This window comes from Conger conger, chromosome 2 (assembly GCF_963514075.1).
Source record: "Conger conger chromosome 2, fConCon1.1, whole genome shotgun sequence".
Taxonomy (NCBI): Eukaryota; Metazoa; Chordata; class Actinopteri; order Anguilliformes; family Congridae; genus Conger; species Conger conger.
The window spans coordinates 85,199,351-85,271,439 of NC_083761.1; the positions used below are offsets into that span (position 1 = coordinate 85,199,351).

The 72,089-nt window shown below is 43.3% G+C and overlaps 1 protein-coding gene across 1 annotated transcript; it reads left to right on the top strand.

Annotated features, from left to right (window-relative positions):
- The first annotated feature begins 19,460 nt into the window (after nt 1-19,460).
- Nucleotides 19,461-56,717, top strand: LOC133121422 (polymeric immunoglobulin receptor-like). Its single transcript, XM_061230586.1, has 6 exons — nt 19,461-19,563; nt 20,013-20,279; nt 21,142-21,256; nt 21,475-21,584; nt 56,458-56,520; nt 56,626-56,717. Exons 1-6 carry the CDS (start codon nt 19,461-19,463, stop codon nt 56,634-56,636), a joined length of 669 nt encoding a protein of 222 aa, XP_061086570.1. The 3' UTR covers nt 56,637-56,717.
- The last annotated feature ends 15,372 nt before the right edge of the window (nt 56,718-72,089 follow it).

Here is a 72,089-nt window from a genome sequence, read left to right on the forward strand (position 1 = left end):
CAAAGAGGTGGGCACTGAGAGGAACAGGAAGTGAGACTCACGCTAAAGGGAGCTGGAGTCTCTAACAGACACACACACCCCTCAGGCACATATGGCTCTCACTCTGATACTCTTCCTCTCCATCCTCTTCCTCACTGTGCTGCCAGGTAGGACTTGTTTCTCACACTGTATACTGAACTCTGGAGCATTGTAGCAGAGAGACTGTCTGTGCCTGAAACTTGAATCAATTAGTTAAACTGAAGGTTGTTGTTAACGGTACATCAAACTGCTATGATGTGGGTTAAGTATCTTTTTGCGAATCATAAATATAGGAAGGCCATTGCTACAGGCTTGGAATTCATGCGCACCTTTTTGTTTTGGCTCTCGGGCAGTTTACTGTATTTTAACCAATAATGTATAATTAATACAAATCTAACTTTAGAAATGCATTTTAAAACACCCAAAGAAACTATGCTTGTGTGGCATTAATGGCAGTATTCTATTTTTTTGTTTATTCAGAGAGGTTTTAATTAGCCCTTGCACTGCATTCTGCTTTTTTCTTTATTTCATGAGGATTAGCTGATAACAATTTCATTTTTGTGATTATTTTTGTTTCACCAAAAAAGGGAAGTTGAGGTGATCTTGTTCTCTAAGTGTCTGAATTGGCTTCAGAGCAGCTAAAATGGGTTGTGTGCCTACTGTGGTGAGCGGAGGGTATTAACCACAGGAAATAATGCTGTTTGTAGCTCTGCTAAAATAAAGACAACTGAAAGAGTGGAAGGAAAGCACATCTGTGTGTGCGCTCCTTCTGAAAGTGTTGCATTTAAAACCTGTGATGGCATGTACTGTGTTCTTCTCAAATATGATTGTTTTCGTTTTGTGATGCCATGGTATCATTTTTGAAAGTCAATGATCTCATGAAATATCCAAGAAACGCTTCAAAATCAACTCCAGTGAAATATTTCCGTTGCTCTTCAGTAACAAAAAACATAAAAACAATTATATGGTATTGTCTTCACTTGGTGTTGACAATCAACCATTTTATTTTCACACAAGGACATCATAACAACCTGTCCAATGATGCATTCATTATAATACATTGGTGTGTTAGTGGTTTGTTATGGTGGATTACATTACATGTTATTTAGCTGACACTTTTATCCAAGGCACTTAGTTGATAAGCCTAAGCAGGGGACAATCCCCCCTGAAGCAATGTGGGGTTAAGGGCCTTGCTCAAGGGCCCAACAGCTGAGCGAATCTTTTGTTGCTACCCTGGGGACTTACATGTACCTTAACCACTAGGCTACAGGCCACCCTTGAATTAGAATGAATTAGAGTATTAGTGGCGTTCCCCTGTGTACTTTATTCAAACATGAGAGAGAAGAGGGGAACAGATCGAGATGGTTGGGTGGAGGATTGAAACCCAAAACACACAGGACGGTTCACACTTAGCCTGAGAGTCAGCTGCCCTACAGACTGCACCACACTGTGCTCTGTAAAATACACCCACACTGATGATGTGTGTGTTTATCTCTGCAGATGCTGACGGTGTGTACACAGTGAGGAAAGTAGTTGTACAGAGAGGATCTGTCACCATCCCATGTTTCTATGATAGAGAATATGAAAGTAATGTGAAATACTGGTGTCATGGTTCATTCTGGAATGTTTGTGAAACTGTAGTTCGCACTGACTCTCCAACAGTTAAAGGTGAAACATCAATCACTGATGACCCCACCCATCATTTGTTCACTGTTACCATGACAAAGCTTCAGATGAAGGATTCTGGATATTACTGGTGTGCTGTAGAGATCCAGGGCGCTCGAGATAAGGGAGCATATCTGTACCTGTCAGTCACTGCAGGTAAGATGGCTGCAGCACACACTGCACTCAGTGAGACCTGCTTCCTCTTAATAACGGCATCTTCACTATTCCAGTGTTTCCCAATCATACGCTGCGCAAAAACTTTCTACTGCAGATTGCTGCACTGTGGGTAAATGAGTGATCTTACCTCTTATGCTAGCAGTATTAAATTCTTCCAGAACATGTAAAAGTCCAGGCAAGTCATTGCTTCACTGCAGAACTATTGGTGTATTTGGACTCCAGCAGGATGGTGCTGTAATTGCATTATTTTGCTACACCATTCCCAGTTTGTATCCAAGACAGTATCAATACGACAGTTATTTGCTTTAGTCTACAAGTGACTTATAGAGTTTGTGTATCAATGAATGTTGTATATTTTTGTGTTCATTCTGTGGTGTTCAGACACTCCTGGACTCTGGGTTGAGCAGCAGGAGGTGGCCGGTGTGGAAGGGGGCCATGTCAGTGTGCTGTGTCACTATAATGAACCGAGCAGCATGAAAAAGTGGTGCAGGATAAAGGGCTCCTGTGTGGAAGTGAATCCTGGTAAATCTGGAAGATCAGAGATGAAAGATGACCGCTCTAAAAAGGTCTTCACTGTGACGGTGAGGGAGCTGAACATGGAGGACACAGGCTGGTATCGGTGTGCTGCTGGAAAACTACAGATCCCTGTTCACCTCACTGTCACTCAGAAAACTACAACGGCCACAGTCACCACACGTAAGGAACTCCAAAGAGCGTGTATAAGAATGCATTCTATCCTCGAATTTTCAATGATCTTTTCTTTCACTTTCTGTCAGTGAGGGTTGAGGGAAACAGAGTGTTCTAAATGTCATGTTGTGACACCCTTTGGTGCTAGCTAGTGCTCTCTCACAGACTATAGGGTGCACACCAGTGCTGAGTTCTGTTCTTAACACAGTGTCACAACACTCATGCACACATTCACACACACACACACACACACACACACACACACACACACACACACAAGCGCAAACATTCGCATTCACACAGACACATACATACACACACACACATATACACACAAACACACACAAGCACAAACATTCACATTCACATAGGCACACACACACACACACACACATAGATATAATAACACTATACATAACACCATACCCCATTCTTCAGCATCTGTAGCACTAAGCACATCTCTTCTGGTTTCCACAGCAACCACAGCAGCAACATCCTCCAAGCCTTCAACCTCAAATCATTCAACAGTCTCAACACGTCTCTCACCTGTTCCATCAACAACCAATTACAATAAAAGGTGTGGTATCCATGATGGAAGAGCCAGTAAAATATTCAATTCTGTTTCTTTTTAAATCAAGAAGTTCAGTATAAAAACAAAAGCATTAACATTAGTAACAAAGTAAAGTCTAGTTTTTTATTTAAGTTGGTACTTTTCCTGACAAATGTGTCTCAAAATCCCCCCTGTCTCAAAGTCAGTGAGGCCTTTTCCTCCGAACTCCACTGCTGCTGCTAGTTCTGTGGCAGCTCAGGAGATATACAACGGATCGGTCCATCGTCTCTATTGGTCAGTTTGCGTTCCAGCCGTGCCAATATCCACGATATAGCCTACGCACTGCTAAATGGAATGTTTAAAATTACTCAGTGTTTGTACATTACGGTTATCTACTTTGTAAACATTATCATCATCACGCCTCTAGTACCCTCCCAAAGTAAAGTAAAAATTAGTGAGTTTAAAGTGTCCTATGATTTCGAAAAGAGCAGGAACGAAAAAATAAAACTGTTAGGCAACATCATCGGATCGAAATACCAACAATACCACCAAACCCCGGTGAAACTAGGATTAAGGTAGTTTTAAGCGTAGTGGTTAAGGTAAATGATTGGGACACGCAAGATCGCTGGTTCTAATCCCGGTGTAGCCACAATAAAATGCGCACAGCCGTTGGGCCCTTGATCAAGGCCCTTAACCCTGCATTGCTCCAGGGGAGGATTGTCTCCTGCTTAGTCTAATGAACTGTACTTCGCTCCGGATAAGAGCGTCTGCCGAATGCCGATGCCGATGATGACGATGAAACGGGAATTGAAACACAGTTATTTCAATTCCTGCACGTTATCCGGCAGTGTCCCGATGAACGTCCACAACAAAAACTCATCAATTGTGTGTCAGTGTCGTCTGGTGTAACGTAAACTAGCTAGCCAGCTAACGTTAATGCAGTGGGGATACCTTATTGCAATAGCGTTGCTTAGCTAAGGTTAGTGCAGTGGGGATATATTATTCCAACTAACGTAAGTACCGTTGCCTCGATAGTGGAGTGGGGAGACGTTATTGCTAGCCAGTTCGCAATACCGTTGCTTAGCAACTAATTAATTACTCTTGAGCGGAATAATACATTTTTACCATAAAACATAGTTCCATTAAAAATACATAAAAGTATGTCTTGTCTTTCTTTAGTGAAATTTTGAAAGATAAATGTGGTAACCATTGTATAAAAGCGTTATGGAACTTGAACCTGTGGAACCAATATCGATATCAATATACCAATCGTGGATATTGGCACAGCTAGGTGGTGTAAAGGCACTCCGCTTCGCGTCTTTTCTCAGACTTCAAAAACGAAAGATAGTTCGAAAATTGAAGACATACCTCTCGATATGCCATGACATTTTCAACAAACATTGTCAATCAGAAAATTTAGGACATCATTTCAGCTCCAGCATACTCAATTGCCTGCGATGAGCCAGGCGAGGTGAACTATATTGAGCAGACAGCGCTGCTATGCAGGTATGTGAACGGCGTTGGGCCGCAGGAAGAAACAATTGAGTTAATACTGCTGAAAGGCGAAACAAAACATGGTATTATTGTGATGGAAACGCAAAGTTAAAGAGCCAAATAATCAGAAATACTCCACTGCAGTCACATGTAGTAGTCACGTGTGGTAAAACATTTGAATGAATGTTCATTGACACCTATTAGTAATGTTGATAGGCTAATTTAGGCTTGATAGGCTGTGTTACCTTCATTATAAGGCTCAAATATGGTTTGCGGCTCCAGACAGATTTCCTTTTGGCCAAAAATTGCTCTTTTGATCCCTTGTAGTTAGTGGTGACACACGTCTCTCTGGTACACGCTGCATGTACTTGGTGTCCCACATGACCCCTAGTGCTTCCATTTCCTTTTTCACTACCTGTTTATGGAGTCCAACAGTTTTCTCTGTGCATGTTTGGGCTTGTCTGTGCTCTTCTGAACTGACGGAGAAGGCTGCAGTACTCAGAGAGACTCCTGTGTCATTTGGGCATTTCAAATGGGCAGAAAATTTCACACACCCTGTTGCTGCTGTTCAGTCCTTCAGATCTCACAATCATCCTGATGGCACTAGGGATGCTGTTGCTGGTGGCAGCTGTTGCCACGGTTACCTGGAAGTTGTGTAAGAGACACAGTGAGTATCCACATGAAGTACGCTGAGTGTGAAAGAATAGTGTGGGTGCTGTATGTAGGAGCAGTCAGCACAGCATTAGTGAAGTGCAGTACACTGAGCACAGGAGTTTCACAGGCAGTAGGGGTCTCATAGGGGCCCTCTCAGCTCTGTCATGATCACACTCTCTTATCACAGCTCATCCTGTGTCTCCTTACAGAGGGAGTCCAGCCTCATGCAGGAGCAAGAGAGGACCGGAGCAACGAGCTGACGGTACGGCCGTTTTACACTTGCACTCTGCCGAGAAGGCTGAGGGTCAGTGTCAGTGAGTGTCAGTTAGTGTCAGTCAGTATCAGTCAATGTCAGTCAGTGTCAGTGAGTGTAGTCAATGTCAGTCAGTGTCAGTGTCAGTCAGTGTCGGTCAATGTCAGTGAGTGTGGTCAATGTCAGTGAGTGTCGGTCAATGTCAGTCAGTGTCAGTTAGTGTCAGTCAGTGTCGGTCAATGTCAGTCAGTGTCAGTAAGTGTTAGTGAGTGTGGTCAGTGTCAGTCAGTGTCGGTCAGTGTCAGTCAATGTCAGTCAGTGTCAGTCAGTGTCAGTCAGTGTCGGTCAATGTCAGTCAGTGTCAGTGAGTGTCAGTCAGTGTCGGTCAATGTCAGTTAGTGTCAGTGAATGTCAATCAAACTTCAATCAATTGACCTGGGGCCTCATTTATAAAACTGTGCTTAGGATTCACGTCAAAAGGTTGCGTAAGCATGAAACCTAGGACGTGCGTATATAAATATTCTGATTTATAAAACAGTGCATACGCACGTCCCACGCCAGTTTTCCTTTATAAATCACAATCAACTCTAAATGTGGCGCAACTTTGCCAGCTTCATGTCCCGCCCACAGTTGCCTATAAATAGGCAGTGAAACACCCCTAATGAATATGCATTTCACGAAGACAACAATGGCAAACGCTGAAAAGAAGGCCAAGAAAAGGGATTTCAGCCCTTTGATTGCCTCTGAAAAGCTACAGGTGTGGGAATTATCCTGATTGATTGTAAATGACGAACAGTTCTGCACAACGAATGTGATGATGACGATGATAATAATAATAATAATAATAATAATAATAATAATAATACACGTTATTTGTCTAGCACCATTGAAAACACAGTTACAAAATTAAGAGATAAAACGAACAAAAATGTATAACAATAAACACATTATAAAACATAATATATGAATATGATAACAATATATGAAACTATGCTTGTATCTGCCCGACTGACGCATTGTAAACGGCATCAGTGCAGCGCAATTTGTCCGACTGTTCACCAAATTATTTATGAGAATACATTTAATAACATGAAGTATTGTTTAACAATTCGTCTACATATTTGAGGGATTATTTTACAATAACATCTCCGTTTATATTTATCATCCTAAATCATATTTTTTGTGCACTCCAGGGAGCATCAATCAAACAGCTGTTTGTTTATTCGTTGTAAGAGAGGCTTTTGTCCGTTTTCGCAAATTGACTCTTCGTATATGATACGTGAGAGGTAATATTTCATTACATTACATTACATTACATTGCATGGCATTTAGCAGACACTCTTATCCAGAGCGACGTACAAAGTGCAAATTAAACACAAGAACAAATGCAAAGAGGACCTGAGAGGACAGTATAGTTCCGAGTCCTAGTGTAAACATGCAGAAAATCAGAACCCTTTAAGAGTACAATCAACAACAATCAATTTCGATTTATTTTACACAGTGGTATCTGTTGTGTATCATTTTCTACTTCTCTCGTCGCCAAATGTTGTGTTGCACTTAGGAAGGGAGAGAACCCGTATAGCGAGATTCAAGAATACAACACTTTAATAAGTATAACAGGGACGACGCACATCCTTAAAGCAGCCATACCCAGCCACAACTCCCGGCAAATCTTTATACCTTTTTACATCCTGTTTCACTTCCCGTTTACCTGGTCTTACGTCACGAGTATTAAAGGCACAGTTTATCATTTCTCTAGTTAATGTGCGTAGGCATGGGTCAGAGTTTCCGTGGAGGACCGCACATTTTCCCGTCAAGTTCGTTTTTTATAAATGCCAAAGTTTGCTTAGAAAGTGGAGTACGCATTCTTTTGTGCCTACGCAACGTTTATAAATGAGGCCCCTGATCCGCAAAACACAGAACTGCAGAATGGAGAAGGACATACAGTGATTGTGGGGGTGTGGGCATGTAGAAGAAATAACTGCTAGAGTACAGTGTGATAGTTCTTTATTCATTTATACAGAAACGCTGCACTTATCAAACTAAACTACGTTCAGAAAAATCTCAAGTTGAATACTTTCAGCCACACTTTCAGTTTCTGGTTGGAGATGTCCAGTAGCAGCACCTGCAAGTCTATAGACACTAAGTAACGGTTTAACTGACACAGACTAAGCTTCGTCTGAACAAGATTGTGTTTTCTATAGGACGAGCTTTTATCTTTGTTCATAGCAAAATGTGTGCATTTCTTTTTTTTATCTCTCTGTAGCTTGATGTTGTTTCACTGTTACTTGTTAATGGGCTGACTTGCTTGTCTCTGGTCCACCAGTTGAACGGCCCTTCTGTACAATATGAAAGGTAGAGGTCTGTACGGATAGACCAGCTGTTATGAGTTCAACGTTGTGTCTCTCCCCTGGCAGACTGCAGACCCTGAAGATGAAGTGACCTACAGCACAGTGTTCACCAACACACAGTCATCACCACACAGAATAAGTCCACATCAGTCACAGGTTGGGTAGCGGCTGGATTTCTCACACATTTATAAAGTGCTTTTGCAGAGAATCGTACTGTTAATATTCAGTCTCATCTCTTCCTTCCTACATGTCTTTAGAGATCCTGTATTCCTTAGAAATCACACTTTATTTTGTTGCAATACGGATAGTTTGGCAAATATTACACTTGATCATAAGACAGCCTCTGTGCCTGCTTGTTGAGGGAAAATGTTCCAGAATGTTCACTAGTGAGTTAATGTTGTTCTCCTCTGCTCTGGTAGCAGTGGGAAACATGGACAGGGTTGGGGTCGATTCCACTGTCTGTTCAGTCAGGCAATGAAATTACATTAAAAAATATGTATATTTAATTCAATATTTGACAATCAATTTATGTATTGATTAATGGGCTCATCCTCAATGGGGAAGTTTTCACCTAATGTACTTGAATTGACTGAATGAAATTGAGCCGACCCCCTAACCGTGCTCAGTAACAGAAACATGTTCCCCTTTACTGCCCCAGCCGTCTGAAAACCCTGCAGATGAGGTCCTGTACAGCTCAGTCGTCCGGAAAAATCTACAGGTGAGATTGTTCATCATATCTCAGAGTCAGCTACACAGCCAGTAAATATCAGAATTTAGAGTTCCACACTGATAATGGTGAACATACTGTATATGTCTGATCAGGAGTTGTTTAACCTCGATTTACTTTAGACACACAGTACACAGGGTCAATTGCAGTGTGTAGCTGCAGTCTAAACTTTCACAGAACTCAGGAACTGCTACCCAAATCTGTGCATGTCCTGTTCTGTGCAGACCACACACTCATCTCACCGTTCTGCAGCTGATAGAGCCGGTGATGTCATTTACTGCTCAGTTGCCGGGCAGAACACAGAGGTACCTTTTTTTGGATTTACAGTTGATTTATTTTAGAAATATGTTTCACTGATCATGAAATAAGGCGGCACGGATGGTGCAGTGGGTAGCACTGCCGCCTCACAGCAAGGAGGTCCTGGGTTCGAATCCCCGTCGGCCGGGGCCTCTCTGTGCGGAGTTTGCATGTTCTCCCCGTGTCTGCGTGGGTTTCCTCCGGGTACTCTGGTTTCCTCCCACAGTCCAAAGACATGCATGTTAGGCTGATTGGAGAGTCTAAATTGCCCGTAGGTATGAGTGTGTGAGTGAATGGTGTGTGTGCCCTGCGATGGACTGGCGACCTGTCCAGGGTGTATTCCTGCCTTTCGCCCAATGTATGCTGGGATAGGCTCCAGCCCCCCTGCGACCCTGTTCAGGATAAGCGGGTTCAGATAATGGATGGATGGATGGATGGATGATCATGAAATATCAGCACCAAAATGTTATGGGATACATATTAAAGCCATGTGCTGTGACCTGTGGAACTTGCATTTATTTTTTGTCCCTTTCACATTGACAAACATTCCTATTCCTCTTTTTCGTTTAACCTTTTCTAGTTGTGCTCAAGCGTGCTCGTATTGGAACCCCAATTATCTTGATACCTTTGTGTGAATGTTCCCTGTCTGTTCAGTAGGGGGCAGCAACGTGACGAAAGAGTTACGTACCAACAGGAATTTTGTCCATAAGCCCAAAGGAAGATGGCCTGGATTTTCAGCAACAAGTGGAACCTGAGGATTCCTATTTCAGAGCATCAAATACATCCATTGACCGCATTACAAATATTTGACTTTGCTTTTTCTTACTGGACAAAAAAAGACACCATCATTTTCCTATCTTGAAAAAAAACCATTGCCCTCTGCTGGACAGATTACAACGATCACATTTTTATTTAAAAGACCCCAGAGCATTCCCAACACAATCTCCCAGGAGCGCTAACAAATGACAAATTACCTATAGTAATTTTACCTACAATAATATTGCCACTGAATAACAATTTAATGATGTAACTCTATTAATCATTTCAGTTTACAGTATAATAGAGGGGTGGGCAATTCTGGTCCTGGTGGGCCGGGGTGTATGCAGGTTTTTGTTTCCACCAATTACCCTGGCTAAATGAACTAATTGGCTGAATGCACCAACGCTGGTTTTCTCAAAGATTAGATCACAGTAAAACAGGGGACACAAGACCAGTCATCAAAAAATGCAGCTAAAATGTCAGATGTCATAAAAGGCTAATTATGTAATTAAGGCCAGAAGTTGGTGTGAAATCCAGAAATGGATATGGCGCTATTTGCCCACCTCGGGAATACATAAATACGAAATGATAATGATAGTTACCCTGCTCTGGCCACTGAGAGAGCACAGACTACAGAGTACGAGGGACCAAAGAGGTGGGCACTGAGAGGAACAGGAAGTGAGACTCACGCTAAAGGGAGCTGGAGTCTCTAACAGACACACACACCCGTCAGGCACATATGGCTCTCACTCTGATACTCTTCCTCTCCTTCCTCTTCCTCCCTGTGCTGCCAGGTAGGACTTGTTTCTCACACTGTATACTGAACTCTGGAGCATTGTAGCAGAGAGACTGTCTGTGCCTGAAACTTGAATCAATGAGTTAAACTGAAGATTGTTGTTAACGGTACATCAAACTGCTATGATGTGGGTTAAGTATCTTTTTGCGAATCATAAATATAAGCAGACCATTGCTACAGACTTGGAATTCATGCGCAACTTTTTTTTCTCTCTCTTGGGTAGTTTATTTTAACCAATAATTTATAATTAATACAAATCTAACTTTAGAAATGCATTTTAAACTGTAGGCATTAATGGCAGTTTATATTTTTTGTTCATTCTGAGAGATTTTAATTAACCCTTACACTGCATTTTCCAATTTTCTTAACATCGAAGCCATTAAAACCACTTCATTAAAAAAAGTACATTTCATGAGGATTAGCTGATAACAATTTCATGTTTGTGATAATTTTAGTTTCACCATAAAGGGAAGTTGAGGTGATCTTGTTCTCTCAGTGTCTGAATTGGCTTCAGACCAGCTAAAATGGGTTGGGTGCCTACTGTGGTGAGTAGAGGGTATTAACCACAGGAAATAATGCTGTTTCTAGCTCTGCTAAAATAAAGAAAACTGAAAGAGTGGAAGGAAGGCACATCTGTGTGCGTTCCCACTGAAAGTGTTGCATTTAAAACCACTTGTGATGGTATGTTCTATGTTCTTCTCAAATATCATTGTTTTCGTTTTTGTGATGCCATAGTATAATTTTTGAAAGTCAATGATCTCATGAAATATCCAAGAAACGCTTCAAAATCAACTCCAGTGAAATATTTCCGTTGCTCTTCAGTAACAAAAAACATAAAAACAATTATATGGTATTGTCTTCACCTGGTGTTGACAATCAACCATTTTATTTTCACACAAGGACATCATAACAACCTGTCCAATGATGCATTCATTATAATACATTGGTGTGTTAGTGGTTTGTTATGGTGGATTACATTACATGTTATTTAGCTGACACTTTTATCCAAGGCACTTAGTTGATTAGACTAAGCAGGAGACAATCCCCCCTGAAGCAATGTGGGGTTAAGGGCCTTGCTCAAGGGCCCAACAGCTGAGCGAATCTTTTGTTGCTACCCTGGGGACTTACACGTACCTTAACCACTAGGCTACAGGCCACCCTTGAATTAGAATGAATTAGAGTATTAGTGGCGTTCCCCTGTGTACTTTATTCAAACATGAGAGAGAAAAGGGGAACAGATCGAGATGGTTGGGTGCAGAAAATTGAACCCCCAAACCCACAGGACGGTTCACACTTAGCCTGAGAGTCAGCTGCCCTACAGACTGCACCACACTGTGCTCTGTAGAATACACCCACACTGATGATGTGTGTGTTTCTCTCTGCAGATGCTGACAGTGTGTACACAGTGAGTGAAGTAGTTGTACAGAGAGGAAGATCTGTCACCATCCCATGTCTCTATGATAGAGAATATGAAAGTCATGTGAAATACTGGTGTCATGGTGCAGACTGGTATGTTTGTGAAACTGTAGTACGCACTAACTCTCCAACAGTTAAAGGTGAAACATCAATCACTGATGACCCCACCCATCATGTGTTCACTGTTACCATGAGAAAGCTTCAGATGAAGGATTCTGGACATTACTGGTGTGCTGTAGAGATCCAGCGTGCTGGAGATAAGAAAGCATATCTGCACCTGTCAGTCACTGCAGGTAAGATGGCTGCAGCACACACTGCACTCAGTGAGACCTGCTTCCTCTTAATAACGGCATCTTCACTATTCCTGTGTTACCCAATCATATGCTGCGCAGAACTTTCTACTGCAGACTGCTGCACTGTGGGTAAATGAGTGATCTTACCTCTTATGCTAGCAGTATTAAATTCTTCCAGAACATGTAAAAGTCCAGGCAAGTCATTGCTTCACTGCAGAACTGTTGGAGTATTTGGACTCTGCACCTCCAGCAGGATGGTGCTTTAATTGCATTATTTTGCTACACCATTCCCAGTCTGTATCCAAGACAGTATCAATACTACAGTTATTTACTTTGGTCTACAAGTGACTTATAGAGTTTGTGTATCAATGAATGTTGTATATTTTTGTGTTTATTCTGTGGTGTTCAGACACTCCTGGACTCTGGGTTGAGCAGCAGGAGGTGGCCGGTGTGGAAGGGGGCCATGTCAGTGTGCTGTGTCACTATAATGAACCGAGCAGCATGAAGAAGTGGTGCAGGATAGAGAGCACCTGTGTGGAAGTGAATCCTGGTGAATCTGGAAGATCAGAGATGACAGATGACCGCTCTGAAAAGGTCTTCCCTGTGACGGTGAGGGAGCTGAACATGGAGGACACAGGCTGGTATTGGTGTGCTGCTGGAAAACTACAGATCCCTGTTCACCTCACTGTCACTCAGAAAACTACAATGGCCACAGTCACCACATGCAAGGAACTCAAAACCAGCCTGTATAAGAATGCATTCTATCCTCAATTTTCCAATGATCTTTTCTTTCACTTTCTGTCAGTGAGGGTTGAGAGAAACAGAATGTTCTAAATGTCATGTTGTGAAACCCTTTGGTGCTAGCTAGTGCTCTCTCACAGACTGTAGGGTGCACACCAGTGCTGAGTTCTGTTCTTACCACAGTGTCACAACACTCATGCACCCATTCACACACACACACACACACACACACACACAGAAGCACACACATTCGCATTCACACAGGCACACACATGCACACACAAATAAATGCAATGACACTATAAATAACACCATTAAATATTCATAAAAATTCTTAACTTTATTTATTAACATCATGTTTTCCTCCATGGGGGCGACATGGCTCAGGCAGTAAGAGCAGTCGTCTGGCAGTCGGAGGGTTGCCGGTTCGATCCCCCGCCCGGGCTGTGTCAAGGTGTCCCTGAGCAAGATACCTAACCCCCAAAATGCTCCTGACGAGCTGGTCGGGGCCTTGCATGGCAGCCAATCGCTGTCGGTGTGTGAGTGTGTGTATGAATGGGTGAATGGAGAAGCATCAATTGTACATCGCTTTGGATAAAGGCACTATATAAATGCCTGCCATTGACCATTTACCTCCACTGTATCTTCATAGCACCCCATTCTTCAGCATCTGCAGCACTAAGCACATCTCTTCTGGTTTCCACAGCAACCACAGCAGCAACATCCTCCAAGCCTTCAACCTCAAATCATTCAACAGTCTCAACACCTCTCTCACCTGTTCCAGCAACAACTACATTTACTTACAATATAAGGTGTGGTATTCCTGATGAAAGAGCCAGTAAAATCTTCAAGTCAGTTTCTTTTTAAATCAGGAAGTTCAGTATAAAAACAAAAGCATTATCATTAGTAACCTCGTAAAATCTGTCTATTTTTTTATTTAAGTTGGTACTTTTCCTGACAAATGTGTCTCAAAATCCCCCCTGTCTCAAAGTCAGTGAGGCCTCCTCCTGCAGACGTGCTCACTAAAGTCCAGATAACCAGGCCTCTCCAGCACTTATCAGCAGCACATGGCCCAGTGCATGCTGGGATATGGTACACGCTGCATGTACTTGGTGTCCCACATGACCCCTAGTGCTTCCATTTCCTTTTTCTCCACTCCCTGTTTATGGAGTCCAACTGTTTTCTCTGTGCATGTTTGTGCTTGTCTGTGCTCTTCTGAACTGATGGAGAAGGCTGCAGTACTCAGAGAGACTCCTGTGTCATTTTGGCATTTCAAATGGGCAGAAAATTTCACACACCCTGTTGCTGCTGTTCAGTCCTTCAGATCTCACAATCATCCTGATGGCACTAGGGATGCTGTTGCTGGTGGCAGCTGTTGCCACGGTTACCTGGAAGTTGTGTAAGAGACACAGTGAGTATCCACATGAAGTACGCTGAGTGTGAAAGAATAGTGTGGGTGCTGTACGTAGGAGCAGTCAGCACAGCATTAGTGAAGTGCAGTACACTGAGCACAGGAGTTTCACAGGCAGTAGGGGTCTCATAGGGGGGCTCTCAGCTCTGTCATGATCACACTCTCTTATCACAGCTCATCCTGTGTCTCCTTACAGAGGGAGTCCAGCCTCATGCAGGAGCAAGAGAGGACCGGAGCAACGAGCTGACGGTACGGCCGTTTTACACTCTGCACTCTGAGTGTCAGTTAGTGTCAGTCAGTATCAGTCAATGTCAGTCAGTGTCAGTCAGTGTAGTCAATGTCAGTCAGTGTCAGTGAGTGTGGTCAATGTCAGTCAGTGTCAGTGAGTGTGGTCAGTGTCAGTGAGTGTGGTCAATGTCAGTCAGTGTCAGTGAGTGTGGTCAATGTCAGTCAGTGTCAGTCAGTGTCGGTCAATGTCAGTGAGTGTGGTCAATGTCAGTGAGTGTCAGTGAGTGTCGGTCAATGTCAGTGAGTGTGGTCAATGTCAGTGAGTGTCAGTGAGTGTCGGTCAATGTCAGTGAGTGTGGTCAATGTCAGTGAGTGTCAGTGAGTGTCAGTGAGTGTGGTCAATGTCAGTGTCAGTCAATGTCGGTCAATGTCAGTCAGTGTCAGTCAGTGTTAGTGAGTGTGGTCAATGTCAGTCAGTGTCAGTCAGTGTCGGTCAATGTCAGTCAGTGTCGGTCAGTGTCAGTCAGTGTTAGTGAGTGTGGTCAATGTCAGTCAGTGTCAGTCAGTGTCGGTCAATGTCAGTCAGTGTCAGTCAGTGTCGGTCAATGTCAGTTCGTGTCAGTGAATGTCAATCAAACTTCAATCAAAATTTTACCTGATCCGCAAAACACAGAACTGCAGAATGGAGAAGGACATACAGTGATTGTGGGGGTGTGGGCGTGTAGAAGAAATGACTGCTGGAGTACAGTGTGATAGTTCTTTATTCATATGTACAGAAACGCTGCACTTATCAAACTAAACTACGTTCAGAAAAATCTTGAAAGTTGAATACTTTCAGCCACACTTTCAGTTTCTGGTTGGAGACACCTGCAAGACACCTGCAAGTCTATAGACACTAAGTAACGGTTTAACTGACACAGACTAAGCTTCGTCTGGACAAGATTGTGTTTTCTATAGGACAAGCTTTTATCTTTGTTCATAGCAAAATGTGTGCATTTCTTTTTTTTATCTCTTTGTAGCTTGATGTTGTTTCACTGTTACTTGTTAAAGGGCTGACTTGCTTGTCTCTGGTCCACCAGTTGAACGGCCCTTCTGTACAATATGAAAGGTAGAGGTCTGTACGGATAGACCAGCTGTTATGAGTTCAACGTTGTGTCTCTCCCCTGGCAGACTGCAGACCCTGAAGATGAAGTGACCTACAGCACAGTGTTCACCAACACACAGTCATCACCACACAGAATAAGTCCACATCAGTCACAGGTTGGGTAGCGGCTGGATTTCTCACACATTTATAAAGTGCCTTTGCAGAGAATCGTACTGTTAATATTCAGTCTCATCTCTTCCTTCCTGCATGTCTTTAGAGATCCTGTATTCCTTAGAAATCACACTTTATTTTGTTGCAATACGGATAGTTTAATACGGATAGTAGCAAATATTACACTTGATCATAAGACAGCCTCTGTGCCTGCTTGTTGAGGGAAAATGTTCCAGAATGTTCACTAGTGAGTTAATGTTGTTCTCCTCTGCTCTGGTAGCAGTGGGAAACACGGACAGGGTTGGGGTCGATTCCACTGTCTGTTCAGTCAGGCAATGAAATTGCATTAAAAAATATATATATTTAATTCAATATTTGACAACCGATTTATGTATCGATTAATGGGATCATCATGGGGAAGTTTTCACATAATGTACTTGAATTGACTGAATTGACTGAATGAAATTGAGCCGACCCCCTAACCGTGCCCAGTAACAGAAACATGTTCCCCTTTACTGTCCCAGCCGTCGGAAAACCCTGCAGATGAGGTCCTGTACAGCTCACTCGTCTTGAAAAATCTACAGGTGAGATTGTTCATCATATCTCAGAGTCAGCTACACAGCCAGTAAATATCAGAATTTAGAGTTGCACACTGATAAAGGTGAACATACTGTATATGTCTGATCAGGAGTTGTTTAACCTCGATTTGCTTCTTTACTTTAGAGGCACAGTACACAGGGTCAATTGCAGTGTGTAGCTGCAGTCTAAACTTTCACAGAACTCAGGAACTGCTATCCAAATCTGTGCATGTCCTGTTCTGTGCAGACCACACACTCATCTCACCGTTCTGCAGCTGATAGAGCCAGTGATGTCATTTACTGCTCAGTTGCCGGGCAGAACACACAGGTACGTTTTGATGGATTTACAGTTGATCTATTTTATAAATATGTTTCACTGATCATGAAATATCAGCACCAAAATGTCATGGGATACATATTAAAGCCATGTGCTGTGACTTGTGGAACTTGCATTTATTTTTAGTGCCTTTCACATTGACAAACATTCCTATTCCTCTTTTTCGTTTAACCTTTTCTAGTTGTGCTCAAGCGTGCTCGTATTGGAACCCCAATTATCTTGATACCTTTGTGTGAATGTTCCCTGTCTGTTCAGTAGGGGGCAGCAACGTGACGAAAGAGTTACATACCAACAGGAATTTTGTCCATAAGCCCAAAGGAAGATGGCCTGGATGTTCAGCAACGTGTGGAACCTGAGGATTCCATTTCAGAGCATCAAATACATCCATTGACCGCATTACAAATATTTGACTCTGCTTTTTCTTACTGGACAAAAAAAGACACCATCATTTTCCTATCTTGAAAAAAAACCATCGCCCTCTGCTGGACAGATTACAACGATCACATTTTTATTAAAAAAACCCCAGAGCATTCCCAACACAATCTCCCAGGAGCGCTAACAAATGACAATTACAATGACAAATTACCTATAGACTTTCAAATATATATCATTAAAAATAACAATAATATTGCCACTGAATAACAATTTAATGATGTAACTGTATTAATCATTTCAGTTTACAGTATAATCGAGGGGTGGGCAATTCTGGTCCTAGTGGGCCGGGGTGTATGCAGGTTTTTGTTTCCACCAATTACCCTGGCTAAATGAACTAATTGGCTGAATGCACCAACGCTGGTTTTCTCAAAGATTAGCTCACAGTAAAACAGGGGACACAAGACCAGTCATCAAAAAATGCAGCTAAAATGTCAGATGTCATAAAAGGCTAATTATGTAATTAAGGCCAGAAGTTGGTGTGAAATCCAGAAATGGATATGGCGCTCTTTGCCCACCTCTGGAATACATAAATATGAAATGATAATGATAGTTACCCTGCTCTGGCCACTGAGAGAGCACAGACTACAGAGTACGAGGGACCAAAGAGGTGGGCACTGAGAGGAACAGGAAGTGAGACTCACGCTAAAGGGAGCTGGAGTCTCTAACAGACACACACACCCGTCAGGCACATATGGCTCTCACTGTGATACTCTTCCTCTCCATCCTCTTCCTCACTGTGCTGCCAGGTAGGACTTGTTTCTCACACTGTATACTGAACTCTGGAGCATTGTAGCAGAGAGACTGTCTGTGCCTTAAACTTGAATCAATTAGTTAAACTGAAGGTTGTTGTTAACGGTACATCAAACTGCTATGATGTGGGTTAAGTATCTTTTTGCGAATCATAAATATAGGAAGGCCATTGCTACAGGCTTGGAATTCATGCGCACCTTTTTGTTTTGGCTCTCGGGCAGTTTACTGTATTTTAACCAATAATGTATAATTAATACAAATCTAACTTTAGAAATGCATTTTAAAACACCCAAAGAAACTATGCTTGTGTGGCATTAATGGCAGTATTCTATTTTTTTGTTTATTCAGAGAGGTTTTAATTAGCCCTTGCACTGCATTCTGCTTTTTTCTTTATTTCATGAGGATTAGCTGATAACAATTTCATTTTTGTGATTATTTTTGTTTCACCAAAAAAGGAAGTTGAGATGATCTTGTTCTGTAAGTGTCTGAATTAGCTTCAGAGCAGCTAAAATGGGTTGTGTGCCTACTGTGTTGAGCAGAGGGTATTAAGGACAGGAAATAATGCTGTTTGTAGCTCTGCTAAAATAAAGACAACTGAAAGAGTGGAAGGAAAGCACATCTGTGTGTACGCTCCTTCTGAAAGTGTTGCATTTAAAACCTGTGATGGCATGTACTGTGTTCTTCTCAAATATGATTGTTTTCGTTTTGTGATGCCATGGTATCATTTTTGAAAGTCAATGATCTCATGAAATATCCAAGAAACGCTTCAAAATCAACTCCAGTGAAATATTTCCGTTGCTCTTCAGTAACAAAAAACATAAAAACAATTATATGGTATTGTCTTCACTTGGTGTTGACAATCAACCATTTTATTTTCACACAAGGACATCATAACAACCTGTCCAATGATGCATTCATTATAATACATTGGTGTGTTAGTGGTTTGTTATGGTGGATTACATTACATGTTATTTAGCTGACACTTTTATCCAAGGCACTTAGTTGATAAGCCTAAGCAGGGGACAATCCCCCCTGAAGCAATGTGGGGTTAAGGGCCTTGCTCAAGGGCCCAACAGCTGAGCGAATCTTTTGTTGCTACCCTGGGGACTTACATGTACCTTAACCACTTGGCTACAGGCCACCCTTGAATTAGAATGAATTAGAGTATTAGTGGCGTTCCCCTGTGTACTTTATTCAAACATGAGAGAGAAGAGGGGAACAGATCGAGATGGTTGGGTGGAGGATTGAAACCCAAAACACACAGGACGGTTCACACTTAGCCTGAGAGTCAGCTGCCCTACAGACTGCACCACACTGTGCTCTGTAAAATACACCCACACTGATGATGTGTGTGTTTCTCTCTGCAGATGCTGACAGTGTGTTCACAATGAGTGAAGTAGTTGTACAGAGAGGAAGATCTGTCACCATCCCATGTCTCTATGATAGAGAACATGAAAGTCATGTGAAATACTGGTGTCATGGTTCATTCTGGAATGTTTGTGAAACTGTAGTTCGCACTGACTCTCCAACAGTTAAAGGTGAAACATCAATCACTGATGACCCCACCCATCATTTGTTCACTGTTACCATGACAAAGCTTCAGATGAAGGATTCTGGATATTACTGGTGTGCTGTAGAGATCCAGGGCGCTCGAGATAAGGGAGCATATCTGTACTTGTCAGTCACTGCAGGTAAGATGGCTGCAGCACACACTGCACTCAGTGAGACCTGCTTCCTCTTAATAACGGCATCTTCACTATTCCAGTGTTACCCAATCATACGCTGCGCAGAACTTTCTACTGCAGATTGCTGCACTGTGGGTAAATGAGTGATCTTACCTCTTATGCTAGCAGTATTAAATTCTTCCAGAACATGTAAAAGTCCAGGCAAGTCATTGCTTCACTGCAGAACTATTGGTGTATTTGGACTCCAGCAGGATGGTGCTGTAATTGCATTATTTTGCTACACCATTCCCAGTCTGTATCCAAGACAGTATCCATACGACAGTTATTTGCTTTAGTCTACAAGTGACTTATAGAGTTTGTGTATCAATGAATGTTGTATATTTTTGTGTTTATTCTGTGGTGTTCAGACACTCCTGGACTCTGGGTTGAGCAGCAGGAGGTGGCCGGTGTGGAAGGGGGCCATGTCAGTGTGCTGTGTCACTATAATGAACCGAGCAGCATGAAGAAGTGGTGCAGGATAGGGGGCTCCTGTGTGGAAGTGAATCCTGGTAAATCTGGAAGATCAGAGATGAAAGATGACCGCTCTAAAAAGGTCTTCACTGTGACGGTGAGGGAGCTGAACACGGAGGACACAGGCTGGTATTGGTGTGCTGCTGGAGAACTACAGATCCCTGTTCACCTCACTGTCACTCAGAAAACTACAATGACCACAGTCACCACATGTAAGGAACTCAAAACGAGCCTGTATTGGAATGCATCCCATCAATGTAGGGGAAAACCCTAAACTATAGAATTTTAACCTGTCTTTTCTGGTGCTCTCTCAGTGAGAGAGGAGTGTGAATTTCATGTGGATTTTTTTCACCCACGGCTGGTAGTGATCTCTATGTAGTACTGCGCTGACTGGAGGGTGCCACTGCCTTGTAGAACTGAAGTTGGGAGTTTTACAGTAAATTACCACAGTGTTACAGCACATGCACATCATAAAAGATGGAGAGGACCCTCATGAATTATTCACTGTTTTAAATATATTGTTCTCAATGGGGGGGAGGGACCATTTTAAATCTAAAATTGGCAGCTGAAATATGAATAGAAATTTCATGAAGTACTGTATTGTTACAAAAGAACCAATTGTGTTAAGTGACAATTGAAAAGTATTATGTGATACATAAAGAGTCCTGTAATCTTAATGATCACACAATATACAAACACAATAACACCAAGCGGATGATTTAAATGATAAAATGTTAGGGTTTCAGATAGTGGCTGATGAATTTGTGAAACATTTCCTCATCAATAGGATGATGAATATCTCTCACATTCATGTCAGCTGGTCTGCATCCCTACCCTGAGCAGCCACAGGAAGATGGGCTCCCTCTCTTGAGCCTGGTCCCTTCTAAGGGTTCTTTCTCTGTGACCCTAGGGAGTTTCCCCTGCCACTCTTGGCCTAGTCTCACTTTTCTAAGGTCTTTAAGACTGAGGTGTGAAACATGGTGAAACCAAATGTTTTGATTTAAACATTAGAAGTATAACTTTGGCAAAAGGTTGCGTATACAATTTCAGTCTGGACTTTGCATTTGCTGACAGATACCATCAAGTCTCCCACTCAATCCCATAACAACACACTGATCGCCACAACAGAAGGGGCCTTTAATGATGGAAAGACCAGTCCCCCGGAACAAGGAAGCCAGCTGTGTTCTGGGTGAGTTTTGTGTTCTCCCCTGAGCTTTTCCCCTTTCAGTGAGTGAGGCCAGTCTATGTCCATGCCCGCGATGCATCTCGGAGCATCTTTCCCACTTCATTCAGGGCTTTTGCTGGCTGCATATTTGGAAATAAGTTCCAAAGTTGGACACTACTGTGCAAAAACGTTATTTGTGGTGCACTCATTGAATGACACTCAAAGCAGTCTTCTCTGTGTAGTGGACAGACGTGCCTGGAAAGGACTCTGTGGGTGCTCCGTCACGCCGGGCTTGTTTTGGTGTTCCTAATATGCACCGCCGTCGCCTTTTGGAAGATCTGGCGAAACCGCAGTGAGTCATGTGATCGTTCTATTATTCATCAGTGTTATCATCAGGCAAGAGTAAAAGAGTAAATCACTCCACAGCTTCTCAGAACTGTATCAGAGGGCAAGGCCAATGCTTTCACCACAAATTTCACACTTCTGCAGAAGCCCTTCAAACAGAAATGTGGTCCACAGTTTCCATTTCAGATCTTCCCTTAATCTTCTGTGAAACATCAGTTAGGTGTAGACTATTGCCTACTTAACAGTAATCACATAGCGCATGCTTTTAGACTTACAACTGCATGATGAAATATCCTAGAGCCCAGAGAGAATGTGTCATCTGCTCTTTTCTGACTCGTGTTTGTTGGGACAGGAGTGCTGCAATCGAGAGAATAGACGATGTGGGACAAAGTTACGCTGCCAAAATAACACCGGTGACCCTTGCAATCGACTGTGTCACCATTGGTCCAGGTTTTCTTGAACCAAAGCACTAGGTCTGTCAACATTTTCTGACGTTTTCCCCTTTTTATTGCTCTTAGATTGTCTCTGATGTCATCGCACCGGTCTCAACCGCCAGAATCGTTCCAGTCTCAGCTTTAACGTCTCAGTATTTTGAAATCGCCACATCGCCACAGTGTTTATGCTATTGATGATGATTAATACGGATAATGATATGCATATGATTTCAAACTAACAGGCTTTAACAACATGCTCATCAACTGTGCCCCCAGGATGCTATAAAAGTATATTATATAGAGGATTATTACATACAGTGCCCTCCATTGTGTTTGCCTCTGCATTCAACTGTTTGACATTTGCAATAAAACATTTTTTTTTAAACATTTTGGTTTCACCATGTAGAAATTACAGCAGTGTACAGCAGTCCCCCAATTTCAGGGTACCATAATATTTGAGAACAGCAGTGTTATGTAAATGAAAGTAGTCATACTTTAATGTTTAGTATTTTGTTGCATATCCTTTACATGCCATGACTTCCTGTTGTCTGTGACCTATCAACATCAGCAGAGTCTGGATATCTTATTTTCAGGTTGTCCTGCAGGCGATACTAATACTCTTTGCATTTCAATGGATGGATCTCTATGGGAATTGCGGGCTGGGACTAGATTCAGTTGTAAATAATGCTGATAACATAGAGGGAACACATTTGTTGGCTAAAGGGGTTTAAGTCATCAAGGGTCCAAGGTATTATCAAATGAGCCTCAAGCCACCCTACCGCTGGCACATATGCTGTAAATAAATGTTTCTCCTGACAAATTCCCCATGTTGAACTCAACGGAAACAATATTAACTGCCAGTTTGGAGTTACTGGCTGTGACGCTTGCTCCGGAGGAATGGGGTCACTGGCTCAAAGGCTCCAGCACCCCCTTTCTGGTATGGACTGATCACAAAAACTTTGAGTATATCCGTTCTGCCAAACACATCAACTCTCGTCAAGCCCTGTTTTTTTTTTTGCCCGATTCAACTTCACCCATTCCTATCGCCCTGTCTCTGAGAGCAGCCAGACAGCCTCTCCCGAAGGTTCCTATCCTCAGAAGAGCCTCCAGAGTCCACCTCCATCCTCCCCAATTAGTGCCTGGTTGCGGGGGCTCGGTGGGACGTTGGATCCCTACTCCGTTCAGCCTAGCGGTGTGAGTGGGACCCCAGTACCTGTCCTATTGGCTCTGTCTATGTGCCTCAGTCTGCTCGCTCCCAGGTTGTCCAGTCGGGGCACTCGTCCAAACTGTCATGTGACCCGGGCCTCAGACACACGACATCAGTCTGCGGTTTTGGTGGCTGGGGAGTTTCGTCTCGGCCTGCTCACTTTGTGCACAGAACAAGACCTCTACTCAGCCCCCTCTGGGTCACTACGTCCACATCAACGTTACATTACATTAATGGCATTTGGCAGACGCTCTTATCCGGAGCGACGTACAGTTGGTTACACTAAGCAGGAGACAATCCTCCCCTGGAGCAATGGAGGGTTAAGGGCCTTGCTCAAGGACCCAACGGCTGTGTGGATCTTATTGTGGCGACACCGAGATTAGAACCACCGACCTTGCGTGTCCCAGTCATTTACCTTAACCACGACACTACAGGCCATCCCGTCCCTTGCCTGTTCCCTAGAGTCCCTGGTCCTCCATATCGTTGGAATTTGTGACCGGTTTGCCTTTGTCTGATGGTCACACTGCTATTCTCACTGTTGTTGTCTGGGAGCAACTCCCTGACTGGGAGGGGTCACTGTTTGATTATAACTCATTTGATTATCCCTGTTTTATATGTATTATAAAGTGCTACACAATGTGAAAAATATACTGCATAAATATTTAGTAAATGGTAATGATAGTTATCCTGCACTGGCCACTGAGAGAGCACAGACTACAGAGTACGAGGGACCAAAGATGTGGGCACTGAGAGGAACAGGAAGTGAGACTCACGCTAAAGGGAGCTGGAGTCTCTAACAGACACACACACCCGTCAGGCACATATGGCTCTCACTCTGATACTCTTCCTCTCCTTCCTCTTCCTCACTGTGCTGCCAGGTAGGACTTGTTTTTCATACTGTATACTGAACTCTGGAGCATTGTAGCAGAGAGACTGTCTGTGCCTGAAACTTGAATCAATGAGTTAAACTGAAGATTGTTGTTAACGGTACATCAAACTGCTATGATGTGGGTTAATTGTCTTTTTGCGAATCACAAATATAAGCAGACCATTGCTACAGACTTGGAATTCATGCGGAACTTTTTTTTTTCTCTCTTGGGTAGTTTATTTTAACCAATAATTTATAATTAATACAAATCTAACTTTAGAAATGCATTTTAAACTGTAGGCATTAATGGTAGTTTATATTTTTTGTTTATTCTGAGAGATTTTAATTAACCCTTACACTGCATTTTCCAATTTTCTTAACATCGAGGCCATTAAAACCACTTCATTAAGTACATTTCATGAGGATTAGCTGATAACAATTTCATGTTTGTGAGAATTTTAGTTTCACCAAAAAAGGGAAGTTGAGGTGATCTTGTTCTCTCAGTGTCTGAATTAGCTTCAGAGCAGCTAAAATGGGTTGGGTGCCTACTGTGGTGAGTAGAGGTTATTAACCAAAGGAAATAATGCTGTTTGTAGCTCTGCTAAAATAAAGAAAACTGAAAGAGTGGATGGAAGGCACATCTGTGTGTGCGCTCCCTCTGAAAGTGTTGCATTTAAAACCACCTGTGATGGTATGTTCTATGTTCTTCTCAAATATGATTGTTTTCGTTTTGTGATGCCATAGTATAATTTTTGAAAGTCAATGATCTCATGAAATATCCAAGAAACGCTTCAAAATCAACTCCAGTGAAATATTTCCGTTGCTCTTCAGTAACAAAAAACAAAAACAATTATATGGTATTGTCTTCACTTGGTGTTGACAATCAACCATTTTATTTTCACACAAGGACATCATAACAACCTGTCCAATGATGCATTCATTATAATACATTGGTGTGTTAGTGGTTTGTTATGGTGGATTACATTACATGTTATTTAGCTGACACTTTTATCCAAGGCACTTAGTTGATAAGCCTAAGCAGGGGACAGTCCCCCCTGAAGCAATGTGGGGTTAAGGGCCTTGCTCAAGGGCCCAACAGCTGAGTGAATCTTTTGTTGCTACCCTGGGGACTTACACGTACCTTAACCACTAGGCTACAGGCCACCCTTGAATTAGAATGAATTAGAGTATTAGTGGTGTTCCCCTGTGTACTTTATTCAAACATGAGAGAGAAGAGGGGAACAGATCGAGATGGTTGGGTGGAGGATTGAAACCCAAAACACACAGGACGGTTCACACTTAGCCTGAGAGTCAGCTGCCCTACAGACTGCACCACACTGTGCTCTGTAAAATACACCCACACTGATGATGTGTGTGTTTCTCTCTGCAGATGCTGACGGTGTGTACACACTGAGTGAAGTAGTTGTACAGAGAGGAAGATCTGTCACCATCCCATGTCTCTATGATAGAGAATATGAAAGTCATGTGAAATACTGGTGTCATGGTTCAGACTGGAATGTCTGTAAAACTGTAGTACGCACTGACTCTCCAAAAGTTAAAGGTGAAACATCAATCACTGATGACCCCACCCATCATGTGTTCACTGTTACCATGAGAAAGCTTCAGGTGAAGGATTCTGGATCTTACTGGTGTGCTGTAGAGATCCAGGGCGCTGGAGATAAGGGAGCATTTCTGCACCTGTCAGTCACTGCAGGTAAGATGGCTGCAGCACACACTGCACTCAGTGAGACCTGCTTCCTCTTAATAATGGCATCTTCACTATTCCAGTGTTACCCAATCATACGCTGCGCAGAACTTTCTACTGCAGACTGCTGCACTGTGGGTAAATTAGTGATCTTGCCTCTTATGCTAGCAGTATTAAATTCTTCCAGAACATGTAAAAGTCCAGGCAAGTCATTGCTTCACTGCAGAACTGTTGGAGTATTTGGACTCTGCACCTCCAGCAGGATGGTGCTGTAATTGCATTATTTTGCTACACCATTCCCAGTCTGTATCCAAGACAGTATCAATACGACAGTTATTTACTTTGGTCTACAAGTGACTTATAGAGTTTGTGTATCAATGAATGTTGTATATTTTTGTGTTTATTCTGTGGTGTTCAGACACTCCTGGACTCTGGGTTGAGCAGCAGGAGGTGGCCGGTGTGGAAGGGGGCCATGTCAGTCTGCTGTGTCACTATAATGAACCGAGCAGCATGAAGATGTGGTGCAGGATAGGGGGCTCCTGTGTGCAAGTGAATCCTGGTAAATCTGGAAGATCAGAGATGACAGATGACCGCTCTAAAAAGGTCTTCACTGTGACGGTGAGGGAGCTGAACATGGAGGACACAGGCTGGTATTGGTGTGCTGCTGGAGAACTACAGATCCCTGTTCACCTCACTGTCACTCAGAAAACTACAACGGCCACAGTCACCACACGTAAGGAACTCAAACCCAGCCTGTATAAGAATGCATTCTATCCTCAAATTTTCAATGATCTTTTCTGTCACTTTCTGTCAGTGAGGGTTGAGGGGAACAGAATGTTCTCAATGTCACGTTGTGAAACCCTTTGGTGCTAGCTAGTGCTCTCTCACAGACTGTAGGGTGCACACCAGTGCTGAGTTCTGTTCTTACCACAGTGTCACAACACTCATGCACCCATTCGCACACACACACACACACACACACACACACACACACAGAAGCACACACATTCGCATTCACACAGGCACACACATGCACACACAAATAAATGCAATGACACTATAAATAACACCATAAAATATTCATTAAAATTCTTTACTTTATTTATTAACATCATGTTTTCCTCCATGGGGGCGACATGGCTCAGGCAGTAAGAGCAGTCGTCTGGCAGTCGGAGGGTTGCCGGTTCGATCCCCCGCCCGGGCTGTGTCGAGGTGTCCCTGAGCAAGACACCTAACCCCCAAAATGCTCCTGACAAGCTGGTCGGGGCCTTGCATGGCAGCCAATCGCTGTCGGTGTGTGAGTGTGTGTATGAATGGGTGAATGGAGAAGCATCAATTGTACAGCGCTTTGCATAAAGGCACTATATAAATGCCTGCCATTGACCATTTTAGCTCCACTGTCTCTTCATAGCACCCCATTCTTCAGCATCTGCAGCACTAAACACGTCTCTTCTGGTGACCACAGCAACCACAGCAGCAACATCCTCCAAGCCTTCAACCTCAAAGCATTCAACGGTCTCAAAACCTCTCTCACCTGTTCCAGCAACAGCTACTTACAATATAAGGTGTGATATTCATGATGGAAGAGCCAAATCTTCAAGTCAGTTTCTTTTTAAATCAAGAAGTTCAGTATAAAAACAAAAGCATTAACATTAGTAACCTAGTAAAGTATGTCTATTTTTTTTATTTAAGTTGGTACTTTTCCTGACAAATGTGTCTCTAAAATCCCCCCTGTCTCAAAGTCAGTGAGGCCTCCTCCTGCAGACGTGCTCACTAAAGTCCAGATAACCAGGCCTCTCCAGCACTTATCAGCAGCACATGGCCCAGTGCATGCTGGGATATGGTACATGCTGCTTGTACTTGGTGTCCCACATGACCCCTAGTGCTTCCATTTCCTTTTTCTCCACTCCCTGTTTATGGAGTCCAACAGTTTTCTCTGTGCATGTTTGTGCTTGTCTGTGCTCTTCTGAACTGATGGATGGGCAGAAAATTTCACACACCCTGTTGCTGCTGTTCAGTCCTTCAGATCTCACAATCATCCTGATGGCACAAGGGATGCTGTTGCTGGTGGCAGCTGTTGCCACGGTTACCTGGAAGTTGTGTAAGAGACACAGTGAGTATCCACATGAAGTACGCTGAGTGTGAAAGAATAGTGAGGGTGCTGTACGTAGGAGCAGTCAGTACAGCATTAGTGAAGTGCAGTACACTGAGCACAGGAGTTTCACAGGCAGTAGGGGTCTCATAGGGGCCATCTCAGCTCTGTCATGATCACACTCTCTTATCACAGCTCATCCTGTGTCTCCTTACAGAGGGAGTCCAGCCTCACACAGGAGCAAGAGAGGACCGGAGCAACGAGCTGACGGTACGGCCGTTTTACACTCTGCACTCTGAGTGTCAGTTAGTGTCAGTCAGTATCAGTCAATGTCAGTCAGTGTCAGTGAGTGTAGTCAATGTCAGTGAGTGTCAGTCAGTGTGATCAGTGTCAGTCAGTGTCAGTGAGTGTGGTCAATGTCAGTGAGTGTCAGTGAGTGTGGTCAATGTCAGTCAGTGTCAGTGAGTGTGGTCAATGTCAGTCAGTGTCAGTGAGTGTGGTCAATGTCAGTGAGTGTCAGTGAGTGTGGTCAGTGTCAGTCTGTGTCGGTCAATGTCAGTCAGTGTCAGTGAGTGTGGTCAGTGTCAGTGAGTGTCAGTGAGTGTGGTCAGTGTCAGTCAGTGTCAGTGAGTGTGGTCAATGTCAGTGAGTGTCAGTGAGTGTGGTCAGTGTCAGTCAGTGTCGGTCAATATCAGTGAGTGTGGTCAATGTCAGTCAGTGTCAGTGAGTGACAGTCAGTGTGGTCAATGTCAGTGAGTGTCAGTGAGTGTCGGTCAATGTCAGTCAATGTCAGTCAGTGTCAGTGAGTTTGGTCAATGTCAGTCAGTGTCAGTGAGTGTCGGTCAATGTCAGTGAGTGTGGTCAATGTCAGTCAGTGTCAGTGAGTGTCGGTCAATGTCAGTCAGTGTCAGTCAGTGTCGGTCAATGTCAGTCAGTGTCAGTCAGTGTCAGTCAGTGTCGGTCAATGTCAGTTCGTGTCAGTGAATGTCAATCAGACTTCAATCAAAATTTGACCTGATCCACAAAACACAGAACTGCAGAATGGAGAAGGACATACAGTGATTGTGGGGGTGTGGGCGTGTAGAAGAAATGACTGCTAGAGTACAGTGTGATAGTTCTTTATTCATATATACAGAAACGCTGCACTTGTCAAACTAAACTACATTCAGAAAAATCTTAAGTTGAATACTTTCAGCCACACTCAGTTTCTGGTTGGAGATGTCCAGTAGCAGCACCTGCAAGTCTATAGACACTAAGTAACGGTTTAACTGACACAGACTGAGCTTCGTCTGGACAAGATTGTGTTTTCTATAGGACAAGCCTTCATCTTTGTTCATAGCAAAATGTGTGCATTTCTTTTTTATCTCTCTGTAGCTTGATATTACATTACATTGCATTACATGAATGGAATTTGGCAGACGCTCTTATCCAGAGCGATGTCCAACAAAGTGCAAAGTGCATACCCATAACCAGGGATAAGTGCTAGAAATCACTTTAATTGTATTACAATACGGATAGTTTGGCAAATATTACACTTGATCATAAGAGATTATAAATGGGCCTCTGTGCCTGCTTGTTGAGGGAAAATGTTCCAGAATGTTCACAAGTGAGTTAATGTTGTTCTCCTCTGCTCTGGTAGCAGTGGGAAACACGGACAGGGTTGGGGTCGATTCCACTGTCTGTTCAGTCAGGCAATGAAATTACATTAAAAAATATATATATTTAATTCAATATTTGACAATCAATTTATGTATCGATTAATGGGATCATCCTCAATGGGGAAGTTTTCACATAATGTACTTGAATTGACTGAATTGACTGAATGAAATTGAGCCGACCCCCTAACCGTGCCCAGTAAAAGAAACATGTTCCCCTTTACTGTCCCAGCCACCTGAAAACCCTGCAGATGAGGTTCTGTACAGCTCAGTCGTCCTGAAAAATCTACAGGTGAGATTCATCATATCTCAGAGTCAGCTAGACAGCCAGTAAATATCAGAATTTAGAGTTGCACACTGATAAAGGTGAACATACTGTATATGTCTGATCAGGAGTTGTTTAACCTCGATTTGCTTCTTTACTTTAGACACACAGCACACAGGGTCAATTGCAGTGTGTAGCTGCAGTCTAAACTTTCACAGAACTCAGTAACTGCTATCCAAATCTGTGCATGTCCTGTTCTGTGCAGACCACACACACGTCTCACCGTTCTGCAGCTGATAGTGAAGTGATTTACTGCTCAGTTGCCGGGCAGAACAAACAGGTACGTTTTGCTGGATTTACAGTTGATTTATTTTATAAATATGTTTCACTGATCATGAAATATCAGCACCAAAATGTTGTGGGATACATATTAAAGCCATGTGCTGTGACTTGTGGAACTTACTTGTGTGTATTTTTAGTCCCTTTTACATTGACAAACATTCCTATTCCTCTTGTTCGTTTAACCTTTTCTACTTGTGCTCAAGCGTGCTCATATTGGAACCCCAATTATCTTGATACCTTTGTGTGAATGTTCCCTGTCTGTTCAGTAGGGGGCAGCAACGTGACGAAAGAGTTACAGACCAACAGGAATTTTGTCCATAAGCCCAAAGGAAGAGGCCTGGATGTTCAGCAACGTGTGGAACCTGAGGATTCCTATTTCAGAGCATCAAATACATCCATTGACCGCATTACAAATATTTGACTCTGCTTTTTCTTACTGGACAAAAAAAGACACCATCATTTTCCTATCTTGAAAAGGAACCATCGCTCTCTGCTGGACAGATTAGAACGATCACATTTTTCCTTGGCGATTTAAAAAACCCCAGAGCATTCCCAACACAATCTCCCAGGACCGCTAACAAATGACAATTACAATGACAAATTACCTATAGACTTTCACATATATATCATTAAAAATAACAATAATATTGCCACTGAATAACAATTTAATGATGTAACTGTATTAATCATTTCAGTTTACAGTATAATAGAGGGGTGGGCAATTCTGGTCCTGGTGGGCCGGGGTGTATGCAGGTTTTTGTTTCCACCAATTACCCTGGCTAAATTAACTAATTGGCTGAATGCACCAACGCTGGTTTTCTCAAAGATTAGATCACAGTAAAACAGGGGACACAAGACCAGTCATCAAAAAATGCAGCTAAAATGTCAGATGTCATATACATAATTATGTAATTAAGGCCAGAAGTTGGTATGAAATCCAGAAATGGATATGGCGCTATTTGCCCACCTCTGGAATACATAAATATGAAATTATAATGATAGTTACCCTGCTCTGGCCACTGAGAGAGCCCAGACTACAGAGTACGAGGGACCAAATAGGTGGGCACTGAGAGGAACAGGAAGTGAGACTCACGCTAAAGGGAGCTGGAGTCTAACAGACACACACACCCCTCAGGCACATATGGCTCTTACTCTGATACTCTTCCTCTCCTTCCTCTTCCTCCCTGTGCTGCCAGGTAGGACTTGTTTCTCACACTGTGTACTGAACTCTGGAGCATTGTAGCAGAGAGACTGTCTGTGCCTGAAACTCGAATCAATGAGTTAAACTGAAGATTGTTGTTAACGGTATATCAAACTGCTATGATGTGGGCAAAATATATTTTTGCGAATCAAAAATATAAGAAGGCCATTGCTACAGACTTGGAATTCATGCGCACCTTTTTGTTTTGGCTCTTGGGCAGTTTACTGTATTTTAACCAATAATGTATAATTAATACAAATCTAACTTTAGAAATGCATTTTAAACTGTATGCTTGTGTGGCATTAATGGCAGTTTATATTTTTTGTTTATTCTGAGAGATTTTAATTAACCCTTACACTGCATTCTCCTTTTTTTTTCATTTCATGAGGATTAGCTGATAACAATTTCATTTTTGTGATTATTTTTGTTTCACCAAAAAAGGAAGTTGAGATGATCTTGTTCTGTAAGTGTCTGAATTGGCTTCAGAGCAGCTAAAATGGGTTGTGTGCCTACTGTGTTGAGCAGAGGGTATTAAGGACAGGAAATAATGCTGTTTGTAGCTTTGCTAAAATAAAGAGAACTGAAAGAGTGGAAGGAAAGCACATCTGTGTGTGCGCTCCCTCTGAAAGTGTTGCATTTAAAACCACCTGTGATGGCATGTACTATGTTCTTCTCAAATATGATTGTTTTCATTTTATGATGCCATAGTATCATTTTTGAAAGTCAATGATCTCATGAAATATCCAAGAAATTTCCGTTGCTCTTAAGTAACAAAAAACATAAAAACGATTATATGATATTGTCTTCACTTGGTGTGAACAATCAACCATTTTATTTTCACACAAGGACATCATAACAACCTGTCCAGTGATGCATTCATTAAAATGCATTGGTGTGTTAGTGGTTTTTTATGGTGCATTACATTACATGTTATTGAGCTGACACTTAGTTGATTAGCCTAAGCAGGGGACAATCCCCCCTGGAGCAATGTGGGGTTAAGGGCCTTGCTCAAGGGCCCAAGAGGTGAACGAATCCTATCATTGCTACCCCGTGGACTTAACCACTAGGCCACAGGCCACCCTTGAATTAGAATGAGTTATAGTATTAGTGATGTTCCCCTGTGTACTTTATTCAAACAGGAGAGAGAAAAGGGGAACAGATCGAGATGGTTGGGTGCAGAAGATTGAACCCCCAAACACACAGGACGGTTCACACTTAGCCTGAGAGTCAGCTGCCCTATATGGGGCATCATTTGACTCTAGAAAAGGGAGCACGTCTGAACCTGAAGGTCACTGGAGGTAAGATGGCTGCAGCACACACTGCACTCAGTGAGACCTGCTTCCTCTTAATAACGGCATCTTCACTATTCCAGTGTTATCCAATCATACGCTGCACAGAACGTTCTACTGCAGACTGCTGCACTGTGGGTAAATGAGTGATCCTAATGGTTATCTTAGCAACACAGGAGTTTTCCTTCATTTTAATCATCAGTTGTCTGAGAATCAAAACATGTAAAAGATCCGGCATGTGTGACCCCGGACAGCACACGTGAGGGAACACTATGGAAAAGTACTAACTCGGTAGGAGCATACCTGAAGCATACCCCGGTCTGGGAAGAACCTTGCCTTTGCCAGAACGGCCCTTTTATTTCTCCCGTTTTCCGCTACCCTTGCCCTGAGAGGGGGCGCTATCAGCAATACCCTGGGGAGAGAAAAAAAAAAGAGAAAACAGAAAACGCCCTGACCCGAATTGCCGGGGCAGACCCGACGCGGGGAGACCACGGCCTGAGTGGAGATGCTACAACTGCGGAGAGGAGGGGCATCTAGCCAGGAACTGCCCCGGGAAGGAGGTGTCCATGCCCACGCCCAGTGGTTCAAGCGGCCCAGCGCACCCCTGCCTGTACCTGACCACCTGCTGGGCGCACCAGAGTACGGAGGCCCCCAGATTCCCGATACGAGTGGGGGGCCGGGACACTGAAGCACTGCTCGACTCGGGCAGCGCCATTACCCTGCTGCGACCAGACTTTGCGGGAGAAGAGAGGGGTGAAGAGGTGGCTGTGGCCGCGATGTCCGGGGACAGTGAAGTAGAGGCCCCGCCACCAGAGAGGCAATGCCGACCAAGCACCCCGGCCACCAGTGGAACCGTCACCGCGTCCGAGAGAGAGCTCGGGGAGGCCCCGCCCCCAGAGAGAGAAGTCCGTCTGGCCTTCTCGGATGGCCCCCGAGAGATGACCGGGGAGAGCGAAGCACTCACCTGCTTTGGCACCTCCCAACTAAACCAGCCAAAGTTCACTCAAGCCTGGAGAGATGCCCGAGACATTAACGGGGTACCACAAGGGGCGGTGAGTACACCAGCTTATCCCTTCTTCAGGGTAAAACATGACCTGCTCTATCGAGTCTGTAACCCACAGGGGGAGGAGGTCGAGCAGCTGCTCGTTCCACAACCGTTTGTGTCCCGAGTCCTTTACTTGGGGCGTACTCACCTGCTGGGAGCCCATCTAGGAATGGAAAAGACCTACGAGAGGATCCTGGCGAGGTTCTATTGGCCCGGGGGGAAAAAGGCTGTGGAGGACTACTGTCAACACTGCGCCGTGTGCCAACTCCACAGCCCTAAGGTTAGCCCTTCGAAACCCACTAATCCCCCTGCCGATCATTGATGTACCCTTCAGGAGGATTGCGATGGACATCCTGGGGCCCTTGCCGAAGTCCAGCTGGGGACACCGGTATATCCTCGTGATACTGGGCGATGCAACCCGTTACCCAGAAGCTGTCCCGCTCAGGACCGAAAGGCGGTCGCCAAGGAGTTATTCCTGCTCTTTAGCAGGTTCGGGATAGCGGAGGAACTGCTGACAGACCAAGGAACGTGCTTCATGTCAGGGGTCCTAAAAGAGATGTGCTGGCTGCTACACGTGACCCAACTGCGGACCTCTGTCTACCACCCCCAAACCGACGGGCTAGTGGAGAGGTTCAACAAAACCCTCAAATCCATGCTGAGGAAGATGATCGAGACTGACGGTAAAGACTGGGACCAGCTCTTACCCTATCTCCTCTTTTCATTGCACCCCACGGGCCTCTACCAGGACACAGTACTGCCCTTTGGCGTGCATGGAGCCCCGGCCACGTTCCAGAGATTGATAGACCAGGTATTGCGGCCCCACCAGATGTATGCGGCAGCCTACCTGGATGACATCATCATCCACAGCACCGACTGGGACAGTCCTATCAGCAGGGTCGAAGCTGTGCTGATGTCCCTGAGGGAGGCCGGGCTGACAGCTAACCCTGCAAAGTGCCGGCTCGAGTTGGAGGAAGCGGCCTATCTCGGCCACACTGTTGGGAGGGGATGGGTGAAGCCCCAGGAGAACAAGGTCGATAGCACTGTCACCTGGCCCCAACCGGCCACCAAGAAGCAGGTGAGAATGTTCCTGGGTCTGGTGGGGTACTACCGACAGTTTATTCCCGAGATTGCAGCACGAGCAGCCCCGCTACACAACCTCACCAAAAAGGAGCAGCCCAACCGGGTCCAGTGGAACCCCCTCGCCACCGCAGCCTTCCAGGACTTACGGGCCGCCCTGGGGGAGGAACCCGTACTAATCACTCCCAACTTTCAGAAACCCAATGACCGATCATGCCCCCCTAAAGTGGATGTACCTTAACCGGGACAGCAACGCCCGAGTGACCCGCTGGTTTTTAGAGTTGCAACCCTACTGGTTCAAGGTGGAGCATCGTGCTGGGAAGCTGCACCAGAATGCTGATGCGCTGTCCAGGAGAGAGGATGGCCTAGGGGCAGACGCTCCCGCCCGTGGCTTGGAGCTGAGGGGGGGGATATGTGGCGCCCTTGCTCCTGCATGTGGAAAACCCCCGAAGGACCCGCACCACGCAACCACACAACCGTTACACATTGGGAGAGGTATGTGAAGGAGTGTATTTCCCTAGAGAGGTGATGGGGAGATCAGCACCATGGAGAGAAACACCTCGACCTGCAGTCCAGGACCGTGGACAGCACACGTGAGTGAACACTATGGAAAAGTACTAACTCAGCTGCAGCCCTTTTCCCATAACGAGCAGGGGAGGATATTTAAGGCGCGGTTGAGGCTGCAAACGGAGTCAGTCGGTGCCTATTCTGAGAAAGTAAGAGGCAGAGAGAGGAAGGACCGTCTGCGCCCTGCCGTACCCGGAGGATTGACCTTACAGGAGACCCCACCTTTACCGACGGACACTTGAGCCTAATAAAGCGCCGTCAACTTACCCTATCCCTTTGTGCTTCCCCCCAGCCCTGACAAGGCCCAAGAGGGAAGGAGGAAGGAGGCCCTGGAGCATACCCCAGTCTGGGAAGAACCTGAGTTGATTTTGCTAAAAAACAAAGCTATAGTGTCAGAGAGGAGGAAGGCAGTAATATGTGGATGGAGCTGGGAGAATATGGAAAGAGGGAATATGAGCTGGCGTGACTAGTGGGCGATGGCAGCGGGCCAAATTAAGCCACCTACAACATCCTTCTGTTAGCTATGTGGTTTAATCAGTAGTTACAGTAAGAAAATGAATCACCTTTTATTTTCCCATTTCATGTAATGACACAGTCCAGTATAATATAATGTATAATAATGTGCTGAACTCCCTCCTTTTAGGTTAATTAAGTATCGCGTAACAATAACCATAAATTATACACACACAGGGCAACAATAGAGCATTTAAATGAATTACTCTTCAGTGTGATTAATGCACTAGTTTAGACCCTTGAGATTGCTGCATACTGCTACATACTCTTAATAAATTAATTACTGATCCTACTGATTATCAACTCTTATTTTAGTTGTTGAGATCTCATTTCAACACACAACCCATATAATTTTTTTAATAACACACATTCATGAACTCCGTATAATTTGTATATGAACTCATTGTGCAACAATCACTCTTTACGATGAACCAACTCACAGCGACCGCCATTTTATCAACTCTTCAATGTATCTGCTACGTCACGTCAGACTATTAGTCTTCCCATTTACTTAACAGAAATCTTACACCGAATCATTGCACCAATAACGTTATTCCAAACGTAAACCTCAAAGGATTCAAACTGAAAATACATCACTCAATTTAGAATAACGTTCGCGATAATTCACAATATATCCCAACAGGTGACCAACGTTAACGGAACATTAGTATTAGCACAGACGTTAACGTTACGTTAGCTATGTGGTTAGATGGTGGCTAGCTCTGTCGAAGAAGACTGGACAGCGCTTGTTAAAACACATTTCTTAACACAGTACACGAACTTAATCAAAACCTTTATAATAATTAGATGCTAGATATTGTTATCCTTTCGAAATCTAATCAACCTGTAGTGTATAATAAGGGACACGACACGTGATGAAGTTGTTTAGCGTTACAACGGTAGATTTATTTGAAAATCCACGAAGTAAACGCATAATATATTGTTCGCGAGCAAGAAGCTCTCCCTAGCGGTCTGGAAGACAATTTCCAAAGAATAAAAGGTTATTTCGATTCAGTACAATGCTAAATATAGGGGGTGCTTAATTTTATAGTGGATTTCAAGCCTTTACACACTGCCAACCTGTGTCTGTGTTCACTTGCTTGTTTACTGTAGGCCTATCTGAAAAGCATGTGGCCAAAAGATGGAGAAGGAGGACATGTATTATTATTATTATTATTATTATTATTATTATTATATACTTTCATACTTCATTTAAACTCGATAACATCATAGGTCAAGGCATTAAAATGAAAAGAAAACATTAGAATGACGGAACGCTTTTCCTGATGGTGGAGTGGTGAATTGGATGGGTTGGCTACTACAGATTCTACCGCTTTTTTGCTCCCTTTTGTGGACAAAAATCACCTGAACATTTCAACATTGGAGATCTCTAATCTGAAACCAAAGGCTTGTCCACTCCATTGGATGGAGAAGTTATGAGGAAGCGCTGAATAAGGCTGGCTCACCGTTGTTTAATTAGTGGCAGAATAAGCTAACAAAAAGCCAATCTGCATACAGCAGTGCAGAATCTAGTGTTGGTACTAGTGACCCCTCAGTGGTGTGTCTTTGGTGTTGTGCAAAGTCACAGATCCCATTAATCACAAGCTTTCCATTCTGGAAATGTGTTTTTGTTTAACCAGCGACTGTCTGGTGGATGAAAAACTCTTTTTAATTTTTGCCAGACCAGACCTTTGTTTCTGCAGTAAAATCACAGACCAGTCTCTCTAACTAGCTGTTAATATCCTCCACTTCATTATTAAGACTCTGTTCCTTTTTCAACCTCGCTTCAGTCCGGATCATTGTAGTCAAAGTAAGAATCTTCATAACAATCTTAGAAGGCAACAGTCATGTTCGGCAGTATGGCTCTGTTCTGGAAGACCTCCTGGCATGGACGGAGAAGACCAGGAGGAGGAAGCAAACACCCCCAGAGGGGTACACCCAGAACAGATCCGGCAGCACAGGACACAGTTACTTGTATGGGATCGGTTGACAGCATATCTTTGGATTTGGAAGGAAACCGGAAGAAACCCACCTAGACATGGGAAGAACCTGCAAACTCCACACAGAAAGGCTCCGTTCAGATTCTAACCCGGGACGTTCTTGTGAGCTGACAGTGCTATCCACTGGACCACCATGCTGCCCATATACGATAGTCTAATGAGGGGCGGCCTGTAGCGTAGTGGTTAAGGTAAATGACTGGGACACGCACGGTCGGTGGTTCTAATCCCGGTGTAGCCACAATAAGTTCCGCACAGGCGTTGGGCCCTTGAGCAAGGCCCTTAACCCTGCATTGCTCCAGGGGAGGATTGTCTCCTGCTTAGTCGAATCAACTGTACGTCGCTCAAGATAAGAGCGTCTGCCAAATGCCAATAATGTAATGTAATGTAATGAACATGAGGGCGAAGCAGGAGTGGAGGTTTAGACTAGCAGTCTGGAGTGAGCATACGTGACTTAGACTAGCAGTCTGTAGTGAGCATACGTGACTTAGACTAGCAGTCTGTAGTGAGCATACGTGACTTAGACTAGCAGTCTGTAGTGAGCATATGTCGGAGGGTCAGGAGTGGCACTAGCCTCCCCTGCTACCCCCCCACCACAGGTACTGGAATCCACCCACCACAAACAGCCAGGACACAGGGATAAGGTAAGCAGCGTCTTTAATTATTAAAACCGCTCATGACAGGGCAGCCGCCCCGCTCTGACCCCCCCTCCCCTCTCCATCACCCCCCTGCTCGTGTGGTGGCCCCACCCACCGAATAACCCCAGGCCACATGGGGATCAACGCACTCATACACACGTACACAGAGATACACACACTCACACACACGCACACACATACACACACATACACACAGAGGCGCACACACTCACACACATGTAATACGTAGCTAGCCAACTAGCTAGTCCTTTATTTTTATCCGGACAACAATACACCCAAAATATTATCCAGACTACGTTTATACTTACAACTAAGTTACTGGTAACCCTTCCGATGGAGGCAAACTAACTACCAACAGGATTTGCTTCCAAGAGGGCGAAAACCCCCTGAAAAAAACCTTGTTAGCTTGATAGGGTCTGATTATCTAACCGGCATACAGCCGAGTGCTAACAAAGGAAAAAAAGGGGGAAATTCCCTCTCTGTCCCCTAACGGCAACAAAGGTTTTCACCTTAAAAGCAAATCTACTTAAAAACAACACTTAATCTCCTTCGTCCCTTTGCAAACACACAACACCACAAACAGGAAGTGCGTAGACACGTAGGTGTACATCATACCAATAGCGTCTCAATCAGCTCCGACATGCACACACACTCACATGCTCACAGAGGCACACACACACACACACACACTCACATACACACAGAGGTGCACACCACATACACACCGAGGCACACACGCACACACACACACTCACATGCTCACAGAGGCACACACGCACACACACACACTCACATACACACAGAGGTGCACACACACTCACATACACAGAGGCACACACACATACACACAGAGGTGCGCACACATGCACACAGAGGCACACACGCACACACACACACTCACATGCTCACAGAGGCACACACGCACACACACACTCACATACATGCACACACAAACACACTCACAAGCACACACTCTCTCACACACACACACACACACAAACTCACATACACACACACACACACTGTCACACACATGAACACACAAACATAAACACACTCACACACATCCACACACACTCTCACACATATACACACGCATACATATTCACACACACACACACACACACTCACACATACATACACTCACATACACGCGCACACACACACACACACTCTCACACACGCAATGTGTGTGAGAGTGTGTGTGTGTGTGCGCGTGTATGTGAGTGTGTATGTATGTGTGAGTGTGTGTGTGACAGTGTGTGTGTGTGTATGTGAGTGTGTATGTATGTGTGAGTGTGTGTGTGTGCATATGTGTGTGTGTGTGTGGATGTGTGAGTGTGTGTATGTGTGTGTGTGAGTGTGTATGTGAGTGTGTGTGTGCATGTTTGTGTGTGTGAGTGTGTGTGTATGTGAGTGTGTATGTATGTGTGAGTGTGTGCGTGTATGTGAGTGTGTATGTATGTATGTGTGTGTGTCTGTGAGAGTGTGTGTGTGTGTGTGAATGTGTGTGTATGTGTGTGAGTGTGTGTGTATGTGAGTGTGTATGTATGTGTGTGTGTGTGTGTGTGTGTGAGTGTGTGTATGTGTGTGTGCATATGTGTGTGTGGATGTGTGAGTGTATGTGTGAGTGTGTATGTGAGTGTGTGTGTGCATGTTTGTGTGTGTGAGTGTGTGTGTATGTGAGTGTGTATGTATGTGTGAGTGTGTGTGTGTGAGTGTGTGTATGTGTGTGTGCATATGTGTGTGTGGATGTGTGAGTGTATGTGTGAGTGTGTATGTGAGTGTGTATGTATGTGTGAGTGTGTGAGTGTGTGTGTGTGCATATGTGTGTGTGTGTGTGGATGTGTGAGTGTGTGTATGTGTGTGTGTGAGTGTGTATGTGAGTGTGTGTGTGCATGTTTGTGTGTGTGAGTGTGTGTGTATGTGAGTGTGTATGTATGTGTGAGTGTGTGCGTGTATGTGAGTGTGTATGTATGTATGTGTGTGTGTCTGTGAGAGTGTGTGTGTGTGTGTGAATGTGTGTGTATGTGTGTGAGTGTGTGTGTATGTGAGTGTGTATGTATGTGTGTGTGTGTGTGTGTGTGAGTGTGTGTATGTGTGTGTGCATATGTGTGTGTGGATGTGTGAGTGTATGTGTGAGTGTGTATGTGAGTGTGTGTGTGCATGTTTGTGTGTGTGAGTGTGTGTGTACGTGAGTGTGTATGTATGTGTGAGTGTGTGTGTGTGAGTGTGTGTATGTGTGTGTGCATATGTGTGTGTGGATGTGTGAGTGTATGTGTGAGTGTGTGTGTGCATGTTTGTGTGTGTGAGTGTGTGTGTATGTGAGTGTGTATGTATGTGTGAGTGTGTGCGTGTATGTGAGTGTGTATGTATGTGTGTGTGTCTGTGAGAGTGTGTGTGTGTGAATGTGTGTGTATGTGTGTAAGTGTGTGTGTATGTGAGTGTGTATGTATGTGTGTGTGTGTGTGTGTGTGTGTGTGAGAGTGTGTGTGTGTCTGTGTGAGCGTGTGTGTGTGAGCGTGTGTGTGTGAGTGTGCGTGTGTGAGTGTGTGTGTGTGTGTGTGTGTGAGTGTGTGTGGACCCCCCTCTCACACTGGGGTGGTTGAGTCTGGGCTGGTCTGTGCCATGTGGGCAGGCTCAGGAGAGGGTCCGAGAGTGAGCACAGAGTGGAGTGAGTGTGGAGCACAGAAGGTGGGGGTACTTACCAGTGTGGGGTGTACTGGGTTTAAGTATCCGCACTGCATGGCGACCCACTACACCACACACTGGTAATACCCCCCCCCCACCCTCTCCAGAATACTTACCAGTGTGGGGTGTAGTGGGTTTAAGTGTCCGCACTGCACCGAGACCCACTACACCACACACTGGTAATACCCCCCCCACCCTCCCCAGAGTACTTACCAGTGTGGGGTGTAGTGGGTTTACGTGTCCTCACTGCACCAAGACCCACTACACCACACACTGGTAAGTCCCCCTCCCCCTGTGCTCCACACTCCCCACACTCTGTGCTGCACTATGGGCAGCTGCCTCCTCCTCCCTCTCGCCATTCCACAGCCGTCACCACAGCCCCTCTTCTCTGAGCGGCCAACACGGCCCCAGGTCTGCTGCCCCACTGCCACGCTCTCAATCACACCTAAAGGAAATCCCCCACTGCCACGCTCTCAATCACACGTAAAGGAAGTCCCCCACTGCCACGCTATTAATCACACCTAAAGGAAGTCCCCCACTGCCACGCTCTCAATCACACCTAAAGGAAATCCCCCACTGCCACGCTCTCAATCACACCTAAAGGAAATCCCCCACTGCCACACTCTCAATCACACCTAAAGGAAATCCCCCACTGCCACGCTCTCAATCACACCTAAAGGAAATCCCCCACTGCCACACTCTCAATCACACCTAAAGGAAATCCCCCACTGCCACGCTCTCAATCACACCTGAAGGAAATCCCCCACTGCCACACTCTCAATCACACCTGAAGGAAATCCCCCACTGCCACGCTATTAATCACACCTAAAGGAAATCCCCCACTGCCACGCTCTCAATCACACCTAAAGGAAATCCCCCACTGCCACGCTATTAATCACACCTAAAGGAAATCCCCCACTGCCACGGTATTAATCACACCTAAAGGAAATCCCCCACTGCCACGCTCTCAATCACACCTAAAGGAGATCCCCCACTGCCACGCTCTCAATCACACCTAAAGGAAGTCCCCCACTGCCACGCTCTCAATCACACCTAAAGGAAATCCCCCACTGCCACGCTCTCAATCACACCTAAAGGAAATCCCCCACTGCCACACTCTCAATCACACCTAAAGGAAATCCTCCACTGCCACGCTCTCAATCACACCTAAAGGAAGTCCCCCACTGGCACGCTCTCAATCACACCTAAAGGAAATCCCCCACTGCCACGCTCTCAATCACACCTAAAGGAAATCCCCCACTGCCACGCTCTCAATCACACCTAAAGGAAATCCCCCACTGCCACGCTCTCAATCACACCTAAAGGAAATCCCCCACTGCCACGCTCTCAATCACACCTAAAGGAAATCCCCCACTGCCACGCTCCCTCAATCACATCTATCAGTGGACGAGCGGCTATTTAGAGTATGTAAATGCAATGAATAAGCAGACCAGCTTCCCCTAGCCCACCCCCCTCCCCTCGTTCGACAGTCTACCTCCACCCCCCCCACCCCCTCGCCACCACCTTAGCTGAAGAACTTTCCCTCTTCGTTTGTCTCATGCACAGTCTCCAGGTTTTCTCCCTCCTGTCGAATTTGCTTCTCGGCTGCCAGTTTTTCCCTTGTCGCCTTGTACAGGGAGGTCAAGACTGTCAGTTTCTTCTCCGTGGTCTGCCACAGGTCTGACACGGCCGGCAGCTTCTCTTTGCCTGTCTCAAACTTCAAAGTCATGGCAGCCAGCTCCTGCTCCTTGTCCTGAAAGAGCTGCATCACAGCCTTCAGGCTGATCATACTCTGCTGACCAAACCATGCCGGGTCCTCCAGTTTGTCCCTTGTAGCGTCGTAAAAGTAGGTCAAGTCTGTCAGCTTCTTCTCCATGGTCTCGAGCAGGTCTGACATGGCCGCTAGCTTCTCTTCATTTGTGTCAGGCTTTGAAGTCACAGAACCCAGATCCTCCACATTGTTCCTGCATAACTGCATCTCCAGGCTTTGTCCTCCCTCCTGTCGAATTTGCTTCTCGGCTGCTAGTTTCTCCCTTGTTGCCTTGTACAGGGAGGTCAAGACTGTCAGTTTCTTCTCCGTGGTCTGCCACAGGTCTGACACGGCCGGCAGCTTCTCTTTGCCTGTCTCAAACTTCAAAGTCATGGCGGCCAGCTCCTGCTCCTTGTCCTGAAAGAGCTGCATCACAGCCTTCAGGCTGATCATACTCTGCTGACCAAACCATGCCGGGTCCTCCAGTTTGTCCCTTGTAGCGTCGTAAAAGTAGGTCAAGTCTGTCAGCTTCTTCTCCATGGTCTCAAGCAGGTCTGACATGGCCGCTAACTTCTCTTCATTTGTGTCAGGCTTTGAAGTCACAGAACCCAGATCCTCCACATTGTTCCTGCATAACTGCATCTCCAGACTTTCTCCTCTGTCCTGTCCAAGCTGCTTCTCGGCAGCCAGCTTGTCCGTTGTAGCTTCGTACAGGTAGGTAACGTCTTTCAGTGTCTTCTCCGTGGTCTGCCACAGGTCTGACATGGCCGCCAGCTTCTCTTCGCTTTTCTCATGCTTTGCAGTCATGGCAGCCAACTCCTCCTCCCTGTTCCTGCATAACTGCGTCATGGTCTCCAGCCTTTCTCCTCTCTCCTGTCCAAGCTGCTTCTCAGCTGCCAGGTCATCCCTTGCAGCCTCGTACAGGTAGGTCATGTCTGCCAGTGTTTTCGCCATGGGCTGCCACAGGTCTGACATGGCTGCCAGTGTCTCTTTGCTTGTCTTATTCTTTGAAGTCATGGCAGCCAGTTCTTCCTCCTTCTTCCTGCACAACCGCGTCACGTTCTCCAGGTGTTTTCCTCTCTCCTGTCTAAGATGTTTCTCGGCTGTCAGGTCGTCCCTTGCAGCCTCGTACAGCTTGGTCATGACAGTCAGTTTGTCTTCCTTGATCTGACACAGCTCTGACATGGCAGCCAGTTCTTCCTCCTTCTTCCTGCACAACCGCGTCACGTTCTCCAGGTGTTTTCCTCTCTCCTGTCCAAGATGTTTCTCAGCTGTCAGGTCGTCCCTTGCAGCCTCGTACAGCTTGGTCACGACAGTCAGTTTGTATTCCTTGGTCTGACACAGCTCTGACATGGCAGCAAGCTCCTCCTCCTTGTTCCTGCATATCTGCGTCACGGTCTGCAGGTGTTTTCCTCTCTCCTGTCCAAGATGTTTCTCAGCTGTCAGGTCGTCACTTGCAGCCTCGTACAGCTTGGTCATGACAGTCAGTTTGTATTCCTTGGTCTGACACAGCTCTGACATGGCAGCAAGCTCCTCCTCCTTGTTCCTGCATATCTGCGTCACGGTCTGCAGGTGTTTTCCTCTCTCCTGTCCAAGCTGTTTCTCAGCTGTCAGGTTGTCCGTTGCGGCCTCATACAGCTTGGTTACAGCTGCCAGTTTATCCTCCTCAGCCTGACAGATGTGCTCCATGGCTGTCAGCTTCTCCTCACCCATCTTGAGCGTCACGGCTATAGCAGCCAGCACTTTGTCCTTCCTCTTCTTAGACATGTTTCCCATCAGTTTTCTTAAGGCCAGCTCTTCTTCCTGAAGTCCATGTTCCTCAGCCTTTGCTGCTTCTTTCTGGCAGGTATTTCCCATGGCTGAAAGCAACTTCTGCAAGGCCTGGACGATGTTGCACTGTCGCTTTGAGTTGCCTCCTCTACAAGACAGCTGGACAATTCCTGTTCAAAAGAGGACATTCATCACTTTGCCAAAATCGATTTGTCAATCGATCTGATCTTTGTCAGAATCGATTCCACATAAATCACAACTATGTGTGTAGCTGTGAGATGCCAAGTGCCACAGTGTTAGAACATCATTGTTAATCAGCTGGCCAAACTGCCCATTACTACCGATCTTACCTTCAGCTCCGCACGAAGGTCTTCAACTTCGGAAGGAGTCCTTGCAGGCAATCAGTTCCTGTTGAAGTTTCCGAATCTTCTCACTTTTCCTCGTCTCGCTCACCTCGAAAGCAATGTTAAAATGAAAATTAAACATTAATCATCTCATTCTAAAAGGCAGTAGGCTAGCTAAGCCATATAAAGTGGTAGTTCATGTCTAAAATAAAAAGACTTCCTGTTTTTAACCTGGAGAAAAATGAATGAACGGAAGAAAAATCAATCACAGACAGAGCAAATTTCCCCCCAAAAAGGCAGCGTTGTAGCCTACAAGCCGCTAAAGAAAATGAAGTAGCTAATTGCATTTCATGTACATAGATGAAATGTATTCCATGAACGAATATTTGACACAATAATTCGTATGATTAAGTTACCCTACATTTCCATGAGCAAATTAACATTTAACGTACATTTATGTTGGTAATATCGCTCCGGAAAATAACATTCTTAGCTCAACAATATATTATATTAACGTTAAGTAAAAAACAACTTGCCACAATGACGATAACAGCGATCACTACTATTGAATTCAACTGAGAAAAACGCCGTTTCCGTGGCCCTTATCGCCCACACACTTCCCCAAACACTCATCAAACACCGCACATTGCTGCTCTTGCAATGGGGTTTCTATGGCATTCTAGCTACATGAAAATAAAACTTTAGCATAGCTTATTCGCTGTACATGGAAAATATATTTCTGAAGACTTACAATTTCAGAAGAGACCGAAACAAATTTGCCGTTATCAAGAATGCGAATACGGATGTGAAAAGGTTATAAAATCGACTGAACTCTGTAGGTAGGTTTATGATCTGGCCGACGTTAATAACCGTTATTTATTAAAAAAATAATAAACTACTGTGACGTAGTCCTACTCACTGAAAATACAGTGACGTGACATAAAGCAATTTCATCTTGAATCAAACTTCATTGTAGCACTGGGATATTTGTTTTTTTATTTGTATAAATATTTCATTTTTATTTCTTGCTCTTAACTTGTTGTGTCCAGCACGTATAGTGTTCTGTTACTTGCTAGTTGGTTGTTGGGGATGTCATATTCTCACAATCAGTGTCGCCCCACTTGAGGGAGGTACAGGGGAAAGGCCCCAACGTGTTTGTCTTGTTTGTTGTGTGGATATATTTCCAAAATCAGTGTTTATTATTTTTACAATGTGTTGTCTTTGTCATTCTTTGTCATTGGCTTAATGTAAATCACTGTCACTGACAGTGTCAGGTACATTTCATTTCATGTATGAAAGTTTATTATTATTATTATTATTATTATTATTATTATTATTATTATTATTATGATAAAATAGGCCACGTTCGCTAGTTTGCTCCTATTTCAATGTTTTAGATGAAGTAGCAACTTTCTAATCAAATGTAATACGAATCGGAAAATAAAAATGTGAATGCACGTTGACTGACCGCAGCTCAGATAGATGTTTTCAGTTACTCTGGAGGGCGCCATCACGCAAGCTATATCCTATATGCATCGATGCACTTGAGGAGAGACCGGAAGAAACATTTAATTTTAGCTCGACTTGAGAACAAGTAAGCCATTAGAAAACCCAAATAATACTTTACGGTATGATGTCTGTACTTCATGCATAAATAACACTTCAATCATTTTGCTAAGCTAGCAAGCTAGCGAACACTAGTAGCCTAACATTAGTTCACATAAACATGAGAGGAATACTGCTAGCTGAGTCACAAACAAGTGTATACAGCTAAGTATATCTAACCCTATATCGAAGTAGTTTGCTTTGTTGTATGATTTGTCTAGCTAATATATGTTGGCCAGTAACCAGAGCAGCATTTAGCCAGCTAAGTTACAGCTGTTATTCGCTAGAGCTAGCTAGATGGCTAACGATGGCTACCTTACCAAGCCAGTGACCGTTATTTCAAATGGAATGAACTGGAGAGGTGGGAAGAGCGAGGGGTTTCTAGCTAGTGAATATGGTGCCCAGTGCACTGTAGCATTCATTCAGAAACTCATGCATCTTCTATGAAAGGAAGGGTTTTACATTCATTCAATTGGGTAATGTTATGTGATCTCTGAAATGTGTATTTTAGCTCTGAGCTGCCCTCCAGCACTCCCCTGTGCTGTCTCCTCTCTCTGAAACACTTATAGAGGGCTGTTGGATTAGTTTCTCAAAGCATGTTTTAAAAAGTAAAATTATAATTTTCTTGTGAATGGCCTTAACCTGCCTGTTCCATCGGGAGGTAAAGCGGATGTTTCAGGAACGATACATCCGGGATTTTGCTCCCTGGTACAGTTTTTTACGATCACTTTGGCGCTAATATCAGTCGCAATTTTCATTGTGCATTGTGCATCCACATCTTTGAAGCAATCTTGCACTTCCAAACTCTTTGGTTCAAATTCCTAATTTATCATGAAATACTATAGGAAAATTTGTTTCAGATCACTCACACACAGGATACCTATAGCTTCACTGTTTCGTTGTTTTTACAACACTTAACTTAACTTAACACTTAAAATACTTTATACATGTCTCAAATTTGTTATAAATGTAGGGAATGGTGGAAACAGATCTTTGTTTCACATTTATTTTGCTAACAAGATTTTTTTTTTCTCTTCTTACACACGTCTTTTCGTAGTGTTCTATTAAGAAAATGTGCGCCGACCAGATGACTTTATGAAATATTGTCTTTTGTGTGCGACACAACACTGTTTATATGTTTTTGTATTTTTGAGGTTTTCACTTTAGCTAGTCAACTAGGCAATATTATGAGCAAGCAACGTACTTGGCTATGTAACTAGCTGGCTATATAACTGAGATATTTGAGACAAATTAAAGTTTAGCTAAACACGCATGATTGAACACGTAAAGAAACAAACAGAACGTGTAGCTGCCCAAATTCCCGACAAGCGATCGCTGAAACTCTGTATAGGCTACTATTGGTTAGTATCCAAGCGGAGAATTCATATCTAGTTATAAAACGACACGAGTTCGTTATCGGTAGCAACAAGCAAATTCGCTATTGCCGAATTTACACCGAGATTTACACCAATTAGCTTGTATTGTTATCCAGCTGTGCAGCGTTTTGATACAGAGTGACAGCCCGTCAACTATATCTAGAAATGTAAAGACTATAAACACGGACTGAGGGTGAGTCAACATGTCAGTGAGCCTTTTTCAACGATATGAAAGGATGTACAATGTTTTTACACAAAAATCTTACCTATTGTACCTTTAAACAATTGTCCATGCCAGCTAAAGCTGATATTTGGACTTCAGTATTGTATTATGTAGTACTGTATTTTTGTTTATAACAGCACTTCATGTGTATTTTACTAGTTATGGATGTGATGCTTTAACTTGGATAACCTATGCACTTGTAAGTCGCTTTGGATTAAATCTGTGCCAAATGACTAAAATGTAAATGTAAAAGTATTTTTTTTGTCTGCGATGCCTGTTTTTCAGTCTGTATTTTTCAATGTTTTATATGAATTGTGAATTAAGATTTTACATTGTGAATGTGCACACGACTAGGCCCTTATGTCATGTGTCCTTCACTGTTTCCGTAACAACGGAGAATGTAACTTGTCGCTTGTTGTCGTTGTCCCCTGGTATGTGCATGTAATATTGTACAGTTATCTTTCTAACTTCATGTCCTATATTATAAAAACTAGTGGAGGGACTATCGATGAAAGGGGCTGTAATTCCTACATGGTTTACCCAATATGGATGCCATCAAATTAAAGCTGAAAGCCTGCACATTAATTGTGGTTGTTTTATTTGAACTGTTAATTTGGTGGAGTACAGGGAGCACAACAAAAGTATGTTACTGTCCAAATACTTATGGACTGCACTGTATACTCTGTCCAGTTTATAGATGACATCTGAAACATCAGCCACGGAGCTCACTGATGTCCCAGACGGATGTCCCAGACGGAAGTCCTTCATCCTCTCCTGGAAGACCTTGTCGAAGCGTTCACTCTGAGCCACCGTAAGGTTGTTCTTCCAGTCCCCAATTGTACCTGAATCACAACAACGCATAGATGAATATGACCTTCAGTGGTAATGTAACAGTGATAGCCAATTGTATTGGTTTAGATGAAAAAATGAAATGATACAATTAATCATCAGAAGTAAAAATAATATTGCTATTATTATTGTTATTAGGGATTTATTTGGTAAGATAACATCTGACAGAAGAGTATCAAGTGCTCAAAATGATCATATAGAAAACCGCTCCCAATCTTATTGCAGTGTTCCATGGGGAACCTATAAGAGAAAGCATTTGAGCTATTGAGACTATAAATGTAACTGAGCTGAGTGTAGTACACATCCTCCTTCAGGGAACTGACAGACTGAGTCGGGGGGCAGAGGATTGGAGGGTTGGAGTTGATTCCATTTCAGTTTGCTGAGTTCAGGAAATGAACTAAAATGAATTTTGTGAATGGGGAAAAAAGGTAGTAATTTTAGCACCATTTTACTGAATTACTTGAGAGTGCAGACAATGGTGCTGATTTATCTAAACACCTTATTGCAGCGATACAATTGAGAAACTTCGGAACTTTATTCATTTGTGTTAACATTTGATGCATTTAGGACAGCCTCTTCCACCTTCTATACAGATACATACTCAACAAACAGTGAGTTTGGATATACAGATGGATAGGTCTACTCGCCTTGGGTTTTGCCTGTGAAGACTGCATTTGTGTTAGAAAATATAAACCAACATGAAGAGAGAAAATTAGGCCATTTTGAAGCGGGGAAATCGAAAAGAGGGGAAATAGCTTGTACAACAACTTGGAATGTCCTAAAAAAGAAAGAAACTGCTGGCGTACTGAGCCATCAGACATCAAATAGGTCGACTAAGGACAACAACAGCAGTTGATGACAGAAACATTGTGAGAGCTATAAAGGAAAACCCCAAAACATCAGTCAGTGACAATCTCCACAGGGCAGGGGTGAAGGTATCTCAATCAACCGTTCAAACAAGACTTAGAGAGCAGCAATATAGAGGCTATACCACAAGACGCAAACCACTCATCAGCAGTAAGAATCGGAAAGCGAGATTACAATTTGCAAAGAAGTACAGAGATGAGCCAGATAAGTTTTATGGACTGAAGAGACCAAGATGAACCTCTACCAAAGTGAAGGAAAAGCCAAAGTGTGGAGAAAGAAGGGATCTGCTCATGATCCAAAACATACAAGCTCATCTGTGAAGCACAGTCATGGCTTGGGTTTGCATGGCTGCTTCTGGAGTGGGCTCACTAATCTCTATTGATGATGTAGCTTGTGATGAATTCACAAGAATTGATCATTCAGGATGAAATTAGCCTCTGCACTTTTACCACACCTGAAGTGTTTGATTATGAATATCTGGCTACAAGAACGAGATATGGCAGCAGATTTTCACAGCTGTGCAGAGAGCTTCGGAATTCTTTCTTGATTTGGCTCCATCCTTCACAATTTTGAAATCACTAGTTCACATTGATGCAGTTAATTAATGTATGTGCAGTTGAATTAGAGATTGGTAGTCAGAGCCCACTTGCTTAATAGCGTTCTTCATTGTTCTCTCACTGATTCTGCAATCTTTTTACATTACATTACATTAATGGCATTAATTGGCTGACGCTCTTATCCAAAGTGGCATACAGTTGATTAGACTAAGCAGGAGACAGTCCTCCTCTATGCTACGCTACAGACCGCACTACTTTGTTGCAGCAAGCGACATTCTTCACCAGCTGTACTTACAGTAATTGGGAAAAAAAATATATATATCTAATTTGTCGTTTATGAAGGAACATTTCCCAAAATATTAAAAGGGAAATTAATTCATATCTTTTTCTGAGGGACCTCTGGATCTGCTACATTCAGCCCCCAGAGGGCGCTAAAACCCTTTTTTTTGTGTTTTGAAATGCAAAACAAAATTATTATTGTCATGGAAACGCAAACTTAAAGAACCAAATGGTCATAAATACCCCACTGCAGTCACATGCAGGGTTATAATAGTTTTAAATTTTTCATTTTAGTTTATTTTTATTTCGTTTTTACTTTTTCCCCTCCAATTCAGTTAGTTTTAGTTTTTTCATACTTTGGGTTATTTGTCAGGTTCAGGAGTTAAAAAGGTCAGAGTGAGTAATGTATAATAAAATTCAAAAAAAGATACAAAATGAGGGTGAGTTAACATGACTGCCTTTTTATTTTAGGGTGAACTACTCCCTTAATGAATACAGTACATATAAAGTGCATTACAGATGGACATTGTGTGTGTCACTGCTGTGTATTTACTAACCAGCAGCTGTTTGGTCGTCGGTGAAAGCAGTCCATTATAGTTGTCTCCGTCCCCGTGCCACCTGGCCGGGATGTTGCTTCTCTTTCGGGGGGCGGCGGGCTACTCACAGATGCTAGCTTGTTGAGGTACTCGAGATTAGCCGCTTTGTGCGCGCTTCTTAAATGGACTTTTAGATTCGTGGGGTTTTTCCCCTTGAGCAGCAAGCCGCATATTTCGTCTGTTTCCACTACAAGACACTTGCTTTTTTCTCTCTCCTCGTCATATTCGAAAAAGTCCCATATGGGACTTTGCCGCTTTCTCCCAACTTTTGCTGCAGCCATGAGTTGCTGCTGTGTAAATGCAGTGACGTCACGGACAGTAGGGCGCATTCAGGTGCTGCGGCTGCCAGCTGGAGATAAACAGCCAGAGCGGAATAAATTGATCATACCAAGCGGTTTATATTTAATTGACATAGACGAAAACGAAGGAAATTATATCTATAATTTCAGTTCGTTTTAGTTAGTTTTCTAAACACGCAATATAGTTTCAGTTAGTTATCGTTTTTTTCTTTTAATTTTCGTTTTTATTTATTTCAGTTAACGACATTGTTTTTTCAATTTTAGTTTTCGTTATTTCGTTCGTTTTCGTTAACGATAATAACCTTGGTCACATGTGGTAAAACATTTTAATGAATGCTCATTTACTCCTATTAGTAATGTTGACAGGCTAATTTAGACTTACAGTTTTTTTTTACAATCGTTTTCACACTTGTCTCAGTACCTTGTTCACTTTTTCAAAACTCTTCACTCAGTGTGCTTTTGAAACAGGCACCTGAGCACGTCAGTTAACCTTTGGTGCAAAATGCACTTCAACCATCAAAACACTTCATATTTCACCCAAAAGTGACTCATGCTGCCATAACTATAGCATATGCTTTCAATCATTAGACTACTTTGTCACTCAATGTACAATGAACTACAAAACACAAACAACTTGGAGCATTGCTAAATACATATACAGTGGGAGCAATAATTATTTGATCCCTTGCTGATTTTGTGGGTTTGCCCACTTACAAAGAATGGAACTGTGTATAATTTTAATCATAGGTACATTTTAACGTTGAGAGAATATCACAAAATAATCCACAATAACAACATATCAATTTTTATAAATTTAATATCATATTTTCACATGAAATAAGTATTTGATCCATAGAACAATAAGACTTAATACTTGGTGGAGAAACCTTTGTTGGCAAGCACAGAGGTCAGACATTTGTTGTAGTTTTTCACCAGGTTTGCACAGATCTTGGGAGGGATTTTGGTCCATTCCTCTTTGCAGATCCTCTCCAAATCCTTAAGGTTCCGAGGCTGTCACATGGCAACTCCTTTATTATAATCTAATGGTGCGGTAGACCATGTTTTACCTAGATGCTGTGTGTTGGTTACACCTTTTGTTATGGTGCATTAGAATGAATCAAGAGTATTAGTGATGTTCCCCTGTGTACTTTATTGTGGTGACATTGGCTCAGGTGGTAAGAGCAGTCGTCTGGCAGGCGGAGGGTTGCCGTTCCGATTCCACCAGCTTTTTTGTGCCCTGCGTGGCAGCCAATCGCCATTGGTGTGTGTGTGAATGTGTGTATGAATGGGTGAATGAGAAGCATCAATGTTACAGCGCTTTGGATAAAGGTGCTATATAAATGCAGACATTTAGCATTTATTCAAACAGGAGAGAGAAGAGGGGAACAGATCGAGATGGTTGGGTGCAGAAGATTGAACCCCCAAACACAAGATCTGTCACCATCCCATGTCTCTATGATCGAGAATATGAAAGTCATGTGAAATACTGGTGTCATGGTTCAGTCTGGAATGTTTGTGAAACTGTAGTACGCACTGACTCTCCAACAGTTAAAGGTGAAACATCAATCACTGATGACCCCACCCATCATGTGTTCACTGTTACCATGAGAAAGCTTAAGATGATGGACTCTGGATCTTACTGGTGTGCTGTAGAGATTGAGAAAGATATAGATGAAAGCACATAGTCAGTCACTGCAGGTAAGATGGCTGCAGCACACACTGCACTCAGTGAGACCTGCTTCCTCTTACAGTTTTTTACAATCGTTTTCACACTTGTCTCAATACGACAGATGACCGCTCTAAAAAGTTCTTCACTGTGACGGTGAGGGAGCTGAACATGGAGGACACAGGCTGGTATTGGTGTGCTGCTGGAGAACTACAGATCCCTGTTTACCTCACTGTCACTCAGAAAACTACAATGACCACAGTCACCACACGTCAGGAACTCAAAACGAGCCTGTATTGGAATGCATTCCATCAATGTAGGGGAAAACCCTAAACTATAGAATTTTAACCTGTCTTTTCTGGCGCTCTCTCAGTGAGAGAGGAGTGTGAATTTTATGTGGATTTTTTTCACCCACGGCTGGTAGTGATCTGATGTAGTACTGTGCTGACTGGAGGGTGCCACTGCCTTGTAGAACTGAAGTTGGTAGTTTTACAGTAAATTTGTGTTCTCCCCTGAGCTTTTCCCCTTTCAGTGAGTGAGGCCAGTCTATGTCCATGCCCGCAATGCATCTCAGAGCATCTTTCCCACTTCATTCAGGGCTTTTGCTGGCTGCATATTTGGAAATAAGTTCCAAAGTTGGACACTACTGTGCAAAAACGTTATTTGTGGTGCACTCATTGAATGACACTCAAAGCAGTCTTCTCTGTGTAGTGGACAGACGTGCCTGGAAAGGACTCTGTGGGTGCTACGTCACGCCGGGCTTGTTTTGGTGTTCCTAATATGCACCGGTGTCGCCTTTTGGAAGATCTGTCGAAACCGCAGTATGTCATGTGACCGTTCTATTACAGTTTTTTGCAATCGTTTTCACACTTGTCTCAATATTGTGTCCACTTTTTCAAAACACTTAACACATTCACCATATCATTAGACTATGTGAACCAAACTGTGGATATGTTTGCATTGCTTTCATACTAAAGGCATTCAATTACCACTTCTTCCAAAATTCATGAATACCTCTCTCAGTCAGTGTTCACTACCAGCAAATGTTTGTACAAATACAGCAAATTTTGCAGACATTTAGATACTCTGTTCAAAACAGTTAACTTTCAGTTCAAAACCCAATAAAATTCTGATCATTGTGGAAGGAAATATGCTGCATTTTGGCAGAAAAATGAAACTATATGCTTGAAATACGTAAGACAGATCATTCTGATTTGAGCAGAAAGTTTATTCAGTTTATTCATTTTTTTTGTTTGCAGCCTTGTTACAATCTATACAAAAGTGATCATACTTGCATTGAAATGTGCATGTAAAAAGGGTAAATATAGATGTAGTTGTCACTGAAGAGATTTTTCCACTATTACTGCTGTATATGTACTGTTGAAACCCCTGGCTGTCATTTCAGTGAACAACCTACCCAGGTGTTTGTTGTTTGTGCCCCGTTACCACATATACAAAAGGGGCCACCTTTGGATTGGCATTTGCATTCTTTAGCCTTGGTGGGGAAAATGGATGCAGCCAGAGGTAGAGGAAGAAGACATCGTGGAAGAGCAAGAACAGTTGTGTCTGATGAAATCAGAGCCACAGTCATTGATCATGTGGTAAATCATGGTCTGTCCCTGAGGGAATCAGGTTGAGGGTTCAACCAAACTTGCCTAGATCCACAGTGGCTTCAATAGTGAGGATTTTCAGGCAAACCAACTGGTACTGTACAGTATTTACAGCATTCTGACTGAAGGAGTTCAATTGATGTGTATATTACAGCAGTACTGTGATTTGAGAAGTCTCCAGATGTATCAGTGCACATTTGTCTTTGACTCACTACAGGACCCAGCGGTTACCTCACACAGTCATACAGGGGGAAGGGGAATAATGTTTACACGTCAACAGGAGGATACAATAGTTGGGATGGTCATTGTCAACAGCAGCATCAGGCTAAGAGAAATACGCAACAACATAATTGCAGACAAGAACATATTTCCAAACATTGACATTGTAAGCACTACAACCATTTCAAGAGTGCTACAGAAACATCAGATCAGGATGAAACAGTTGTACACTGTCCCCCTTGACAGGAACTCTGAGGGTGTCTAGGAACTCAGGTACCAGTAAGAAGTTTATGAAGGTATATGTGAAGGTTTAGGACCACCACCCACATGAACAGATGTCACTTCTAGATGCAATGGCTGCTGGGTGTATGGACATAACAGTGGAACACATCCAGGGCTGGATAAGGCACGCAAAAAGATGTTTTCCTCGGTGTATAGCAAGAGATAACATTGGGAGTGAAAATCTATAAAATCTATAGCCAAATGCAGAGGACAGGATGGATAGGCCAGGCCAACAGTAGACTTCTGATACTGATAGGCAGACAATATATGTGCGAATTGCTGTATATAGTGGAAATATTGCTATTTGGTATGTATTTGTTATTGATTGTGATGTGTTTTTCTTTTCTGAATTACAGTATATTGCACTGTGAGAACAAACGTCAAAATACTGAAAACCCTCTGAAGAATACTGTTGCTTTTGTGATTTGTTTCTTTATCATATTGTTTTACATTACACAGTAAAGGGAAACACATAATATATGTATTTAGCAATGCTCCAAGTTGTTTGGGTTTTGCAGTTCATTGAACATTGAGTGACAAAGTAGTCTTATGGGAGAAAGCATATCCTATAGTTATGGCAGCATGAGTCACTTTTGGGTGAAATATGAAGTGCATTTTGCACCAAAGGTTAACTGATGTGCTCAAGTGCGTGTTTCAAAAGCACACTGTGTGAAGAGTTTTGAAAAAGTGGACATGGTATTGCAGCACAGCTTCTCGGAACTGTATCAGACGGCAAGGCCAATGCTTTCACCACAAATTTCACACTTCTGCAGAAGCCCTTCAAACAGAAATGTGGTCCACAGTTTCCATTTCAGATCTTCCCTTAATCTTCTGGGAAACATCAGTTAGGTGTAGACTATTGCCTACATAACAGTAATCACATAGCGCATGCTTTTAGACTTACAACTGCATGATCAAATATCCTAGAGCCCAGAGAGAATGTGTGATCTGCTCTTTTCTGACTCGTGTTTGTTGGGACAGGAATGCTGCAATCAAGAGAGAATAGACGATGTGGGACAAAGTTACGCTGCCAAAATAACACCGGTGAGCCCTGCAATCGACTGTGTCTCCATTGGTCGAGGTTTTCTTGAACCAAAGCACTAGGTCTGTCAACATTTTCTGACGTTTTCCCCTTTTTATTGCTCTTAGATTGTCTCTGATGTCATCGCACCGGTCTCAACCGCCAGAATCGTTCCAGTCTCAGCTTTAACGTCTCAGTATTTTGAAATCGCCACATCGCCACAGTGTTTATGCTATTGATGATGATTAATACGGATAATGATATGCATATGATTTAAAACTAACAGTCTTTAACAACATGCTCATCAACTGCGCCCCCAGGATGCTATAATAGTATGTTATATAGAAGATTATTACATACAGTGCCCTCCATTGTGTTTGCCTCTGCACTCAACTGTTTGACATTTGCAATAAAACATTTTTTTTAATACATTTTGGTTTCACCATGTAGAAATTACAGCAGTGTACAGCAGTCCCCCAATTTCAGGGTACCATAATATTTGAGAACAGCAGTGTTATGTAAATGAAAGTAGTCATACTTTAATGTTTAGTATTTTGTTGCATATCCTTTACATGCCATGACTTCCTGTTGTCTGGGACCTATCAACATCAGCAGAGTCTGGATATCTTATTTTCAGGTTGTCCTGCAGGCAATACTAATACTAATACTCTATGGGAATTGGGGGCTGGGACTAGATTCAGTTGTAAATTATGCTGATAACATAGAGGGAACACATTTGTTGGCTAAAGGGGTTTAAGTCATCAAGGGTCCAAGGTATTATCAAATGAGCCTCAAGCCACCCTACCGCTGGCACATATGCTGTAAAAAAATGTTTCTCCTGACAAATTCCCCATGTTGAACTCAACGGAAACAATATTAACTGTTAACCAAGTGAAATGTTGTAGCTCCTGAATCCTGCTTCTCCCTCTGGATTTGGATGCGGCTATAAACAGGACGTAGCCTCCGCCAATCACCTTCTGCGTTGTTCAATTCGTTTTTAGTAACAAACTCCCTGACTGGGAGGGGTCACTGTTTGATTATAACTTATTTGATTATCCCTGTTTTCTATGTATTATAAAGTGCTACACAATGTGAAAAATACAATGCATAAATATTTAGTAAATGATAATGATAGTTATCCTGCACTGGCCACTGAGAGAGCACAGACTACAGAGTACAAGGGACCAAAGAGGTGGGCACTGAGAGGAACAGGAAGTGAGACTCACGCTAAAGGGAGCTGGAGTCTCTAACAGACACACACACCCCTCAGGCACATATGGCTCTCACTCTGATACTCTTCCTCTCCTTCCTCTTCCTCCCTGTGCTGCCAGGTAGCACTTGTTTCTCACACTGTATACTGAACTCTGGAGCATTGTAGCAGAGAGACTGTCTGTGCCTTAAACTTGAATCAATGAGTTAAACTGAAGATTGTTGTTAACGGTACATCAAACTGCTATGATGTGGGTTAAGTATCTTTTTGCGAATCATAAATATAAGCAGACCATTGCTACAGACTTGGAATTCATGCGCAACTTTTTTTTTTCTCTCTTGGGTAGTTTATTTTAACCAATAATTTATAATTAATACAAATCTAACTTTAGAAATGCATTTTAAACTGTATGCATGTGTGGCATTAATGGCAGTTTATATTTTTTGTTTATTCTGAGAGATTTGAATTAACCCTTACACTGCATTTTCCATTTTTCTTAACATCGAAGCCATTAAAACCACTTACATTTCATGGGGATTAGCTGATAACAATTTCATGTTTGTGATTATTTTAGTTTCACCAAAAAGGGAAGTTGAGGTGATCTTGTTCTCTCAGTGTCTGAATTGGCTTCAGACCAGCTAAAATGGGTTGGGTGCCTACTGTGGTGAGCAGAGGGTATTAACCGCAGGAAGTAATGCTGTTTGTAGCTCTGCTAAAATAAAGAAAACTGAAAGAGTGGAAGGAAGGCACATCTATGTGCGCTCCCTCTGAAAGTGTTGCATTTAAAACCACTTGTGATGGTATGTTCTATGTTCTTCTCAAATATCATTGTTTTCGTTTTGTGATGATGTGATAATTCTTTAAAGGCAATGATCTCATGAAATATCCAAGAAACACTTCAAAATCAACTCCAGTGAAATATTTCCGTTGCTCTTCAGTAACAAAAAACATAAAAACAATTATATGGTATTGTCTTCACTTGGTGTTGACAATCAACCATTTTATTTTCACACAAGGACATCATAACAACCTGTCCAATGATGCATTCATTATAATGCATTGGTGTGTTAGTGGTTTGTTGTGGTGGATTACATTACATGTTATTTAGCTGACACTTTTATCCAAGGCACTTAGTTGATTAGCCTAAGCAGGGGAAAATCCCCCCTGAAGCAATGTGGGGTTAAGGGCCTTGCTCAAGGGCCCAACAGCTGAGTGAATCTTTTGTTGCTACCCTGGGGACTTACACGTACCTTAACCACTAGGCTACAGGCCACCCTTGAATTAGAATGAATTACAGTATTAGTGGTGTTCCCCTGTGTACTTTATTCAAACATGAGAGAGAAAAGGGGAACAGATCGAGGTGGTTGGGTGGAGGATTGAAACCCAAAACACACAGGACGGTTCACACTTAGCCTGAGAGTCAGCTGCCCTACAGACTGCACCACACTGTGCTCTGTAAAATACACCCACACTGATGATGTGTGTGTTTCTCTCTGCAGATGCTGACGGTGTGTACACAGTGAGGAAAGTAGTTGTACAGAGAGGAAGATCTGTCACCATCCCATGTCTCTATGATGGAGAATATGAAAGTCATGTGAAATACTGGTGTCATGGTTCAGAATGGAATGTTTGTGAAACTGTAGTACGCACTGACTCTCCAACAGTTAAAGGTGAAACATCAATCACTGATGACCCCACCCATCATGTGTTCACTGTTACCATGAGAAAGCTTCAGATGAAGGATTCTGGATATTACTGGTGTGCTGTAGTGATCCAGCGCGCTGGAGATAAGGGAGCATATCTGTACCTGTCAGTCACTGAAGGTAAGATTGCTGCGGCACACACTGCACTCAGTGAGACCTGCTTCCTCTTAATAACGGCATCTTCACTATTCCAGTGTTACCCAATCATACGCTGCACAGAACTTTCTACTGCAGACTGCTGCACTGTGGGTAAATGAGTGATCTTACCTCTTATGCTAGCAGTATTAAATTCTTCCAGAACATGTAAAATTCCAGGCAAGTCCTTGCTTCACTGCAGAACTGTTGGAGTATTTGGACTCTGCACCTCCAGCAGGATGGTGCTGTAATTGCATTATTTTGCTACACCATTTCCAGTCTGTATCCAAGACAGTATCAATACTACAGTTATTTACTTTGGTCTACAAGTGACTTATAGAGTTTGTGTATCAATGAATGTTGTATATTTTTGTGTTTATTCTGTGGTGTTCAGACACTCCTGGACTCTGGGTTGAGCAGCAGGAGGTGGCCGGTGTGGAAGGGGGCCATGTCAGTCTGCTGTGTCACTATAATAAACCGAGACGCATGAAGATGTGGTGCAGGATAGGGGGCTCCTGTGTGCAAGTGAATCCTGGTAAATCTGGAAGATCAGAGATGAAAGATGACCGCTCTAAAAAGGTCTTCAATGTGGCGGTGAGGGAGCTGAACATGGAGGACACAGGCTGGTATTGGTGTGCTGCTGGAAAACTACAGATCCCTGTTCACCTCACTGTCACTCAGAAAACTACAACGGCCACAGTCACCACACGTAAGGAACTCCAAACGAGCCTGTATAAGAATGCATTCTATCCTCGAATTTTCAATGATCTTTTCTGTCACTTTCTGGCAGTGAGGGTTGAGGGAAACAGTGTTCTAAATGTCATGTTGTGAAACCCTTTGGTGCTAGCTAGTGCCCTCTCACAGACTGTAGGGTGCACACCAGTGGTGAGTTCTGTTCTTACCACAGTGTCACAACACTCATGCACCCATTCGCACACACACAGACACACACACACACACACAGATGCACACACATTCGCATTCACACAGGCACACACATGCACACACAAATAAATGCAATGACACTATAAATAACACCATAAAATATTCATAAAAATTCTTAACTTTATTTATTAACATCATGTTTTCCTCCATGGGGGCGACATGGCTCAGGCAGTAAGAGCAGTCGTCTGGCAGTCGGAGGGTTGCCGGTTCGATCCCCCGCCCGGTCTGTGTCGAGGTGTCCCTGAGCAAGACACCTAACCCCCAAAATGCTCCTGACGAGCTGGTCGGGGCCTTGCATGGCAGCCAATCGCCGTCGGTGTGTGAGTGTGTGTATGAATGGGTGAATGGAGAAGCATCAATTGTACAGCGCTTTGGATAAAAGCACTATATAAATGCCTGCCATTGACCATTTACCTCCACTGTCTCTTCATAGCACCCCATTCTTCAGCATCTGCAGCACTAAGCACGTCTCTTCTGGTGACCACAGCAACCACAGCAGCAACATCCTCCAAGCCTTCAACCTCAAATCATTCAACAGTCTCAACACCTCTCTCACCTGTTCCAGCAACAACTACTTACAATATAAGGTGTGGTATTCATGATGGAAGAGCCAGTAAAATCTTCAAGTCAGTTTCTTTCTAAATCAAGAAGTTCAGTATAAAAACAAAAGCATTAACATTAGTAACCTAGTAAAATCTGTCTATTTTTTTTATTTAAGTTGGTACTTTTCCTGACAAATGTGTCTCAAAATCCCCCCTGTCTCAAAGTCAGTGAGGCCTCCTCCTGCAGACGTGCTCACTAAAGTCCAGATAACCAGGCCTCTCCAGCACTTATCAGCAGCACATGGCCCAGTGCATGCTGGGATATGGTACACGCTGCATGTACTTGGTGTCCCACATGACCCCTAGTGCTTCCATTTCCTTTTTCACTACCTGTTTATGGAGTCCAACAGTTTTCTCTGTGCATGTTTGTGCTTGTCTGTGCTCTTCTGAACTGATGGAGAAGGCTGCAGTACTCAGAGAGACTCCTGTGTCATTTTGGCATTTCAAATGGGCAGAACATTTCACACACCCTGTTGCTGCTGTTCAGTCCTTCAGATCTCACAATCATCCTGATGGCACTAGGGATGCTGTTGCTGGTGGCAGCTGTTGCCACGGTTACCTGGAAGTTGTGTAAGAGACACAGTGAGTATCCACATGAAGTACGCTGAGTGTGAAAGAATAGTGTGGGTGCTGTACGTAGGAGCAGTCAGCACAGCATTAGTGAAGTGCAGTACACTGAGCACAGGAGTTTCACAGGCAGTAGGGGTCTCATAGGGGCCCTCTCAGCTCTGTCATGATCACACTCTCTTATCACAGCTCATCCTGTGTCTCATTACAGAGGGAGTCCAGCCTCACACAGGAGCAAGAGAGGACCGGAGCAAGGAGCTGACGGTACGGCCGTTTTACACTCTGCACTCTGATTGTCAGTTACTGTCAGTCAGTATCAGTCAATGTCAGTCAGTGTCAGTGAGTGTGGTCAATGTCAGTGAGTGTCAGTGAGTGTGGTCAATGTCAGTCAGTGTCAGTGAGTGTGGTCAGTGTCAGTCAGTGTCAGTGAGTGTGGTCAATGTCAGTCAGTGTCAGTGAGTGTGGTCAATGTCAGTGAGTGTCAGTGAGTGTGGTCAGTGTCAGTCTGTGTCGGTCAATGTCAGTCAGTGTCAGTCAGTGTGGTCAGTGTCAGTGAGTGTCAGTCAGTGTGGTCAGTGTCAGTGAGTGTGGTCAATGTCAGTGAGTGTCAGTGAGTGTGGTCAGTGTCAGTCAGTGTCGGTCAATATCAGTGAGTGTGGTCAATGTCAGTCAGTGTCAGTGAGTGTCGGTCAATGTCAGTCAATGTCAGTCAGTGTCAGTGAGTTTGGTCAATGTCAGTCAGTGTCAGTAAGTGTCGGTCAATGTCAGTGAGTGTGGTCAATGTCAGTCAGTGTCAGTCAGTGTCGGTCAATGTCAGTCAATGTCAGTCAATGTCAGTCAGTGTCAGTCAGTGTCGGTCAATGTCAGTCAGTGTCAGTCAGTGTCAGTCAGTGTCGGTCAATGTCAGTTCGTGTCAGTGAATGTCAATCAAACTTCAATCAAAATTTGACCTGATCCACAAAACACAGAACTGCAGAATGGAGAAGGACATACAGTGATTGTGGGGGTGTGGGCGTGTAGAAGAAATGACTGCTAGAGTACAGTGTGATAGTTCTTTATTCATATATACAGAAACGCTGCACTTGTCAAACTAAACTACATTCAGAAAAATCTTAAGTTGAATACTTTCAGCCACACTCAGTTTCTGGTTGGAGATGTCCAGTAGCAGCACCTGCAAGTCTATAGACACTAAGTAACGGTTTAACTGACACAGACTGAGCTTCGTCTGGACAAGATTGTGTTTTCTATAGGACAAGCCTTCATCTTTGTTCATAGCAAAATGTGTGCATTTCTTTTTTATCTCTCTGTAGCTTGATATTACATTACATTGCATTACATGAATGGAATTTGGCAGACGCTCTTATCCAGAGCGATGTCCAACAAAGTGCAAAGTGCATACCCATAACCAGGGATAAGTGCTAGAAATCACTTTAATTGTATTACAATACGGATAGTTTGGCAAATATTACACTTGATCATAAGAGATTATAAATGGGCCTCTGTGCCTGCTTGTTGAGGGAAAATGTTCCAGAATGTTCACAAGTGAGTTAATGTTGTTCTCCTCTGCTCTGGTAGCAGTGGGAAACACGGACAGGGTTGGGGTCGATTCCACTGTCTGTTCAGTCAGGCAATGAAATTACATTAAAAAATATATATATTTAATTCAATATTTGACAATCAATTTATGTATCGATTAATGGGATCATCCTCAATGGGGAAGTTTTCACATAATGTACTTGAATTGACTGAATTGACTGAATGAAATTGAGCCGACCCCCTAACCGTGCCCAGTAAAAGAAACATGTTCCCCTTTACTGTCCCAGCCACCTGAAAACCCTGCAGATGAGGTTCTGTACAGCTCAGTCGTCCTGAAAAATCTACAGGTGAGATTGTTCATCATATCTCAGAGTCAGCTAGACAGCCAGTAAATATCAGAATTTAGAGTTGCACACTGATAAAGGTGAACATACTGTATATGTCTGATCAGGAGTTGTTTAACCTCGATTTGCTTCTTTACTTTAGACACACAGTACACAGGGTCAATTGCAGTGTGTAGCTGCAGTCTAAACTTTCACAGAACTCAGTAACTGCTATCCAAATCTGTGCATGTCCTGTTCTGTGCAGACCACACACACGTCTCACCGTTCTGCAGCTGATAGTGAAGTGATTTACTGCTCAGTTGCCGGGCAGAACAAACAGGTACGTTTTGCTGGATTTACAGTTGATTTATTTTATAAATATGTTTCACTGATCATGAAATATCAGCACCAAAATGTTGTGGGATACATATTAAAGCCATGTGCTGTGACTTGTGGAACTTACTTGTGTGTATTTTTAGTCCCTTTTACATTGACAAACATTCCTATTCCTCTTGTTCGTTTAACCTTTTCTACTTGTGCTCAAGCGTGCTCATATTGGAACCCCAATTATCTTGATACCTTTGCATTCATGTTCCCTGTCTGTTCAGTAGGGGGCAGCAACGTGACGAAAGAGTTACAGACCAACAGGAATTTTGTCCATAAGCCCAAAGGAAGAGGCCTGGATGTTTAGCAACGTGTGGAACCTGAGGATTCCTATTTCAGAGCATCAAATACATCCATTGACCGCATTACAAATATTTGACTCTGCTTTTTCTTACTGGACAAAAAAAGACACCATCATTTTCCTATCTTGAAAAGGAACCATCGCCCTCTGCTGGACAGATTAGAACGATCACATTTTTCCTTGGCGATTAAAAAAACCCCAGATCATTCCCAACACAATCTCCCAGGAGCGCTAACAAATGACAATTACAATGACAAATTGCCTATAGACTTTCAAATATATATCATTAAAAATAACAATAATATTGCCACTGAATAACAATTTAATGATGTAACTGTATTAATCATTTCAGTTTACAGTATAATAGAGGGGTGGGCAATTCTGGTCCTGGTGGGCCGGGGTGTATGCAGGTTTTTGTTTCCACCAATTACCCTGGCTAAATGAACTAATTGGCTGAATGCACCAACGCTGGTTTTCTCAAAGATTAGATCACAGTAAAACAGGGGACACAAGACCAGTCATCAAAAAATGCAGCTAAAATGTCAGATGTCATAAAAGGCTAATTATGTAATTAAGGCCAGAAGTTGGTATGAAATCCAGAAATGGATATGGCGCTATTTGCCCACCTCTGGAATACATAAATATGAAATGATAATGATAGTTACCCTGCTCTGGCCACTGAGAGAGCACAGACTACAGAGTACGAGGGACCAAAGAGGTGGGCACTGAGAGGAACAGGAAGTGAGACTCACGCTAAAGGGAGCTGGAGTCTCTAACAGACACACACACCCGTCAGGCACATATGGCTCTCACTCTGATACTCTTCCTCTCCTTCCTCTTCCTCACTGTGCTGGCAGGTAGGACTTGTTTCTCACACTGTATACTGAACTCTGGAGCATTGTAGCAGAGAGACTGTCTGTGCCTGAAACTTGAATCAATGAGTTAAACTGAATATTGTTGTTAACGGTACATCAAACTGCTATGATGTGGGTAAAATATATTTTTGCCATTGCTACAGACTTGGAATTCATGCGCACCTTTTTGTTTTGGCTCTTGGGCAGTTTACTGTATTTTAACCAATAATGTATAATTAATACAAATCTAACTTTAGAAATGCATTTTAAACTGTATACATGTGTGGCATTAATGGCAGTTTATATTTTTTGTTTGTTCAGAGAGGTTTTAATTAGCCCTTGCACTGCATTCTCCTTTTTTCTTTATTTCATGAGGATTAGCTGATAACAATTTCATTTTTGTGATTATTTTTGTTTCAAGTTGAGATGATCTTGTTCTGTATGTGTCTGAATTGGCTTCAGAGCAGCTAAAATGGGTTGTGTGCCGACTGTGTTGAGCAGGGGGTATTAAGCACAGGAAATAATGCTGTTTGTAGCTCTGCTAAAATAAAGAGAACTGAAAGAGTGGAAGGAAGGCACATCTGTGTGTGCGCTCCCTCTGAAAGTGTTGCATTTAAAACCACCTGTGATGACGTGTACTATGTCCTTCTCAAATATTTTAATTTAATGATGCCATAGAATCATTTTTGAAAGTCAATGATCTCATGAAATATCCAAGAAACGCTTCAAAATCAACTCCAGTGAAATATTTCCCTTGCTCTTCAGTAACAAAAAACATAAAAACAATTATATGGTATTGTCTTCACTTGGTGTTGACAATCAACCATTTTATTTTCACACAAGGACATCATAACAACCTGTCCAATGATGCATTCATTATAATACATTGGTGTGTTAGTGGTTTGTTATGGTGGATTACATTACATGTTATTTAGCTGACACTTTTATCCAAGGCACTTAGTTGATTAGACTAAGCAGGAGACAATCCCCCCTGAAGCAATATGCGGTTAAGGGCCTTGGTCAAGGGCCCAACAGCTGAGCGAATCTTTTGTTGCTACCCTGGGGACTTACACGTACCTTAACCACTAGGCTACAGGCCACCCTTGAATTAGAATGAATTACAGTATTAGTGGTGTTCCCCTGTGTACTTTATTCAAACATGAGAGAGAAAAGGGGAACAGATCGAGATGGTTGGGTGGAGGATTGAAACCCAAAACACACAGGACGGTTCACACTTAGCCTGAGAGTCAGCTGCCCTACAGACTGCACCACACTGTGCTCTGTAGAATACACCCACACTAATGATGTGTGTTTCTCTCTGCAGATGCTGACGGTGTGTTCACAATGAGTGAAGTAGTTGTACAGAGAGGAAGATCTGTCACCATCCCATGTCTCTATGATAGAGAATATGAAAGTCATGTGAAATACTGGTGTCATGGTGCAGACTGGTATGTTTGTGAAACTGTAGTACGCACTGACTCTCCAACAGTTAAAGGTGAAACATCAATCACTGATGACCCCACCCATCATGTGTTCACTGTTACCATGAGAAAGCTTGAGATGAAGGATTCTGGATATTACTGGTGTGCTGTAGAGATCCAGGGCGCTCGAGATAAGAAAGCATATCTGTACCTGTCAGTCACTGCAGGTAAGATGGCTGCAGCACACACTACACTCAGTGAGACCTGCTTCCTCTTAATAACGGCATCTTCACTATTCCAGTGTTACCCAATCATACGCTGCACAGAACTTTCTACTGCAGACTGCTGCACTGTGGGTAAATGAGTGATCTTACCTCTTATGCTAGCAGTATTAAATTCTTCCAGAACATGTAAAAGTCCAGGCAAGTCATTGCTTCACTGCAGAACTGTTGGAGTATTTGGACTCTGCACCTCCAGCAGGATGGTGCTGTAATTGCATTATTTTGCTACACCATTCCCAGTCTGTATCCAAGACAGTATCAATACGACAGTTATTTACTTTGGTCTACAAGTGACTTGTAGAGTTTGTGTGTCAATGAATGTTGTATATTTTTGTGTTTATTCTGTGGTGTTCAGACACTCCTGGACTCTGGGTTGAGCAGCAGGAGGTGGCCGGTGTGGAAGGGGGCCATGTCAGTGTGCTGTGTCACTATAATGAACCGAGCAGCATGAAGATGTGGTGCAGGATAGAGAGCACCTGTGTGGAAGTGAATCCTGGTGAATCTGGAAGATCAGAGATGACAGATGACCGCTCTGAAAAGGTCTTCCCTGTGACGGTGAGGGAGCTGAACATGGAGGACACAGGCTGGTATTGGTGTGCTGCTGGAAAACTACAGATCCCTGTTCACCTCACTGTCACTCAGAAAACTACAATGGCCACAGTCACCACATGTAAGGAACTCAAAACCAGCCTGTATAAGAATGCATTCTATCCTCAATTTTCCAATGATCTTTTCTTTCACTTTCTGTCAGTGAGGGTTGAGAGAAACAGAATGTTCTAAATGTCATGTTGTGAAACCCTTTGGTGCTAGCTAGTGCTCTCTCACAGACTGTAGGGTGCACACCAGTGCTGAGTTCTGTTCTTACCACAGTGTCACAACACTCATGCACCCATTCACACACACACACACACACACACACACACACACACACATACACACAAACACAGAAGCACACACATTCGCATTGAAACAGGCACACACATGCACACACAAATAAATGCAATGACACTATAAATAACACCATAAAATATTCATAAAAATTCTTAACTTAAGAGCAGTCGTCTGGCAGTCGGAGGGTTGCCGGTTCGATCCCCCGCCCGGGCTGTGTCGAGCTGTCCCTGAGCAAGACACCTAACACCCAAAATGCTCCTGACGAGCTGGTCGGGGCCTTGCATGGCAGCCAATCGCCGTCGGTGTGTGAGTGTGTGTATGACTGGATGAATGGAGAAGCATCAATTGTACAGCGCTTTGGATAAAGGCACTATATAAATGCCTGCCATTGACCATTTACCTCCACTGTCTCTTCATAGCACCCCATTCTTCAGCATCTGCAGCACTAAGCACGTCTCTTCTGGTGACCACAGCAACCACAGCAGCAACATCCTCCAAGCCTTCAACCTCAAAGCATTCAACAGTCTCAACACCTCTCTCACCTGTTCCAGCAACAACTACATTTACTTACAATATAAGGTGTGGTATTCAGGACGGAAGAGCCAGTAAAATCTTCAAGTCAGTTTCTTTTTAAATCAAGAAGGTCAGTGTAAAAACAAAAGCATTAACATTAGTAAACTAGTAAAGTCTGTCTATTTTTTTATTTAAGTTGGTACTTTTCCTGACAAATGTGTCTCTAAAATCCCCCCTGTCTCAAAGTCAGTGAGGCCTCCTCCTGCAGACGTGCTCACTAAAGTCCAGATAACCAGGCCTCTCCAGCACTTATCAGCAGCACATGGCCCAGTGCATGCTGGGATATGGTACACGCTGCATGTACTTGGTGTCCCACATGACCCCTAGTGCTTCCATTTCCTTTTTCTCCACTCCCTGTTTATGGAGTCCAACAGTTTTCTCTGTGCATGTTTGGGCTTGTCTGTGCTCTTCTGAACTGATGGAGAAGGCTGCAGTACTCAGAGAGACTCCTGTGTCATTTGGGCATTTCAAATGGGCAGAAAATTTCACACACCCTGTTGCTGCTGTTCAGTCCTTCAGATCTCACAATCATCCTGATGGCACTAGGGATGCTGTTGCTGGTGGCAGCTGTTGCCACGGTTACCTGGAAGTTGTGTAAGAGACACAGTGAGTATCCACATGAAGTACGCTGAGTGTGAAAGAATATTGTGGGTGCTGTATATAGGAGCAGTCAGCACAGCATTAGTGAAGTGCAGTACACTGAGCACAGGAGTTTCACAGGCAGTAGGGGTCTCATAGGGGCCCTCTCAGCTCTGTCATGATCACACTCTCTTATCACAGCTCATCCTGTGTCTCCTTACAGAGGGAGTCCAGCCTCACACAGGAGCAAGAGAGGACCGGAGCAACGAGCTGACGGTACGGCCGTTTTACACTCTGCACTCTGAGTGTCAGTTAGTGTCAGTCAGTATCAGTCAATGTCAGTGAGTGACAGTGAGTGTGGTCAATGTCAGTCAGTGTCAGTGAGTGTGGTCAGTGTCAGTCAGTGTCGGTCAATGTCAGTAAGTGTGGTCAATGTCAGTCAGTGTCAGTGAGTGTCGGTCAATGTCAGTGAGTGTCAGTCAGTGTCAGTCAGTGTCGGTCAATGTCAGTCAGTGTCAGTGAGTGTCATTCAGTGTCGGTCAGTGTCAGTTAGTGTCAGTGAATGTCAATCAAACTTCAATCAAAATTTGACCTGATCCCCAAAACACAGAACTGCAGAATGGAGAAGGACATACAGTGATTGTGGGGGTGCGGGCGTGTAGAAGAAATGACTGCTAGAGTACAGTGTGATAGTTCTTTATTCATATATACATGAACGCTGCACTTATCAAACTAATCTACGTTCAGAAAAATCTTAAGTTGAATACTTTCAGCCACACTTTCAGTTTCTGGTTGGAGATGTCCAGTAGCAGCACCTGCAAGTCTATAGACACTAAGTAACGGTTTAACTGACACAGACTAAGCTTAGTCTGGACAAGATTGTGTTTTCTATAGGACGAGCTTTTATCTTTTTTCATAGCAAAATGTGTGCATTTGTTTTTTTTATCTCTTTGTAGCTTGATGTTGTTTCACTGTTACTTGTTAATGGGCTGACTTGCTTGTCTCTGGTCCACCAGTTGAATGGCCCTTCTGTACAATGTGAAAGGTAGAGGTCTGTACGGATAGACCAGCTGTTATGAGTTCAACGTTGTGTCTCTCCCCTGGCAGACTGCAGACCCTGAAGATGAAGTGACCTACAGCACAGTGTTCACCAACACACAGTCATCACCACACAGAATAAGTCCACATCAGTCACAGGTTGGGTAGCGGCTGGATTTCAAACACATTTATAAAGTGCCTTTGCAGAGAATCGTACTGTTAATATTCAGTCTCATCTCTTCCTTCCTGCATGTCTTTAGAGATCCTGTATTCCTTAGAAATCACACTGTATTTTGTTGATATACGGATAGTTTAATACGGATAGTAGCAAATATTACACTTGATCATAAGACAGCCTCTGTGCCTGCTTGTTGAGGGAAAATGTTCCAGAATGTTCACGAGTGAGTTAATGTTGTTCTCCTCTGCTCTGGTAGCAGTGGGAAACACGGACAGGGTTGGGGTCTGTTCAGTCAGGCAATGTAAAAAAGATATATATTTAAGTCAATATTTGACAATCGATTTATGTATCGATTAATGGGATCATCCTCAATGGGGAAGTTTTCACATAATGTACTTGAATTGACTGAATTGACTGAATGAAATTGAGCCGAAATTGAAATTGAAATTGAGCCGACCCCCTAACCGTAACCCAGCCCAGTAACAGAAACATGTTCCCCTTTACTGTCCCAGCCGTCGGAAAACCCTGCAGATGAGGTTCTGTACAGCTCACTCGTCTTGAAAAATCTACAGGTGAGATTGTTCATCATATCTCAGAGTCAGCTAGACAGCCAGTAAATATCAGAATTTAGAGTTGCACACTGATAAAGGTGAACATACTGTATATGTCTGATCAGGAGTTGTTTAACCTCGATTTGCTTCTTTACTTTAGACACACAGTACACAGGGTCAATTGCAGTGTGTAGCTGCAGTCTAAACTTTCACAGAACTCAGGAACTGCTATCCAAATCTGTGCATGTCCTGTTCTGTGCAGACCACACACTCATCTCACCGTTCTGCAGCTGATAGAGCCGGTGATGTCATTTACAGCTCAGTTGCCGGGCAGAACACACAGGTACGTTTTGATGGATTTACAGTTGATTTATTTTAGAAATATGTTTCACTGATCATGAAATATCAGCACCAAAATGTCATGGGATACATATTAAAGCCAAGTGCTGTGACTTGTGGAACTTACTTGTGTGTATTTTTAGTCCCTTTTACATTGACAAACATTCCTATTCCTCTTTTTCGTTTAACCTTTTCTAGTTGTGCTCAAGCGTGCTCATATTGGAACCACAATTATCTTGATACCTTTGCGTTCATGTTCCCTGTCTGTTCAGTAGGGGGCAGCAACGTGACGAAAGAATTACATACCAACAGGAATTTTGTCCATAAGCCCAAAGGAAGATGGCCTGGATGTTCAGCAACGTGTGGAACCTGAGGATTCCTATTTCAGAGCATCAAATACATCCATTGACCGCATTACAAATATTTGACTCTGCTTTTTCTTACGGGACATTTTTCCTTGGCGATTTAAAAAAACCCCAGAGCATTCCCAACACAATCTCCCAGGAGCGCTAAAAAATGACAATTGCTATGACAAATTACCTATAGACTTTCAAATATACAGTCAGGTCCATAAATATTGGTACATCGACACAATTCTCCTTTTTTTGGCTCTATACTCCACCACAATGGATTTCAAATGAAAAGGACAAGATATGCTTTAACTGCAGACTTTCAGCTTTAATTTGTGGGTATTTACATCCAAATCAGGTGAACAGGAATTACAACAGTTTCTATATGTGCCTCCCACTTTTTAAGGGACCAAAAGTAATGGGACAATTGGCTGCTCAGCTGTTCCATGGCCAGGTGTGTGTTATTCCCTCATTATCTCATTTACAAGGAGCAGACAAAAGGTCTAGAGTTCATTTCAAGTGTGCTATTTGCATTTGGAATCTGTTGCTGTCAACTCTCAATATGAGATCCAAAGAGCTGTCACTATCAGTGAAGCAAGCCATCATTAGGCTGAAAAATCAAAACAAACCCATCAGAGAGATAGCAAAAACATTAGGTGTGGCCAAATCAACTGTTTGGAACATTCTTAAAAAGAAAGAATGCACCGGTGAGCTCAGCAACACCAAAAGACCCAGAAGACCACGGAAAACAACTGTGGTGGATGACAGAAGAATTATATCCCTGGTGAAGAAAAACCCCTTCACAACAGTTGGCCAGATCAAGAACACTCT

What these genes read in the sequence shown, in the direction of transcription:
- LOC133121422 (XM_061230586.1), top strand. Translation starts at nt 19,461, where the DNA reads ATGACAAAGCTTCAGATGAAGGATTCTGGATATTACTGGTGTGCTGTA. An exon ending in AATGACCACAGTCACCACAT is followed by an intron (nt 20,280 to 21,141) that starts GTAAGGAACTCA and finishes ATTTGCTGACAG; the next exon opens with ATACCATCAAGTCTCCCACT. An exon ending in GAAGATCTGGCGAAACCGCA is followed by an intron (nt 21,585 to 56,457) that starts GTGAGTCATGTG and finishes TTGTTGGGACAG; the next exon opens with GAATGCTGCAATCAAGAGAG.